The sequence below is a fragment of the Coptis chinensis genome, chromosome 4, assembly GCF_015680905.1.
Source record: "Coptis chinensis isolate HL-2020 chromosome 4, ASM1568090v1, whole genome shotgun sequence".
NCBI lineage: Eukaryota > Viridiplantae > Streptophyta > Magnoliopsida > Ranunculales > Ranunculaceae > Coptis > Coptis chinensis.
Genome location: NC_141459.1, coordinates 58,527,512 through 58,599,600, shown reverse-complemented (window position 1 = coordinate 58,599,600; position 72,089 = coordinate 58,527,512). Strand labels below are relative to the sequence as shown.

The following is a 72,089-nucleotide window of genomic DNA, read 5'->3' as shown; positions in this document are numbered from 1 at the left end:
CACAGTATAAAAGACAAGAATTTAATTGATGCTAAAGCTTTTATTGATTGGGAATTAAGGGTGGCTACAAACTAAAGCCTAATTACTTAACTAAACTATAGAAAGGGGGGAGAGAGACCTAAATTACAAGTAAACTAATGAGGGGAGTAGCTAAGTTTTGTTTATCCTTAACCCTCTTTATATAGGAGAGGGTTAGGGTTATATTTTCGTGCATGAGCCAAAAAGGGGGACTTTGGGCCTCTAATGTGAGCCCAAAGTCCATTAGGTTAAGTCTAAAGAGGTCACAACTGATGAAAATTACTTCAGTACCATTTTGTCCACTTTTCTAGCTCTGATTGGGGCAAGGATGGGTCCATTGGAAAGCTTATTCCGAGCCGGTCGTTTTGACATAATGTAGGCCCAATTCCAAGGCCCGAGTCCAAAGATACACCTATTTGAAGTTTTATTGACTTTTCTATTCTTTTTCTACACGAATTGACTTTGACTTCCCAACTTTGACTGGGATTGAGAAAATCTTTTATTCATGATTTTTGGGCTTTAAACGTAGAATTTCTTCATAAATCATCATGACTCGTTTTCCATGCAAAATGACATCTTTAAGCACATAAACAGCTTTAAGACCTGAAATACACAAAAACACGTAAACAATACTAACTCTTATTTATTATAAACATAATTGGCCTAAATGTAATGCTATTAAGGGGTTTAAACTACACTTTTGGGTGTTTATCATGATATATGCAGCCATGTAGCTCTCCTTGTTGGCACTTGGCAGTAAACTTGGTTAGAGAACCATTCCAACCGAAGTATACGTTGGTTTATTGACAATAAAAGACTTAATTAATTTTTTCGAAGTCCCATGTGATAAGTGATAATAGATCGCAGCCCAAACTACCTCCTAAAACAATGTTGTATATGGTAACAAGACAAAAGAAAAAATAATAATCCGCATTCCTAATTTCTTACCCATTACCCACATAAATGGATATAGGGGGTGCGTGTGGGGGAGGTCGCTGATATGCACATAAATGCTACACATTTATGCCCATATTTATATTATATTGTCTAGTTAATTAGGATAAGTCCCTTTGATTAGTCTGTTTCATTGATTTTATTGGAATTGACGTGAATACGACGAAAATGGCTGAGACTGAGGACTTTACGAGGTTCTAAGATCCTCACAACTTGACTTTATAGAGAATACATGAAACAAGGTGGGGAATAGCATGAATGAGATAAAATAAAGCTACTGTGAAAAGTTGAAGTACTGTTGTCAAGAGTTCAGAGCGTGCCCGCGCCCTAAGAAGCCTAAGTAAGAGCGCGACCGGCGCCCACTTCTAAAAACGCAGAATTCCACTGTTTTCACATAACACTTTGCAGCTCCCCTCCACCGCTTGAACTCGATTTGGATAGTTCCAAAAGGGGTTGAAACAAGGAAAGGAAGTTGCCAAAAGTAATTCCAAGGTTTGTATGCCCTAATCCATCTCTATATAAACACAGGAAGTATAGAGTTCTCTAGCTCTCGCCCCAACACACAAAACCAAACATCTCAAGACAAAACTACTGGAGAAGAAGAAGAAGACTCTACTGGAGAAGAAGTCACCAAATATAACGATGGTTTTGTCAATGACTCCTCTTCTTTATTGTCTTGCTTCTTTCACCATGTTTATGAGTAGCTAAGTAACAAGTTAGGGCTTAGAGGAAGCCCTAGACTTGCGTAGGATTTTCTTGATTACAGTTTACTATTCTCAACTGGATTTTTAATGATTAGCTTGATTTATTTCATTGTTTATGGTAGCACTACTTTCATGGATTATATATCTCTTGATAGTCTTCATGTATTGACTAGTGCATAGTTAGATTAAGTGTTGTTATCATCAAAGCTTTGCCTTTACTGTTAATATAAGCTTGTGAAGAGTTGTGCTGTAAGAAGACAGTTCTTGCTAGGAGTTTATACTTATGTGTTGAAAATTCAAGCAACGTAATACATAGATTGATATAAGATATACACGATCACATCTTCGAGCAAGCTAGGGTTACATTTCTCTCATGCTACTCGTATAAAAGAGAACTTTAAATTAGTGGATTAAGAGAACCTACAATGGTCTAAGGTGGAATCAAACGCCTTAGTGTTTCCACATTCATAGTTAATTCAATTTTCATAGTTTTCATAGTATAATTACAATAGTTAGTAGTTAAACAATCTTCAAATCAACCACCCTAACATTCGGAATAGGTGAAATAGTATTTTAGACTTCAGTTATTCCTAGATTACAATCCCTGTGGGTTCGACCTTGTTCTCGCATACCTACTACAATAGACCTTGTGCGCTTGCAAGTAATAATAGTAATAGGAGTTAATTAACATGTTTATTTAGGTTAGTTAAATCTCTATCAGTCGCACCCTCTGAGATTAGAAAAACTCAACTACCACATAACTAATTGCCTTGAAAAATCTTCAAACTATAAGGACTCGCATCTCCCAATTTTTTTTAGCAAACTTCCACTACCGCAACCGCAAAATTTTCACAACTATAGTGAGAATATAATCAACAAAAAAAAATAGTATGAAAAAAAAAACATTCCAATAAAACAAAGTTTATTTACTTCTCTTTTTGCCTTTACAAAATTATCATTTATCATTTATTTTGAGTCCAAAACCATTAAAGATGGACAAATGTGTCTTTGAATGTTTGATGGATTAACCAGACTAAAACAAATAGCCAAAGGCCCAAAGCCCAACCAGTCAGTTTGTATGATTCTAATAACACATAACCAACCCGTAAGTTCTCCCTTCTTTCTTTCACTTTCAATTCTTAAACAAGCGTCAGACCTCAACCCCAAAAAAAATAAAAAACAAAAAACAAATTCAGAAATGACTTGTGGCGCAGCTTGTTCCACAATTGTCCTAATTATTTGTTTTTAAAAAAAACAATGTAATATTTTACTTTCAATGTTAATCTTTTATATTTTTCTCCACATGATAGTAAGGTTATTGATCGGTCTCCAAATGTGCATTTTGTTACCATTACAATGCTTCATATATGCCCTTCTTATGCTTAATGAACAGTCAACTTATAGCTTTTGCTATAGTTTTCAGGATACAGGCCATTTAGGATGCATATCCCTAATACATGTAGTTTAGCACAAAAAGGAAAGCTATTTACGCTGCTTGGGAAGATTCTAGCTACGGAGAAAAGTTGCTGGAAAGTCAAAGTCAAAAGTCAAGTCAACTGTCAAAATCAAAGACTCAAGGACTCAAGGCTGGAAGCTACTGACCCAGGGACCAAAAGCCAAATTCAAGACTTCTAATATGTGGGCTTAGGTCAAGGGCCCATAAGTTTGTTTCTAGAAGGAAGGGTATAATTGTAAAAGGTCTCCTATATAAACCAAAGTTGTAGAGAAAGATCTTTACCTTAGATATAATCTTTGGTCATTAGGAGTAGGTTAAATGTTTTTATTTTAAATTGTTATTTACTTATTTTCCATTTTCATGTTTTTCAAGCTTTAGTGTAAACCGAAGTTCTTAATCAATTCAATACAAGTTTTCTAATCATTTCAATACAAGTTCTAAATCATTTCAATACAAGTTAAGATTGAGAGTAATTCCAAATAGTCAAGTAGGAGAGAAGAGTTACAAAAGTTAATGTTTTATCCATCACAAACCTTCCTCTAAACAAAGAATCTAAGATGAACTTCAAAACCCTTTTCACCACTATCAAATCTTCTTATACAACTTATGTCATCTTCACACTTCAAGGCATTCATCTATCATCTTGTGTGTCATACAACCTTGGATCGAAGCATGTTTTTTTTTTTGTAAGCAAATGTGTATATATTAATATAAATATAAAGTTATATAATAGAGTTTCCACCATGTGAAAAGCATGTGATATACCGTTGGATAGGATTTTTTGAGCTGATCGTTTTGACAGTTCGTTTGTCCAAATCGGACCGGTAACGAAGAGGGGATTTGCATTTTACGCGTTACGAAATGGGACGGGACCTTTTCGGTATTTCCACATTTTATTTGGGCTTGAGCCAAAAATTCAAAAACCTAAAAACCCAACAACCGACGGTCGTACGCGGGTTTATAACCCAACCATGCGACCGCCCGACATACCATCTTCTCCATTCAAAACCCTAGCTCACAAAACAAAAGCCGATTCGCGCATGCGCTTGCCAAAACCCGCGCCACTCCTCAACCTGCACCAAATCAAAAACAGTTTCAGCTGCAACTCGCCCACCTTCACCCCACCTCATACCCACTTTCAATTTAACCAAAACACCCTCCAATGGCTACCAATCGAGATGGATTTTTTTAATCTCTTTGATTCGGGGATTTTTTATGTTTTCTTCAGAGCACAAATCCTTAGAAGAGGTTGGAGGCCACTTTTGCTAGAACCCACTGCCCATTACTCCCCTTCTCTTGTTCAAGCTTTTTATCGTGGCATAGCTCGTGATAACGAAGGCTTGGTTACCGTATCATTTGGGGGTCGCTCTCATGTGCTCTCTAGCCAGGTAGTTGGTACAGTTTTGGGTATTGAAGCATGACACGAGGTACCTGAGAGTAGGCAGTTTCATGGCACAGTGTTCGATTTGATGCACGTTACTGTGTTAGAGGTCGAGTACATCAATGGTTCCACCTACGCAAGGCAGACTTCTTTGAGAAAGAACCAGTTGGCAGTGGCAACCTGGATTGGGCACAACCTTGTGGGGATGATGAAACCTTTAGATATCAGTAAGTCGATCCTTCACATTCTTTGGATTTTACAGACCCGGAACAACGGGTTCTGTATTGCTTCTTTCCTGTGGGACCAGCTTTCTCAGTGTAGACAGAGTACTACTCCCTTTCCTACCCTTGTAACTAGGCTCATGCTTAGTTGGGGAGCAGCAGTTCCGATTGACTTTGTGGCAGTCAAGTCTGCCACATTCACTTCTGTCTACTTTCATTGCGTTCAGCACGACTGGTCCCCAGAGGCTGTACAAGAGATCGAGCATGGTCTCAACGATGACGACGCTCCACCTCCACTTCCACCTCCAGTGGACTACTTTGCTCTAGGATCTTTGCCTCAGTTCACGCGTCCCTTGGATGCTTTACAATTCATGCACAGCGGTTACTACATCAGCAATTGACTACTATTCAGCAGGAGCAGCGCACCTTTCAGGACAACACTCTCTAGATGCTTCAGGAACTGCGAGACGAGTTAGTTCCATAAGCTTTTCCACCTGCGAGAGCCCGACGAGAGAGAGACAGGAGTAGCTCGAGTTCATCGCAACGTCTTTAGTTATCTCACGCGAAATCTGACTAGGTAACCCCCTAGTGTCTTATATGTAATTTATTGTCATTTTAATATCTGTTTTACTTTATGCAGTTTTAGTTTTTCATAGTATTATCTGTTATGTTTATCTATGTTTTGTGGAATGTATGAGGATTTGTGGTATATGAGCAGAAGGACATACAAATACATCATGCCCAAATTTTTCTTATTTTCTACACTATGCATGTTTTTAAAAATAAAATTCAAAAAAGCCAAAAATTTCATATTAGAATAATTACATTTTTTCCTTTTCAATAAACCATGTATTTCTCGTTCTATTTCTATCAGCCCACGCTCCAAATTTGTTTGGGGGTGGTATATTTTCATAACGAAGAACAGAGTACAGGTTACTGCTTTTTTCGCTCATGTTCCTATGGTAATCTCTTTCAATTTCTTCAAACTTTGAGGACAAAGCGTATTTCTGTTTGGGGGTGGTATAGTAACATTTGCAAAAACTATGAATTTATTAATTAGCATTTCTTATATTAGATAGATTTTTTATATTTCTTTCTTTCTTAAAATATTTCGAAAAGACCAAAAATATATTTTTTTGTTTAGTGCCAAAAGTCTTGTTTTCCTTTTTCTATGATGAATAAAAGGTTTAGAAGTTTCATTATAGCAATAGAGTAAAGATTCGTTCTTCGAACTTAGACTAATATACATACAATAGTTTCTGCACCTTTTCATGAATGGCATACATCAACATTTGATTGTATATAGCAGTGAGTTTCCGATACCACGGTTAGAACAGCTAAGTTCCATATCCTGTAAGAATCTAGCCAAAAGTCTCCTCTGAATGATTATTGAGTGATGACACAAGGATGTCCGGATAGTGAGATAACACGTCCACTTGCTTGATCACCACACCATATCCTAGGAGAGAATTTTGGCCCTTTTTGGATTGATATAGCCAAATAAACGTTAAAAACCCAAAAATATAATTTTTCCTCTAGTTACCCCTTGAGCCTTCACCAATTTATAAAAGCCTTTTTATTTCTTCGCCATCAATCCCTGAACCGTTACTACACACAATAAAAAGCTTACCCAGCTGACGAGTTGAGAATTGGATGATCTGTAAAAAAGAGAAGAGAAGGTCTTGTACAAAAACAGAATAGTTAGAAGCTTTAAAAGAAAAAGAAAAGAAAGAAAAGATTCAAAAAAATCGAAATCTCCCAAAAGTTCAAAATCAAAAGGAGTCGATTTCAAATGAAACAAAAGCAAGATTAGAACTCCCAAAAATTCAAAATCATATGGAGTCACAAAACCAAAGGGCTAAAAGAATGAATCACAAATTCGGAAGCAAAGAACAAAATGAGGTTCTTCTCTAGTTACAAATATCCCGAAGCCCCAATTTCTTAACTTATCAGAGTTTGTTTTCCCTTTCCTTTATTTCTAAACCACTACTTTAGCCCCGTAATTCCTAATAAAAGACCTCTAGCTCAACTAGGAATAGGATGGTGTGATAGTAAGTGGATATTGTGATCAATCGACCCCGGTTTTGTTGGATGTCATTCGAGTATGTGAGGAATATAAGTGCCCTTTGCACTTGAGAAAACAAAACTTTAGTGAATCTATCAGAGAGTTGTGATTGCAACACACCCCTGTGAGGACCCAACTTAAGGATGCTCTCTAAAAGTTTCGGAAACGACTCTGCTTTTGCATTTCACCACTCATATTTTGCACGTTTATCTTTAGATGATTAAACTAATGTATATATATTATTATGAGTTCAAAGGAGCTTTCCTTTATTCCTCCGCTAATGAGATGTATAAACCTCTGAGAATAAATAAGGAAACAAGACCCTTTGTACTAAATAGAGGAAGTTTGTGAGTACCTTCTCTGGAAAACTCTCACGAGGCTTAAGCTCATCCACTAGGAAACTCCTAGTGGTTTAAGGCATTGTTGCATATGGTTAATGCAATTGCACTCTGTGAAACGAGACTAGTATAATAAGTCACACATTTGTGATCTTAGTTTTTTCTCTCATCTTTTGCTTGAGGACAAGCGAAATACTATTTGGGGGTAGTTGATCAGTCCCCAAATGTGTATTTTGTTATCTTTACAATGCTTCATATATGCCCTTTTTATGCTTAATGAACAATCAACTTATAGCTTAATGGAAAAGAAAATGCATCACGCGAGTAGTGCGACTCTCAGACTAGATAAAGAGCAAGGAGGGATTGGCCTTGTTGATCCTAGAGTGTGGAATAAAGCTGCATACTATGGTTTGGTCTTTAAGCTGGCACAGAAATCGGATTGTTTATGGGTCAAATGGTCATGGCAGCACCACATCAAGCAGAAACATTTCTGGACCATGAAAGCACCGAGGGACTGTTCATGGGTGTGGAGGGACATACTGAAACATAGAGAGATTTCATGGAAGTACATCAATCTTGTATTGCGAATGGAAAGAGTACCGACTTTCCGGCATGACCCATGGTGTTCGTGCCCACCGATCCTTAATAGTTAAGCCAAAGCATTGCTAGCTAATGCAATCCCGAGGATGCAACGGTGTCGAAGTGATAGCCGATGGTGGTTGGGCGAGTAATCACCGAGCTACAGAGAGTCGCGAAGTAAAGAAATGGATCATGGATACGGAGATTAACACCTACATCATGGAGGACCGGCCAGTCACATGGACGCCTACTACATTTCGGAGAATTTTCAACATCATCGCGTACTTTCCCTAAAAATGTGAGGAGTAAAGTCAAATGGTTCAAGATAGTGCGGGGAAGTACTTTCGGTTACCAAAGCATTCTTTCACCGTTTGGCAACCGTTCTCCGAGCTCTCCCAACACGAGAATCGATTTTGGGAAGAAGGTAATAAGAACCACAAAGTCTTTGCTTGTGTGGAAACCATGATGAGAGTTCAGCCCATCTCTTTTTTCGAGTGCTCATATTCAAGATAGTCCGGGAAGAGTTCAAGAAGGCGATGGGTTTACCAGTGAAGTAAGAGCATCTCACGATGAATGGTACTACCTAATGAGACTAAAGCGAAAGAATAACATGGTGTCGGAAGTGATTCGAGCCTTTACTTGCGGCGATGCAAGGCAAGCTATATGGATCGAAATTTAAATTGGAGGTTAAAGAATAACCGATTCAAGGCAGCTGATGATGAGGTAAGCCAAAAGGTCATAAATAGCATGAAGATATACATGGGGAAGATCTTTGGAATCAGTCCGGGAGGGGCGTGGGAACTAAAGTCTTTGTTGGAGAGGTTGGGAATTAGGGTCCAAGTAACCTGAGTAAAAAGGAAAGATGGGTTAAATGGGAGAAACTAGAGAGGAGACAAAGGCTCTAAATACGAGATGGGTCGGTACAAGGGGATGGCAGGTTATGGAGGTGTCTTGAGGGATAGAGATGGGGAAGTGCTACTCGGGCGATAGTGGCAATTCAAAGAAGAAATCGGTGATCTACCGGAACTTCTAGTCGTTCTAAAGGGGTGGAAGGTCTTGGCGCAAGTGAGGATTACACGCGATTCAAGTCTGTCGGACTCTATCACGGGGTACGATATTAACAAAGAAAGGAAAGCCACCGTGGGTGCTCAGTAGGAACACGGTAGCACAGATTCAAATTGTGTGTTCGAAGTTTGACAAACTATCCTTTGTCCATGTCTTCAAGGAAGGTAACCAAGTAGTTGACTACTTATCGAAACTAAATAGAGACGAGTGTAATGGTTTGTTGCTCTTTATTCCCCCGATGGATCAAAAAATGCATGTACTGATCACGAGGGATAAGGAAGGCATTATGTACTTGAGAAATTGAAGTTAATAAAGTTTGGGGGCTGACCCCTAGTTATTTCAAAAAAAAAAAAATTATAGCTTTTGCTACCGTTTGTAGGATAAAGGCTATTTAGGACGCATATCCCTAATACGTGCAGTTTAGCACAAAAAGGATGGCTATTAATTTACGCTGTTTGGGAAGATTCCAACTTCGGAGTAAAGTTGTCGGAAAGTCAAAGTCAAAAGTCAAGTCAACTGTCAAAGTCAAAGACTCAAGAAGTCAAGGCTGGAAGCTATTGACCCAGGGACCAAAAGCCAAATTCAAGACTTCTAATATGTGGGCTTAGGTCAGGGGCCCATAAGTTTGTTTCTAGAAGGAAGGGTATAATTGTAAAGGGTGTCCTATAAAAACCAAAGTTGTAGAGAAAGATCTTTATCTTAGATCTAATATTTGGTGATTAGGACTAGGTTAAATGTTTTTATTTTAAATTGTTATTTACTTATTTTGCCATTTTCATGTTTTTCAAGCTTTAGTGTAAACCAAAGTTCTTAATCAATTCAATACAAATTTTCTAATCATTTTAATACAAGTTCTAAATCATTTCAATACAAGTTAAGATTGAGAGTAATTCCAAATAGCCAAGTAGGAGAGGAGTTACAAAAGTTAGTGTTTTATCCATCACAAATCTTCCTCTAAACAAAGAATCTAAGATGAACTTCAAAACACTTTTCACCACTATCAAATCTTCTTATTCAGTTATATAGACTTATAACATTATAGAAAGTTAACAATTTATTGAATTGTTATAGACTTGTGGACTAGATTATGTAGATATATATAAATATAGTAGTATCAATTAATGGTTTAAGTGCTTAAGTAGTTAACTTCGTCAGTCCATATTAAATTTTTAGTAGTCAACGACTAAACGCACTCTAGTTTTGTGAATTGAAATAAATGCATAATTTTATTGATATTTATTGTTTAGACCTTCTAACAAAAAAAAATTTTTGCATACTTTTATTTTTGTTGGGGTGTGCACATAATCTCGCACCCCCTGACTTAGAATCCTGGCTCCGTCCCTGATTACCCATATATCATCCTGCAAACCCGAAGGAAAACAACTATTGATGAAGAATGACTCCGGAAAGTTGTTAACTCTGCTCGTAAGCTAATCAAGTAGGGTTTGAATCCCAGAAATAGTGTTGGTTTGTTCTAGTTTTGCTACCGTACTGACAGTAAACTACAAGAGATCCACAGAGAGTCAAGGAACCCTGTGAATTAAGGTCAATTCGATCAGCCCATATTAAATCCTTTTTATGTACCAAGAAATAGCGTCTCCACTTAGATGGACTGCAACAAATTAAACAATTTGATCATCTTAGTGACCCGGGCTACAGTCTTAGATACAATCTCTACTACAAATACACTAGATGGTGCTCTACACAAGTTCTATGAGTAGCCTAGTAATATGCTACATAACTGCACTGCTTGTATACGTCTACAAAAGTAATAGACTCCAAAAAAGTACATACATGGTGTGTTCAGCTACTAAGTTCCAACTATCCCGAAGAACAGGCTTTATTCTATTCAAATTTAATCGCTAAATAATAAGGATGCATTTTTTTTTTTTGATAATGTTAATATGGAATCATAAGCTAACCTCGCCCACTTGAGTTGAAGCTGCTGACATCCACAGTCCCTGCTTTGTGATTGTCAGTTCTTGCTGCAACACGGACATGTTGTTTCGTCCTGAGAAAACCAGTAGAACTTAGTTTAAATAATTCCACAGCCCACACTAAACCTCCAAAAGCCAGGTCTCTCTCTCTCGAGTTACTGTTAGGTCCATCATGGTTTAGAACAACTTCTCTCACTTGTGGAGCATATTTCTTTAGTAGAAAAGAAACCGAAGAGTTGCCAAGCTAGAAACACTAAGTAAACTTGATTAGAGAACCATTCCAACCGAAGTATACGTTAGTTTATTGACAACAAAAGACTTCATTAATTTTTTGAAGTCTCATGTGATAAGCGATAACAGATCGCAGCCAAACTGCTCCTAAAACAATGTTGTATCTAGTAACAAGACGAAACAGAAAATAACGATTAGCATTCCTAATTTCCTACCCATTACCCCCATATATCATCCCGCAAACCCGAAGGAAAATAACTATTGAGGAATGGCTCCGGAAAGTTGTTAACTAAGCTAATCAAATAGCTAATGTTTGAATCCCAGAAATAGTGTTGGTTTGTTCTAGTTTTGTCACCGTACTGACAGTGAACTACGAGAGATCCACACAGAGTCAAGGAACCCTGTGAGTTGAGGTCAATTCGATCAGCCCATTTTACCAATCTTTTTTCTGTACCAAGAAATACCATCTCCACTTAGATGGACTGCAACAAATTACACCATTTGATCATCTTAATGATCCAACCCCTGGCAATGTTTAGTACGAAATATCAAACTTCCCGTCATTTCTGGATCAGCAATCCTGTCTTGAATCAGCAGTCTAGTTTCTAACAACATAACTACTTGGTGATATTGGTCTGCGATCAAACACTATTAACGTCTTTGGATCGATTGCTTGGTATCCCTCACTTATTGCATATCACCTGAGGCTCGTGGTTTCAACATTCTCATGTACATCTTTTGCAATTACCATAATGTATACCAAATACTAGGATTTGCATCCCAAAACAATGATTCACTTCAAGGGAAATCTTTCCTTCCACATTTATCAACTTATCATGTATGCCTTTATTCACAATAATCAATCTAAAAGTACCTATTTCATAATGAAGTGCATATTTATATTTCTTCGCAGAATGGTTCCTTTACAGTTATGTGTCACCGTAGTAATACTGAAATAATTAGGTATTGTTTCCCCGCTTCTCAACACTACTTCTCTCCTTAACTGTTGCCACATCTCTATCACTTCTCGTGAGTTCCCGTTGCCCAAGAGAAAGACAACGTAGGAAATAAACAGTAATTATAGACTGACCTACTAATTTGACCTACATAACCAACCTACTAACTGGTAATCATTGATTTACATTCAGACACGCGCCCGCGTGTATGCCAATGCAAACCAACATTATCTAAATAGTGAGTCGCAATAGTAAGTCTGCTGGATACCATTGTTGCAGCGGTTACACAGAGTACGGATCTATGGGGTGGCAAGGGGCTGTCGCCACCCCAAAATTTTGGAAAAACAATTATTATACACTAAAATTAGTGAAAATGTTGTAAGAAATGTTTGAATCTACAATGGTTTGTCCCCTCAAAAAAATTTCATAAGTTTTAACTATTGTCCCTCCTACAAGAGTTGCCTCTTCCAAACTCAGATTCCTGGCTCCGTCCCTGGTTACACACTTATACAACTATTTATTATTAGTTAATTAGTAGCTAAAGTGAAAAGTGGCCAAGATAGTAGGATTATATATGCAACTATAGATGAAATAACACTTATGAACAAGTTGCCTATCTAGATGTATTAGTGTCCTAACACAGATCTTAGCTAATGGACCTTATATTTACAAAGTGGGCGAGTGGGCTTTCAAAAATATAATAGTAAATAAATAATTAAAGGAGGATAAAGATAATTAGGGAAAAGATAAAAGAGATATTTGAGGGAGGAGTTACGTGAGAGATTAGAAGGACAGAGGGAGTGTGTGTGTGCACCACACAAACAAGAAAAAGAGATGAAAAGATTGTTTTTCCCATATTTATTTACCACCTCTCAATAAAAATGTCATAACTTTTTGATCGGAGATCAAGATTTGTATCCGTTTGAAGTTTCAGAAAGAAGATTCGAAAATGCTTGTTTTGACATATGGCTTGACTTGAGATTCATCCATTCATCCACACCAACTCGGGAGAGACAGTTTTTTTAAGGATTACAAAACTCAAATAACTTTTGACGTATGCCCGAGGTGAGTAAACATATTTTTATCTAATAATATATAAATCATTTTCTGTGATTTTTATTTTCTTTGATTCATAAATGCTTCATTATCGTTCTATAAAAGTTTCATCTTTAAATATAAACGTTTGCTATTTGTTTTGTAATTTTAATTGTCGTTTGGAATGATAACATGTTTGCATAATTATGCACAAGTACTGACTTGTGACTTGAATTCGACTAATTAGATGATGTAACTAGGTTTTTTTTTTTGCAGAACTAAACAAATTTAGTTCTCCGAGTCTTCTTCGATTTCCAGTTGGCCTTAACTGATTCCAGTTTATACTCTATTTTATGCGAGTTTTACAAGAAAGTGCGTCAGAAAATCGAATAGCAGAAGTTATGTTGTTGGGTCTGTTTCATCATATATTTTAGTGTTGATACTAAATGAATTAGTGTTTAGGAATTTTTGTATTGCAAAGGATTTTCTATCTAATTTCTAGAATGGTATTATTGATCCAAAATTTTGATTATATGAAATCTCTAGAGTAATTACTTTGGTTATTAATTATCTCATTGACTTATTTATAAACATAACCCAACCTTTAGTTCATACTCCACGTTTGCAGGACACACATTTGCTATTCCTACTCCAAATAATCTAGAGAATTCATATAATCAACGTTTTGGATCAATAATATCATTCTAGAAATTAGACAGAAAATCATTTCCAATACAAAAAATCCTAAACACTAATTTGTTTAGTATCTTCCCTATAATTTGTGATGAAACAGACCCAACAACATAAATTATGCTATTTGATTTTCGGATGCAATTTCTTGTAAAACTCACATAAAATATAGTATAAATTAGAATCAGTCAAGGCTAACTGGAAATCGAAGAAGACTTAGAGAACTAAATTTGTTTAGTTCTGTCGAAAACCTAGTTACATCATCTAATTAGTCGAATTCAAGTTACAAGTTAGTACTTGTGCAAAATTCTGCAAACATATTGCTATCAATCCAAACGACAATTAAAATTACAAAACAAATAGCAAACGTTCATATTTAAAGATGAAACTTTTATAGAATGATAATCAACATTTATGAAGCAAACAAAATAAAAATCACAGAAAAACGATTTAAATATTATTAGATAAAAATAGATCTACTCACCTCACTCATACGTCAAAAGTTATTGCAGTTTTCCTCTTTCTTAAACTTCAAACGGATACAAATTCTGATCTCTGAGCAGAAAGTTATGGGAAAAACAGTCTTTTCATCTCTTTTTCTTGTTTTTGTGCCGCACACACACACACTCTCTCTCCTAATCTCTCACGTAACTCCTTCCCCCAAAGTTTTGTCTTTTCCCTAATTATCTTTATCCTCTTTTAATTAATTATTTATTTACTATTATGTTTTTTAAGCCCACTTTGTAGATATAAGGTCAATGTATACAATTAATAGCATTATAGCACAGAGATCGGCCCATAGGACAAAATTGGGTGAGATTACGGTTCCACGACAAAAAACATAAAACGGCAAAAAACACTTGTAGCCACACGTGTTTCTCACTCTCTCCTCACGTCCTCTCATTCTCACTCTCTCCTCTCTCCCACTATCTCTCCTCTCACCTCTCTTACTTCTAGAAAAATTTGCAAAAAACAAAAAAATACAAAATACAAAAAAAAAAAAAAAAACAAAAATTTTTTTTTTTTTTGAAATTTTGATTTAATACTTAACCAAGATATTAAATATCGACATATATTTGAAATTTTTGGAAATTAAACATAATTTTCGAAACAACTAAAATTTCAAAAAATAAATACAATAATTTAAAATGCAATTTTACATGTGTATACACATGCATAGTGGTGTTTGCATGTATGTTATACACATGCATAATGATGTGTACAAGTGTGGTATACACATGTATAATAGTGTTTGCATGTGTGTTGTACATATGCATAATGATGTATGCATGTGTGGTATATACATGCATAGTAGTGTTTGCATATGTGTTATCCACATGCATCATGATGTTTGCATATGTGTTATACACTGCATGTGTATGTTTGGTATATACATGCAGTGCATGTGTGTTGTACACATGCTTAGTGGCCGGTGTTTGCATGTTTGTTGCATACATGCATAATGATGAATTAGAGATGCATAATGATGAAAGAAAAAAACACACTGATAAGCACCCAAAAGTGTAGTTTAAATTCCTTAATAGTATTATATTTAGGCCAATTATGTTTATAATAAATAAGAGTTAGTTTCGTTTACGTGTTTTTGTGTATTTTAGGTCTTGAAGCTGTTTATGTGCTTAAAGATGTCATTTTGCATGGAAAACGAGTCAAGATAATTGCTAGATGAGTTCTATGTTCAAAGCCCAAGAATCAAGAAGAAAAAGCATTTTCAAGTCCAGTCAAAGTCAATTCGGGTAGAAAAATAACAGAAAAGTCAACATAAATTCAAATGAGCGTATCTTTGGACTCGGGCCTCGGAATTGGGCCTATTTTATGTCAAAATGACCGTCTCAGAATAAGCTTTCCAATGGACTCAGCCTTTCCCAAATCAGAGCTGCAAAAGTGGATGAAAAGAGCACTAAAATAATTTCCAGCAGATGTGCCTCTTTAGACTTAACTTAATAGACTTTGGGTTTACATTAGAGTCCCAAAGTCCCCTTTTTTTGCCCATGCACGAAAATGTAACCCTAACCCTCTCCTATATAAAAATGGTTAAGATTAAACAAAACTTAGCTACTCCCCTCATTAGTTTAGTTGTAATTTAGGTCTCTCTCCCCCCTTTTCTTTAGTTTAGTTAAGTAATTAGGGTTTAGTTTGTAGCCACCGTTAAAACCTTTAAATAAAAGCCTTTATTTCTTCAATTCAATTATTCTCTTTACTTTAATGTCATTACTTTACTATTTTAATATAGATAATCCAATGACACAAGACTAAAACCTCCATTAGAGGGGGTTAATGAAGCCACGTGAGGATGATTTGTTAGTAGTTTAGTTATTTTTTTGCATATATAAGAACTTTAAGTTCTTCGTTGTGAGTGTCAAGAGATAGAGCTCATAACGGAGAACTAGAGTTTATAGCCACCATCAAAGAGATTTGTGGTGGAGCTAAACTCTCATGCTAGTGAAGCCTTGATCTGAGACGACTTGGTGTTCACTAGGAATCAAACACGCGATTCGATCACTAACTAATAGTCAATCGAATCGTGTGATGGAATTTTCCCTCTCTAATCCTTTTTATCATCATTATATATACTATTTTAGTATCTTATTTCATTGTTTTCATAAATCATATTACTCTCTCATTAGTGCAATAGTTGTTTAGTCTAAACTCGTGTCAAGTACGTCCAAGCAAGAGTGGTTCGAACACGATTACCCTCCTCTTACCAACATGTTTGGAGAGTATATTATTGATTGATTAGAATGATTTTAGTATGTTAAACAACCTGTTTTCACATCTAATTTAATTCTCTTGCCAAATGGTGTCGCTGTCTATCTTGCTTGTTTACGTATTGCGTGTTTAGGTTATAAAAAATGTTTTCACTATTCACTAACCAAAACACTGTTTTTACTGTTCGTAATTTTTTGATTTATTTATGCTACTGCTCAAGTGCATACGAGTTGAGAAACCAACTCCCTTCCCTTTCGTGACCTGACCCTAAAAATTTCAAACCCTAGTTTTAACTCACGAACGCGCGCGCCTCATATTTGCCTTCACCAAGCGCGACCCGCATTCTACTCTTAGGCGCGACCCGCGCCCAATTTGTCTTTTTTCTAAGCGCGCATGTGCCCTAGGTTAATTAGCTTAAAATAATTTTTTAATATTATTTGCAATATTATCTCACGAGACAGTACAGTACTCATATGTTATCAACTACAAAATTTTAAAAATTATTTTTTTCATTTTAAACGGTGTCTAGAAAACTCAAAGAATTAGGGTTTTCTAATTAAGGAACGTGCATGCACGGACAACCTCCCTTAATTCTTAAGTGGCATGGCCGTTGGTTTGATACAAAAATACAAAAGAATTAATTTATTAATATTAATAAGTAAGCCCACCCACGTACTACCGAAGCCCGTTTCACAGTCCTGACATCCAGGCCCAACACGAAGCCCATAGTAAAAAACCTTAACCTAATTCTTAAAAACTCTTGGACTAATAAGGTTAATCTTTTCACAGGACTTCACAATCCACACCGTGAACCTGAACCAGTACTCGTATAATTGTTCAAATAACACTAGATGTGTTTCAAGGCTGTTGAAGACGCTATTTATACGTGTAGCAAGGATGCTCCAGGTAACACCTCTATACATCCTCGAATACTGTCAGAGGGTTCTATTTATAGTAATAATCAGGCTAATTTTTGCATGCTCGTTAGGAATTGCATATTATACTTAAAACTTGCATGAGATTAAGATCTAGTACGCATAAACCTGCCTTATTAGTTTATCATAGGTGCAGAAATAATCGCCTATCTAGAAATTCACACATCACCACACACATACCACTTACACCCACCCCAACTACATTTGTAGCAATGGGTGAAGAAATAATAGAGAGACCCTTCTCTAATTTTTATAAAGCATTGAATGATGCACCACAATCTTGCATCGTTCTTGCAGCTACAACGGGATATTTTCGAATCCCCCCTAATATATTTAATTTACTACCTATTTTTCATGGATTAGACCATGAGAAGCCTTACCAACACTTACGTAGGATACAACAAGTTATTACTACATTCTAACATCCTAACGTAACACCTAAACAAATAAAGTTAAGGGTGTTTCCTTTCACCCTAGCTGACAAAGCGGGTCCTTGGCTAACAGCACAAAAGCCGAACTCTGTCGACACATGGGAAAAACTACTTGAATTATTTATGGACCAATTCTCCCCACCACAGAAGACTGGCGAAATGCTTCAAAATATTCACTTCTTTCGCCAAAAGCCTCAAGAATATTTCTCTAGGGCTTGGAATCGTTTCACTGATCTTCTAGTAGAATGTCCCCATCATAATCTTGGTAAAGACACATTAGTTCGTGCCTTCTTCAAAGGCCTATCCCAACACCATAAGAAGACTTTAGATATCATGAACGGAGGTAATTTCTTAAGTAAAGGAGCCACAGATGCATATAACTTCTTAGATTATCAATCCAAGAAAAGTAACAACTGGGGAGGTAACGATTACTCCTGCTCCATCCCTTCTACTTCTATAGCTAAGGCAGCCAGTATGTTTGAGGTTAAACAAGACCCTGAACTTTAAATTTTAATTGAATCCCTTACTCATAAGGTATATGCCCTCTCTGTATATAAACAAGAAGTGAAACCCACTCCAGTCATGAATATTAACTTTCCTCGTTGTAATTTCTATTTTAGTCCTGAGCATTCTGACTTCTATTATCCTCTTGTCCATGAACATCCACCACCACAGCCAGACAATGGAGCCAAAACATTATTTATAATCCAATTACAACAAGCCACACCTCCAGGTTTTAATAATCAAAATGTTAGGCCCACTACAGACTTCCACCAATTTAACCAACATTTAGGACAAGGATATTTAGGTCACCAGCACTAAAGTTTAGTGCCCATGACCCAGAAATATCAACATCCAGACATTAACGCTAAACAAGCCTTAGTTCTAGTAACCCCTCATATTATCGCACAACCGGCTAACCCATCAAAAGATGACTTATTATTAACCATGATACAAAACCAACAACAACAAAATAATATAATACAGACATTGTGCCAAAAGGTACTTGATCTGTCTCCTAACCAAAATAATAACCAAACAGACGTGTTTCCAAGTCAAGCAGTGTCAAACCCTAAGTCAACAAACACTGTCTTTGAAGTAAATAGTATTCAATGTAATGGTAATATAAATCAAGGGGACCTACAGGCAGTCACTACCCTTCGTTCGGATAAGGTAGTTGATAACCAAGTGACTATGCCTAAAGCATCACCCGCAAACTAAGAATGAAACCATACCAAATACTATCATAAAAACTGAAGACCCTACAACTGTAGAAGTACCAGTTAAACCACAACCAAAAGGGAAAACCTTACAAGACCCCATAATAGAAATTGATGATCATACACCTGTAGAGGTTCCAATATGGAAACCTAGTTGGAAAATGGCAAAAGATAAAGACAAGGTTAATAATATTGTTGGCCCTTATGCTAAATATAGAGAAAAACCACCGTTTCCCCAGAGACTAGTTGTGTCTAAAAAGGACAAGAATTTTGATAAGATTAGGAAAGTGTTTAAAAATCTGACTATAAACCTACCTTTTCTAGATGCTATAAAAAGTCTACCTAGACACGCTAAGTTTCTAAAAGAATTGTGCACCACGAAGAGGAAAACCAACATACCTAAAGAAACCTTCTTAATTGAACAATATATCCTTTTTTATCTAAAAAAAAAAATTGTTAAGTACAAGGACCCTAGTCGTCCTACTGTATGATAAACGTAAAAATTAACAATTCTACTCACGAATATAAGATTGACTCTAAGCGCAAGTAAAACTAAAACTTATACGAAGACAGTTCTTATCAAAGATTTCTACTCTCGATACTATTGAAATAAAGTTGGAATAGAAGATTTGTTCCACTCCTAGTTCTTTAGCATTCAATGTTTTCTAATATTGTGAATCTATCCAAAGTCTAATGAGAGTAATGGTGAGATTATACTACGATGCAAATTCAAATAACAAGATACGCTAATTCAACTACGAAAATGCTAAATTGATACTATATGATAAGGAATTAGGGGGGATTGATTCCACCTTAACTCGACTTAATCAACTAACAAAGATTCGTCGTGATCCAAATTTCCATGCTTTCGCATATCAAAATGGTATTTCTAATTCCTAATTATACATAGCAATCTCTACCAATTAATAACTAGCATGTGAAGCAACCAAACTCATTCTCATGGTGAACTAATCACTTTCTAGAATTGAATAGATTATCACGACGATTTCTAAGTTAACAACGATCAAACTTCATCAAGGTTTCTTCAACCCCCTCTAATGGAGGTTTAGCCTAGAATCATTATGCTCTCATTTCCAATCGAAATTGAATAAGACATAATATAAAGATTCTAACTTTATTAAATTCAACTAAACAATAATTGAAATCTAAATTAACAACTAAGAAATCATTAACAAACAAGAATTGAAATTAGATCTAAGCAATTTTAAATAACAAAATCGAAATTATCAAGAACTAACTATTTTATTTATCTAATGAATGATAAACAATGATTCAAATAACTAATCTAAAACAAGGTATGAAAAACTAATTAATTAACTAATTAAAAATTCTCAAAACTAAATCTAGATTATTCTCTAATGGCTACCTTTTATCCTAAGCTAATTGATACTTAAGAGCTAAGTCTTGTGTGTGGAAATGGACGAGACCAGATCCACATTTTCGTGCATGGGCTGAGGATCCATGTTTTGGGCCGGAAAATCAAGCCCAAAGCCCAATTTCTTCAGTCCACAGGGCCTTTTTCAGATGGCTTTGACTTCAACAGAATTTTCGTCTACTTCTGCTCCTCTGATTGGGTCAAGGTTTGGACCATTGGAAATCTCTTTCCGAGCCAGTCGATTTGACATAAGGTACGCCTAATTTTGAGGCCTGAGTCCAAAGATACGGTCTTCGAAAGTTCTGCTGACTTTTGTGTGCTGTTTCTGCCCGCGTTGACTTTGACTTTTCAGCTTTTGACCGGGCTTAACAAAGACTTTTTCTCCTTGAATCTTGACATTTAATCACAGAACTTCTTAGCAACCAACTCTTGCTCCTTTATCTCGCCAAAGTAGCACATTTCTGCACATAATAGACTTCTATGCCTGAAATACATAAAAGCACGTATCAGCATTAACTCTTATTTATTACTCGCATAATTGGTCTAAAAGTATTATTGTTAAGGGGTTAAAACTACAGTTTTGGGCTCTTATCACTGTACAATGCACCTTAGGCGATAACTTCACTATGACTGCTCTATTAAACCTAGGGGCAAGTGTTAACTTACTCTGTTTTTATTTATATAAACAATTAGGTCTCCATGAACTTAAACCGACCAAAATGACTTTACAGTTAGCTGATCGCTCTATTAAGTATCCCAAAGGCGTAGTTGAAAATATTCTAGTTAAACTTTAGGATTTTTACTACCCAGGCGTCTTCGTTATTCTTGACACCGAAATTGCTCATGATTCTATTTCCATCATCTTAGGGCATCCTTTCTTGGCAACCGCCAATGCCCAAATCAATTGTCGGGATGGATAAATGACTCTTTCCTTTGGAAATCTATCTGTGGTGGTTAACATATTTAGACTTAAGCAGGGACAACTAGGTTTGCCTGTAGAAGGAGAAATGAAGTCTATTGAGAGTTTTGTATATCACATTAGTGCTTCCGACACTTTCTTTCCCACACTAGTAGATACCTCTCTTAGGAAAGAAGACAAATATCACAATTTTGACTCCCTGAACATAACTGACATAGAGGAAGAATTTTCTACCCTACCTTCCGACCATATGGGAGATGTAGTCAATCTCATAATGGAAGAGATAGATGAATTCCTCAAAGATGTAGATGAATACCACAATTACGTGGATGCAAACAACCTAGATGAGGAATTTGACGAGTTTCTAAGAGCCTATGATGATCCACCCTCTCAAGAACTACCTAGAGCACCACCTGACCTTCATCCACCTGAGCTAATCCCTTATAAAATATAATCATTTACCACCACCTCGATTCCCCTCCCTCCACCTTTTCAAAGACACCTTCAGTTTGTACTAAACCTTCTTCTTTCTCCTGTGCTTCATGATTTTCTAAACCCATCTGGTGAAAAAGTAATATCCAAGGACAAGCCACCTGACACTTTCTCATTTTTTTCATCCCTTCCTTCTAAAACTTATCCATATCCCAAATATTTTCCACAACCATTCTTTTCCTCACAATCATTTACTTTGAGACCCTTTCGTTGGAGGAAAAAGAAGAAATTGCATGCTAGATTAGGTTCTAGGTCCATTAGACTTCACTCTCATTCCGCTAAGCCACGTCGTAGAAAATCATGGTGCTTAATTCTATTTGGGGGTGCATTCCGTGTTAATTATTTATGGAAAGACCCGCAACTTTTTAGGTTGTTGATATATGGTAAACTACATGTTAATACCTGTTTTAAATAAAGTCTCGAGCATCTGACTATAAAAGACTCATATTATTCTTCAGTGTACTCCATTCCAATCTTATATTATAGGAGTACACCATGAGTTTCATTTTTATTTCTTTTTCATAATTTTGTTTTTCCAAAAATAAAACATATAAAAATTAAAACATAAGCATGTATTAGTAAGTCTAGGGAACCTGACTTTAAAAGACCCAAGTTTTTGTACAATACCACCTTTCTGGAGTATATGCCACAAAATTTTTTAAACTTAAAAAGGGTTTTCAAATTTTGTTTGGGGGTGGCGTGTTTTGGTCTTTCAATTCAAAACTTTTTTTGCCACCTTTTTGTCTGTCATGTTTACTCCAATAGAGTCTAGGTTAGTTAGTTAAGTAATTTAATTGTGCTACTCAATTATTTCATGAACCCCATTTCTCCCAAATTGTTTGGGGGTGGTATATTTAATTTTAGCACATTGTACGTTCACGTATTAAAATTACATGTATAAATATCAAAATATAGACCACATGGGCCATGTTGATTTAATTAGGATGCATAATATAATTAGGTACCTTAATTTTGTGACATTTCACTATTTCGCGGAATTTCGAAAGCTAATCCTATAGGAGACATGATATTCGCATGTTTGATTTGTGAACTTATGGTATTATTTTATTTCTGTTAGAGTCCGCTTATGTCTCAAGCGCTATTTATTATTTCATGTTATCCCCATAATGGGAGGACCTCATATAGGAGTTACATATGTTTTTATTTCTTTATATTAGTATAGATTAACCTTCTTTTAAAGGTGCTACCATTTACAAGCACGTTTCTATGGTACTCTCTATCTTTTATTTTCATTCCATACTTTGGGGATAAAACATGATTCTATTTGGGGGTGGTATAGAAACACGCTATAAATATTTAAGCACATATTAGGTTGTATATTATGTATTATTTGTCTTATAAAAATTAGAAAAGTATCAAAATCATAAAAATAGTTTATACTATGCACTTAGTGGTAATGGTATTGTTCCCTTCTCCATGATGATATTAGTCTAGAAATCTCACATAGTACTTGAATTAGGATTTAACTTTTAAAACTTAGATTAATATGTAAGTAATAGTTATTGCATCTTTTCTTGAATATCTTGCGTGCGCATCTATGATTATATTTGGCAGTATTTTTCTGAGACCTAGGTTATAGTACTTAATCCATATCCTATGAGCATCTAGCCTAAAAGCCTCATAAGAATGAAATATATGAGTGATGATACAAGGGACAAGTCAAATCTGAGTAGAGAAATCACACTTCCACTTGCTTGATCACCATACCATATCCTAAGCGAGAATTTAGGCCCTCTTTGGATCGATATAGCCAGAAATTTTGACCTAAGTATATTTTCCGCTAGTCACCCCAATAAGCCTTTTCACAAACCACAAATCCTTTACCTAATAAAACAAAATAAAAAATAAAATCAGCCTACCTATCTGGATAAGTCTGAGAAATAGGATGAGTGAAGAAAAGAGAAGAGAAAAATCTGTGTAAACAAAAATTAGTTAGTTGCTTCAAATAAGAAAAAGAAAAGAAAGTTTTCATCCAAAGAAAATAAAAATAAAATAAAAAGTTAAAACTCCAAAAAACATAATCAAATGAGTCAAAAGCCAAAACAAAAGGGCTAAGGGCTAAGGATGGAAACTAAGTGTAGAAGCAAAGTAAGAACAAGGTTTTCTCTAGTTACATATTATGAAGGCCATATTATCTCAGACTTATCTTTTTGAATATCCATTTCCTTCCTTCTTTAACCAACACCTATGCCCCATATCACCTAATAAAGACCTCTAGCTCAATTAGGAATAGGTTGGTGTGATAGTAAATGGTAGATATGTTTGATCGACCTCGGCTTCCTTGGATTGTCATTGAGATTATGAGGAAAAGTGTACCCACTACACACTAGAGTTAGCAAACTTGAGTGAAAAAATCAGAGTGTTATGTGTCTTGACACATTCCTTTTGAGAACCTACTTAGGCACGCTACCCAAAAGTTTCAGAAACGTACCTGCCATTGCATTTCATAGCATAGTTAATTGTATAGTCATTTCTCTTAAGATGATTTGATTATTATACATGTATTAATTTAGGAGTTAGATTGATGACCTTTGTTTAAATGCTAGTGAGATGTATAGATTCTGAGATAAAATTAGGGGACAATTACTTTTATTTTTTAGTCGTTGTAGTATAAATAAAGTTTGTGGGTATCTTCTCTAGAAAACTCTCACAAGGCTATAACTCGTCCATTAGGGAATTTCTAGTGGTTTAAGGTCTTATTGCATATGATCAATACAATCGCACTCCGCGAAACGAGATTAGTTAGGACCACATTTTTTTACCACTTATCTATTTTTATTTCTCATCTTTGCATAAGTACAACCAAAATGTTGTTTGGGGGTGGAGTGATAAGCACCCAAAAATGTAGTTTAAACCCCTTAATAATATTATATTTAGGCCAATTATGATTATAATAAATAATAGTTAGTATTATTTACATGTTTTTGTGAATTTCAGGTCTTGAAACTATTTATTATGTGCTTAAAGATGTCATTTTGCATGGAAAACAAGTCAAGATGATTGCTAGAAGAGTTTTATGTTTAAAGCCCAAGAATCAAGAAGAAAACCTTTTCAAGCCCAATCAAAGCTGGGAAGTCAAAGTTAATTCGGGTAGAAAAAAAAAAAATAAAAGTTAATAGAACTTCAAATGGACGTATCTTTGGACTCGGGCCTCGAATTGGACCTACTTTATGTCAAAACGACCGTCTAGGAATAAGCTTTTCAACAGATCCTTCATTACCCCAATCCGAGCTATAAAGTAGATGAAAAGGGTACTGAAGTAATTTCCAGTAGCTGTGGCCTCTTTAGACTTAACCTAATAGACTTTAGGCTCACATTAGAGGCCCAAAGTCCCCCTTTTTGGCCAATGCACGAAAATATAACCCTAACCCTCTCCTATATAAAGTAGGTTAAGGCTAAACAAAACTTGACTACTCCCCTCATTAGTTTAGTTGTAATTTAAGTCTCTCTCTCCCCTTTCTTTAGTTTAGTTAAGTAATTAGGATTTAGTTTGTAGCCACCATTAAAACCTTTAAATAAAAGCCTTTATTTCTTCAATTCAATTATTCTCTTTACTTTAATGTCATTACTTTACTGTTTTAATATAAATAATCCAATGACACAAGTTTAAAATCTCAATTATAGGGGGTTAATGAAACCACGTGAGGATGATTTATTAGTAGTTTAGTTATTGTTTTGCATAAGAACTTCAAGTTCTTCATTGTGAGTGTCTAGAGATAGAGCTCATAACGGAGAACTAGAGTTTAGAACCACCATCAAAGAGATTTGTGGTGGAGCTAAACTCTCATGCTAGTGAAGCCTTGATCCGAGACGACTTGGTGTTTACTAGGGATCAAACAAGCGATTCGATCACTAACTAATAGTCAATCGAATTACGTGGTGGAATTTCCCCTCTAATCCTTTTTATCATCATTATATCTACTATTTTAGTATCTTATATCACTGTTTTCATAAATCATATTACTCTCTCATTAGTGCAATAGTTGTTTAGTCTAAACTCGTGTCAAGTACGTACAAGCAAGAGTGGTTCGAACACGACTACTCTCCTCTTACCAACATGTTTAGAGAGTATATTATTGATTGATTAGAATGATTTTAGTATGTTAAACAACTTGTTTTCATATCTAATTTAATTCTCTTGTCACACGCAAACTAGTATATGCATATGAATGTTTAGTACATAATTTTGGTCTTTGTCATGTATATGCATAGGGCGGCGCGAAGCTTAGATGCTAATAAGATTTTGGAGTCTTAATTAAGTAGAATAAAAATCAAAGAATTACGTACTATGAATAAGCAGAATGAGGAACTAATGTTATGTAAGTACAAGGTAGAAAGAAAAGCATATGCATACATCGGTATGTGTTTCGACCCCCACCTACGTGGCAAATGTCTATTAGTAGGGGTCTCCACTTTATTCGTTTAATCGACAGGGCTAAAACCCAATTTGCAATATCATGGATCAATGTACAGGCCCATTAACTCATATGTCTAGGGTTGAACCCTAGCCACATGGCTTGCCACTTACGTATATTAATTTATGTCCATATATATTTGTTTCTTATCAAAGAGATAATCATCAATTATAATTACTTGAGCTACAAAAAATCTCTACTCTACACATATAAATACCAAACTATTTTTCATAAAGAACTATGTTTTTTAGACTTGATCTCATCGATAATTTGGGTACGTAGGCTACCGAAAGGTACAGTCTCATCATTCTCTCGATCACCATCACTTTTCTCATTACTTTTCTATATTATTCATATATTTCGTCACCACTTAGTATTTTTATCATATTTGGTCGAAACATAATTGGCGTCGTTTGCAGTTCTTATTCAATACCCTCGATCACATTCTGCAACAGTTATGACAAATACTAGAAGAACTCAAGGTCCCGATGTAATTACTGACGATTGATAACCGTAAAAAGATTAGTTTTACTAATGACTAAAGCTCGCGAGAACTCTAAACGCTAGTAAAACTAGAACTATTTTCGTATATCTAATTTATCAAAGTTTTCTACTCTCAATCAAATTAAGATATAGTGAAGTAGGAAGTTCGTTCCACTCCTAGTTCTTTAGCATACGATGGTTTCGTGTCAACTAATCAATCATAAGTCTAGTGAGAGATTTACGAGGGGAATTCTATACTACGAGGTGAATTCAATTAACAAGTTATGAATAACGAAATGAGAGAATGCTAAGGGTTTGAATCTAGATAAAGAATTAAAGGGAATTGAATCCACCTTAACTCGACTTAATCCTACTAACAAAGACTTGTCGTCATCCAAATTGAATGCTTCACATATCAAAATAGTAATTCTAATCCCTAATTATACATGGCATTTCTACCAATTCATAACTAGCATGTGAGCGATTAAACCCATTCTCATGGTGAATTAATCGTTTCTAGAGTGGAATAATTATCACGACGATTTCTAAGTTTAACAAAGATCAAGCTTCATCAAGGATTCTTCAACCCCTCTAATGGAGGTTTAGCCTTGATTCATACAACTATCATTTCCCATTAAATTAAAACTAGACATCATATAAAAATTCTATCTTTATGCAATTTGTCTAAACATTAATTGAAATCTTAGGTAATAACTAGGAAATTAATAACAAGTAATAAAGGAATTTAGATCTAAATAATTGTAAATGACAAAAAATCGAAATGAACAAGAATATATTATTTTATTTATCTAATGATGAAGAACGATGATTTAAGAGTTTAATCTAAAACAAGAATTGAATTGAAACTAACTTAATTAAAAACAACTAAAAATAGATCTAGAATTATCTATATTTTAGGTCTAATTAGCTACCATTAAGAAAGAGCTAAGCTTTTGTTTTTATATGCTTCAGATCCAAAAATCGTGCATGGGCTTGGAGCCATGAAATTGGGCCCAAAACCCAATTCTTTTAGTCCGAAAAGGGCTCTTCAGCTGGATTTGACTTCAACAGACTTTTTGTCCACTTCTACTCCTCTGATTGGGTAAAGACTTAGACCATTGGAAATCTCTTTCCGAGCCGATCGTTTTGACATAAGGTAGGCCCAATTCCGAGGTCTGAGTCAAAAGATATGGTCTTCGGAAGTTCTGCTGACTTTGTGCACTATTTCTGCCCGCGTGGACTTTGACTTTTCATCTTTTGACCGGGCTTTACAGAGGCTTTGTCTTCTTGAAAATTGGCATTTAATCACATAACTCCTTAGCAACCGACCTTTGCTCCTTTATTTCGCTAAAGTGGCACATTTCTGCACATAATGGACTTTACTGCCTGAAATGCATAAAAACACGTAATCAATGTTAACTCTTATTTATTACTCACATAATTGGTCTAAAAGTATGATTGTTAAGGGGTTAAAACTACAGTTTTGGGCTCTTATCAACGATCATCATGAACATGATGTTCACGGTCAACTTGGCGATAACGGACTAATCCCTGCCTCCTACTCCTTTTCAACAACAGGTTGCACGCGACCCTACTGCAGTTCCACAGATGTGCTAAATTGTTCAGCGCAAAGTTATTGCCTCTGACGATTCTCCATCATCTGATACAGATAATATCAGTCAAATGTCTTGCGAAGCACTTCTTAAAAAGTTCAAGTGTGTACGGAAACAAAACAATTACTACAAGCGTCGTCTAAAACGAACCATTCCTCTCAAAGATGATGTGAAATCTATTGCACCACAACATAACACATGCCAACGACATCATAGCGTATGGGATCGTTTACGTGGTGAGGATGAGATTCCCGTTGTTCACAACTTACGTCATCCACGAGTTCTCAAAAATGGTGTTGTATCTGTCACACCACAACGTAACACACGCTAACAACATAGTTGCGTGTGGGATCGTTTACGTGGTGATGATTAGATTTTCATTGTTCGCAATGGTTACCCACGAGTTCAAGACAATAAATACAGACTTCGCAATGGTTTCACGAATATAAGCAATTAAAACATATCCACTTCATATTTGTCCATTGTGGTTTGATAATGTCGATAGTCGTCTCATATTCTTTATTAGCAAGACTCTTATATCAGCTGAATCGAGACATTCTTGCATTGAGAAATTTGTATTGGCCTTGTTTCATGCTGCTAGACGTCTTAAACTTGTTTCCAAAAAGGAATAGTCGAAGTTTTTACTGAATATCCGTTGTGCAAGTTTTTTCTTATTGATGATATGGGAAAATGTCGATACCTAATTTACATTACCTCCCGGGGGCGATGACTTGAAATACTTATTGGATATATCAGTTGATTGCTAAATTTACATTGATGGTTCGGATAATAAGTATGGCTCTGGTCTTGGTTTTGTCATCTTGAAGCTGAATGAAAACATAATTGAGAGGTCTCTACAGTTGGGTTTTGACGCTTCAAATAATATGGCCAAGTACAAAATTGTTATTTGCGGTATGTGCACAACTCTTTAGCTGGGGGCGACTAAGCTACAATTAATTATTCTAAGTTAGTCGCTAGCCACTTTGAATGATAATATGCGGCTCGCGATGATAGAATGGTTGTTTATTTGGACTTAATTCAACGAATTGCATTAAATTTTGCATCTATCAGTATTATGTAGTATCCGCGTTATGATGTAAGACATCCTGATTCTATCACATACTTATCCATAGAAAATTAATCTGTCGTTGTGAAGACAACACTAGATCAACAACTTATACTGATAATGTCTCAGTATCTACCATAGCTACCAACGACGATCATGCAGCTGACAATGCTACGGAATTCCTGATGACCAAAAATTTTGTGATTTTGTCAAACGTGATGCTTGGAAATATTGTCTTATCTCTACTAAGGACTGTTTTTCACAACTCTATCACAAAGGAACAAGTTTCAATCATCTCCTTCGTTGTTTGAGCAGAACGAACGATTTATTAGGCCTCGAAGATATTCATTTAGGACTATGTGAGCACCACTCCCAGGGGCGAAGTCTCGCTCACATAGCAATGACCCAATGGTATTGGTGCCCATACATGCAACATGATGTTAAGCGTCTGTCCGAGAAGTGTGTGCCTTGTCAAAAACATGATGATATGGGTCAAACTTCTTGCGATGAAGCGTCATCCAATCCATAACCATTGGTCAATTGCAAAATGGGGTCATGACATTGTTGGTTTATTTCCAACAGCCCCTGGCAGTGTTCGTTTCTTGCTCGTCATAACAAATTATTTTACTAAGTGAGCGGAAGCCAAATCCATGCTTTAGATGTTAAAAATTTCTTCTGACGTGATATTATTTGTCATTTTGGTATTCTAGCATCGTTAACTTCTGACAATGACAAATAATACATCGTCGAAGAAATTTGAGAATTTTGTTTTGACTTTAAGATTCGTCACAATTTCTCGTCACCATACTATCATTTATTCAATAGACAAGCTGAAAGAAAAAACGGACAAAACTTCATTCGTTTGTTTCTACTTCAGTAGTTTATTTTCTTGCACTTTTCAAGATTTGGTGATCAATAAAGCAGTATTTCTTTCACTTCAGTTCCAATGGTATAATTGTGTGTCCATCACAACCTTATTATCGCTACGACAAAATTTGATGAAGTTACAACGTTTAGTTTCGTTAGTTTAAGTTTGAACATTTTTACGTTCGCTTAGTACGTTACTATCGCTACGACAAAATCTGACGAAGTTATCATGTTTATTTTCGTCAGTCTAAGTTTGAACGATTTTACGCTCACTTAGTACGTTATTATCGCTACGACAAAATCTGACGAAGTTACCATGTTTAGCTTCGTCAGTCTAAGTTTGAACGTTTTTACGCTCGCTTAGTACGCTACTATCGCTACGACAAAATCTGACGAAGTTACCACGTTTAGCTTTGTCAGTCTAAGTTTTAACGCTTTTACACTCGCTTAGTACGTTATTATCACTATGACAAGATCTGAGGAAGTTACCACGTTTAGCTTCGTCAGTCTAAGTTTGAACGCTTTTACGCTCGTTTAATACGTTACTATCACTACAACAAGATCTGACGAAGTTACCATGATTAGCTTCGTCAGTCTAAGTTTGAATGCTTTTATGCTCGCTTAGTACGTTACTATCATTACGAACGCTTAGTTCGTTACTATCGCTACGACAAAATCTGACGAAGTTACCACGTTTAGCTTCATCAGTCTAAGTTTGAACACTTTTACACTCGCTTAGTACGTTACTATCGCTACGACAAAATCTGACGAAGTTACCATATTTAGCTTTGTCAGTCTAAGTTTGAACGTTTTTACGCTCGCTTAGTACGTTACTATCACTACGACAAAATCTAATGAAGTTACCACGTTTAGCTTCGTCAGTCTAAGTTTGAACGCTTTTACACTTGCTTAGTACGTTACTATCGCTACAATAAAACCTAACGAAGTTACCACGTTTAGCTTCGTCAGTCTATGTTTGAACATTTTTACGCTCGCTTAGTACATTACTATCACTACGACAAATTTTGCCCAAGTTACCACGTTTAGCTTCGTCAGTCTAAGTTTGAACGTTTTTACGCTCACTTAGTCTAATTTTGCCATGTTAAATTAGCATTGGGGGGGTTTTTCTCTACATAGGGGCGTCTCGTTATATTTCATTTCAACTATATAAATCAACAACATTGTCAGTTTTCTGCAGGTATGTTATTTGACACAACAATAATATTCAATAGCAAACCTATACTCTATTTTTATTTTTCATCACAAGAATTTTTAGCTCTATGGTATTACATTCACACAATTACCTAATTAATTGTCTTTGTCAATTGCCTTATGGTCACTCGATTAAATCTTCATTTTCTTCTTCAAAATCTACATTCGCTTCACTTAGCGCTTTCGGTTAAATATTTTTCGACAGTTTTATTATTTTTTCTAAGGCATTGTGCCGATCTTTCTACGAGAAATTTTCCGAGCGAAATTTTTTGACAGCTTTATTATTTTTTCTAAGGCATCGAGCCGATCTTTCTCAACGAAACTTCTGTCAGCTTCTTTATTTCTTCTACGGCATTAATTGACACTTTTTTGTATGAAACTTTTCTCCGTCAACTCTTTGTGAATATATTTTGCTTGTAAAACCGTCATTTCTCCGTGCGGCAAAAATTCGCATTACGTCAAATTCTCTGAGAAAAATTATCTTCATATTTTTTATTTCTTCTAAGGCATTGAGATCATGTAGAGCGAAACTTTTCTTCGCGGCCTTTTCGTGAATTTCTTTCACCCATCATACTACCGTTTCTACCTGCGACGACAAGAATAAACTTTCGTCAGTCTTTTAGACTTCACCAAAATTTTAAGAAAAATAATAAAAAATACTAACATACCTGTTTCATGTTGTCGAAACTCTTTGACACCGCTTTTTTCATATTCTCCGAACTTTTCTCCGTCTTCTTCATCTTCTTTAGGGGTGGAGCTTGGGTTGGATTAGCTCAAGCCCGATGGACTAAAACCCGATTTTTGTTGGTCCTGGGCTAACATGTCAGATCCATGGTCCAGGCTTGGTTTTGTAAAATCAAAACCCAACTCAGTTTTGGGTTGGGCTCGGGTTAGAATATCAAAAAACCAAAAAACTCGAGCTCGTGTGCATATATGTACGTATATCTTTCAATCATTATACTTTTGTAAAAAAATAAGGTTGAGAATCTCTATTTTAGAGAGAAAAATATAATCAACAAGGTTAGTTTCCCTTTCAAACAATCAAATCTCCTTTATTTCATTAGAATATTTCAATTTTAGTGTTTTTTATCTCATAATTCCAAAAAAAAATCTGAAAAGTTTGACCAACCCGACATAACCCGACCCAACCCGAATTGGTTGGGCTAAGGCTTGGGTTGAAAATTTAAGGACCGACTAGGGCTTGGTCCCGAGCTCAGGTTGAAGCATTTGAAACTCGGGTTGGGCTCGGGTTATGCCTCAACCCGACCCAACCTATCCAAGTTCCACCCCTAGTCTTCTTCAGCAACCCAAATTCAATTTTGATCGAAACCCAACAATTTGAACTTAATATCTCAGCATATCCAATTTGAAACTGATCAATCCTAACCTAGATTATGCCAGTCAATCTTTAGTTGCCTATCCAATTCGAAATTACCGACATCTTGTAGTAGAGAGAAATTCCAGTAGACTTAATTGTAAAACCACCTCCACTCCTCAATTTCATGCCACCGCCACTAACAAATTTTCACCCCAACAGACCCAATTCATGTCCACCACCCATCAAATTCCATATCATTGTCCTGTCATTCAACCTCATCACCAAGTTCGTCACCTCACAACAACCCACCACCAACTACAAACCAACAGGTGCCGACTAGCAAAGTCGGTAAAATCTTTGGGTGGTGATATCATAGGTCTGGGGCTCGAATCCTGCCAGTATCAAAGAGCTACTGATCTCATTTAAAACAGGCTTAAAAAAAAAAACTAACTACAACCAACTAAAGGGACAGGTTTCCAAATTCAACAACCAACCACCCTGGAAATCATCAACACCACCACCAATTTCCAACTCCATCTCCAACATCAAGTTATTCCACAAACTCAACAACTCACTGAATTCCAACAACAAATCATTGCCACCGATCTTTCACAACAATTTAATCCCTTGCCTATTCCAAATTAAAACCAACCCCACCATCACGGATTCCACAACCCCACTTTCTTTCGACTGGATACTATTCAAGAAGAAGAAGGTAAGGAGAAGACGACCCTATTCCTTTTTCTTGTTTTCCTTCGCGAGTTCTATTCCAATATACATGAGTCCAGGATGGAGACACTCGCCACAAGCACCTTTGCTTGCTTTCTATCACTTCCTCAAATTTCATAGCACTTCCCCGTGCTAAATCCAAACAGTACCATATAATTAATCAGGCTAATTCCCAAAGAATTTTATAGTGGTTGACGTACCTTGCATCTCGTTGTTTCGCAGCATATTTTTCGTTCCTCGCAGAAAACGATTTGACAATTCTCGTTCTTGGTGACATCATGACTTGCTGTTGTTTTTCCTATTTCTTCCCCCTTCTTTCCATCTCACAAATTCTGTTATCGTCATACCGTTCACTCACATAGTTTTCTTAGTTAGATGCTTTTTACTTACTCTTCTCTCATGTCTCGTTCGTGTCTTCTTTTAATCCAATCTTGATCTTACGTATTTTACATCAATTCTATTTCCAAGTTCCAACTCAATTTCCACTATGTTTCTAATACAATTCTTTGTCTTATTTATACAACTGTATGCACTCTTGATATAGCATGTGTTCCTATATATGCCCCACATTAATTAATATATTAAGTTGTCTTTTTTCCTTAGCTTCTTAATTTGCTTCTATTATTTTCGTTTTTAGCTTTCTTAAAACCCATTAATCTCTCACCTCCTTTATTCCAGTCAATTCAATAACAACTTATCACTCCTTTTTCCCTGCCCAAAATTCTTTTCATAATCTTTTTTCACATGCAAATATTAATTATTAGTCTCTATATATATATTATAGCTCTTCCCTCATCAATTGAGGGAGAGTTTTGAAAGTGTCCACGTGGGCAAAACTAATTACGGTAAAATAGGAGAGCCAAAAAATTCATCCACGTAGACGGGGATTAAGAGAAATCAGGAGACTAAACCGGAAATAAGGGCGAACAAAACACTAAACCCTACATAACTATTTTTTGGGTTTACTCCATCTCTTCCCTACGGTTCGTCTTCCCCGAAACGAAACCTAATGTTTGCCCATTCTTAAAAATACGTCTCTCTTCTCTTTCTCCGCGAACCCCAAAAATACGCCTCTCTTCTCTTTCTCCGCAAACCCCTAGCATCAATTTAACTCGCAGCTTCCTATAGAAACTTTGCCTCAACGTCTAAGAACAGTGGATGGTTCTCACAGCAGTTGGATTCCCTCAAGGCTTACCCCCAGAATGTGCTACCACAAATATATGATTTGTTAGCTCTAAGACACCCAAATTCTTTTATTCATTTTTGTAACTAAACTATTTGTAATTCTTCTTATAGTGTAATATAAATCCACCCATCTCCTCATCTTGCATCTTCTTCACGCCTTCTTCAAAGGTAAAGGTAAACATCAATGTGTTACACAATCTAACTTTATAATTAAGCAACTTATAACTTCATTCATCACTTTCTCTATTATCTTTCTCATCAAAGCACCAGGTACCTTCTTTCTCCTTTCTCCTTTTTAAACATTTTATTGCTAAATGAGGTACTCGAAATTGTCAAACTGAGTTTGTGGTGTTTGGATAAGTGTATAGTAGAATCCTTTCTTGACACAGAGTTTGTAATACTTCTTTACCATTATCAAGCCACTACATCTATTCTAGCCATCTCACAATTCTTATAAAGCTTATAATGTTTTTAACTCATTTGACCTTCAGATAACACATCATAGATAATGTGCATGGGGCTATGTTGGAAGAAAGAGTGGGGTTTTCAAATTTAATTTGAACTTCAAATCTGCAAGAAGCAGGGTGCATGTTGTGCACAAGGTGAGACGCGTTTCCATCCCTAAGCTAGAAAGTGGCGTCTTATAAGTAACTACCACTTATTATTCACGTGAAAAAGATATCTTGCATGGTCAGTCATGCAAGAATGCATACCATGCAAGCTAAGGAACTTATGAAACTGATAGGTCTGTGTGTTCATCTTATATACTTATGTTTTCTTCCTTCCACCTTAATTAATTTCTATGGGTGGTACTGAACCATATGATCATTTGAAGTGACAAAATCAGATATCTTCGTTACCTACTCAGCCTTAGCAATGAGCCACAAAGGTACTTATATCTATGAATCTGTCAATGTTTTTTTCATTTATTTTATGTTGGTTGTCTGTTCACTAGACTTCTGCTTCATTTTTTAATGCTCACTGAGAAAATGGCACTTAAGATTGTTATTGTGCTCATTTTCCTCATACTGACGACAATTGCGTGAAGCAAGTGATGGTGAAACAAACTGCGTGAAAAAAACTAAATAGGAAGTAAGAAACATTCTTGATTAAACATCATATACAAATAACCCACCGTACCTCTTCCTTCCCAAAACCCTTCATCTTTCTTCCTCTCCCATCCCATGAAGATTAATCTACTGAGAATTAACTTTACAATGGTGGGTATGTGTCCATGAATCACGAGGTAAAAACAAGTTTGTTTACTCTTTTCTTTTCCTACATTGGGATTTTGGTTAACTTGCATCACTACATAATTGTGACCTTACTTAATTGCACATATTGAAGTTTGAACACTTTAACTCAAGGCGTGTAATCAAATTAATCGGGTGTTCAAAACTTACATCAAAATATAGAGAAACTTCTACACTGGGGAAACTTGGTTAAATTGCTATAATGAGGTTATTACGAAAAACACTCCATTTTTTAAGAACATACACCATCGATATGACCCTTACTGCTTGAGGAAGGAACCATTTGCTAAATTTATAGACGAGAGGATGTTTCAGGAGAGAAGATGATGGAACGGAACTTTTTTTTTTTGGTAAAGAATATAGAGGAATTTCATAATGACAAGAAGGTTTATAAGAATTGTGATTGGTTTTAATGGATTCATTGGACTTGAGATGGTTGTTTCAGAAATAGCAGTCCCTTTTCGGGCATTCTAAAGGTGTCCACGTCGACAGGGAGATTACGAGAAATCAGGAGAGAAAAATCAAATTTTATCGTAGACCTCAAAAAGTTAAACCCTTAAACCATCCAAAATCCACATCTCTCATTCTTCCAAACAGGTCTTCTCTGAAGACGATTTTTTCTTCTTTCATTTGCAGCAGTAATCCATCTATAATCTATTATCTTAAATGATTATATAGTTGCCAATAATCTTACGGGTTTGGCTGGGAATGAACCTTTTAGAGAAGTTTTGATCAGTCTTGATGGTAAGGCAGTTGGTGTTGTTTATCCTTTTACTGTGATCTATACCGGAGGGGTTAATCCTTAATTTGATCTTCCTTCTTCTACGACATTGAAGTTACTCCTTTTAAAGGGAGAATTTTGGATGGAATGGAACATAAGTTTGGATTTGGTGTTACAAATGCTTTGGATGTGTGGTACATTGACGCCAATTTGCATATATGGTTGACAAGAAAGAGCATGGAAACTAAGGGAAATTTGATCGAATACAAGAGTCCAACTCCTGCGGTGTCTTTTGTTTCAAACTTTAGTGGTCTAGATGGGACTTTCCCCTAAGGCAAGTAGGTCTATCTATTCAAGTGGATGGGTGGAGTCAGATCATGGAAAGGTAGTTACACATTCCTTCCAAGAATTGAGTTTCACAAACTTTATGCGGATGGGGAAAATGGAAGTTTGCAAATTGTGAGTCAAACAATTAACTCTAACTACAGCATTGATTCCAAACTCTCATCTCATATCTACAAGGCTAGATTATTCCAAAACCTCCCATTTTATTTGTACAATGAGAATGTGGACCAAGGAAATGGCAGTTACACTTCAATCGCTAATGTCTCCCGGGCACTCAAGAATGTGCGAGAATGGACAAGGTTCTATAGTGGTAAAGGGAAACTTGGTGACCAGTAGGCTGGGAAGTACTCAACAAGTATACAACTATGATGGTATTGGAGGTTGCTTCTTTAGGAATGTAAGTAGTTCAAACTACACCATTCTATATGATAAATCAGGAAATTGAAGCAATTGAGCAGATTCTGAATTACAGGTTCTCTGACAAGTCACTATTGGCAAAAGCATTAACTCGCTCTTCTTTTGCTGACTCATCGCCATCTTACATTCTTACCAATGTTTAGAATTCATTGGTGATGCTACTTTGGGGCTTGCTTTTGGAAATTTCGTATATATCACATACCCTGATCTTGATCAGGACTAACTCTGGCTTCTTTGTGCTTCCAATATTAACACAGAAAAGTTTGCTCGCGTTGCAGTCCGACATGGCCTTTTTCATTTTGTTAGGCACAATGGCCATTCTCTTGATGCAAAGGTACACAAGCTATGAATATTCTGTTGGTTTTAAACTTTAAATATTTGGTTTGATCATGCTCTGATATTTGGGTTTGTATATTGTTTTGGTAGGTTAATGAATTTTCTTTAGCAATTAAAAAAGAAGAACAAGCTTGCGAGATCTCAGCGTATGGAGGAAAGTTAAAAGCACCAAAAGTCCTAGCGGATATCGTCGAACCCGTTGCTGCGGCTGTATACGTGGATGCCAAATTTGATTTGAAGTTTATATGGGAGGTAAAAAGTTACTCTGAGTTTTTGAAGATGCTGTTTTTGTTTTTTGTTAGTTATAAAGTTATGTAATGTTTATGGTAGGTCTTTAGTCCACTGTTGGAGCCTATCGTTGCGCTTGAAAATCTACAACAACCACTCACAATGCTTTATGAGCTCATGTCGAAAAGCAGGGGCAAAAATGTTGATATTAAACATTGGAGGAATGGGGAAAATAATATTACCAATATTTTGGTGGATGGGAAGCTTTTGGCTTCAGCGTGTTCAGAGCAGAAAGAGACATCGAAGCTTAGTGCAGCAAAAGCAGCTTTGGAAAAAATGTTAATTTCGAAGTCTATGCTAATTTTGGCTAACGACAGTTGTGAATTGCTAAAGGGAGTGGAATCTTATGGGATCTTATACAAGGAGGATCATATTGTAATGTTTCCTATCAAGTTTGTTTATTATGTAGACAGATTTAAGGTCTTAAGATTTCGAGTCATTCTACTTATTATGTAAATTCGATTTTGAAAATTAACGATATTGGACCATCATAGATAATAAGTACAAACATTTTCCACGATCTATTTCATTAATTAAAAAGATAATGGCCTTCATCCTCCTATTCTACTCACAGGTATTTGCATTTTATTTATTTTCCTCTGCAGTATGACATACTTCACACATTGCAGTCAAGTTTTAAGAGTTCCTGAAAGCTCTCTTCTGGGGCTTGCAGGATCAAGTGGAAGAGCGGAACTTGACAGATCTCGCAACTACTAAGCTAACAGGCAGCTTTCTAAAATGGCTACCCCATCTACTACGATTTGGGGCTCACAATAGTTACACAAAACTTTCCAAAATTTTCAGTACTGGGAAAAGACGCCCACATGAGAGACAAAGAAACTCAGATTTTGGAAACAAAGATACTCACACTTAAGTCTCATTTGAAACAAATTGTAAAAGATATTCGAAACTGTATTTTGCATAATAAAGTCGTTAATGGCAGAGTCCATAATGCATGGTTAACTTGTAAATTGAGCGTTCTGAGTATTTAAGATATTTATGTCCACTCAAAATTTGACATGACTGATCATCCGGTAAGGGGTGTAATCTGGGCGGGCGGGTCACTATCTGGTCAAATAATGATGGGTCGGGTTGGGGGGTCTAGGGGATACAAACCCAATGGTCACCAACAGGGCAGGGCGGGGCAGGTTGAAGTGTCATGTCTTAGTACCATCACTCGACCTGTTGGGTCAGCTTACGGGACGGGTTTTGGGCGGGTCATCCGGATCGAGTGGAAATTATCATTTTAACACAATTTCACCCAGAAATAAACTTTCTAATTCTGCAAGTAATATATTTCCAATTCACAACATAGAGAAAAAATATATATAATCAATCAATTAAAAATAAACAAAAAAAAAAACTTGAACTAAAATCAAAAACCATATCTGTAAATTTGAAACTTTTTTCTCGTGATTTATCATTTATAAATTGATTATTTTCCATAACATGATAAAATAAAAATGGGAGCGAGGATCTATGGTACAAAATAATAAAATATAAATTAAAAGAATTCGAAATTAATACAAAGATGAATGATTAATCTTCTCCAAAATTTGAAAGTTGAATTTAAACTTTTGATATTTGCCCAATGTTCAAACTTGAATATTTGAAATTGATGTTGAACTCATAAGTTTGTGTTCATATCTCCCAAATTCCTACAAAAGTTAAAAGAAAAAATAAACAAAATACAAAAATATTAGAGTTAGAGTCTTGAAATTGTGCGGGTCAATGGGGTTGGGTCAACGACTTTTGACACGGTGCGGGTCGGGCGGTTTGACAGGTTGGGTTTGAGCATAGAACCTACACCCATAGCCCGACTGCGTAAAAACGGTGGCGGGGTGGGGTGGGTTTGTTTTCGGGTCGGTGCGGGTTTGGGTGGCGGGTGAAGACCGGATACCCTACCGGATGATGGGTCAACGGTTTTTTTTTACACTCCTATCTGGAAGTATTGTTGTCATTAAGGTTGTGCCATGGTCTGTTGTTATAGTACTTAGACCACAACATGACGCCTTTATACTTGCTTGACCCTTTGATAGCCGGAAGCACTTCAGAAGTGAGATCGTTGATAGGAATGAATTCACTGCCAGCTGCCTGAGTAGCAGCAGGTAGTCCTCAGAATATTTGAGCACCAGGGATGGATGTGGTACATTGCTTCCATGCATCTTCAAGATTGGTAATACTTCCTGTGGCATACTGACAAGGGGGATTGTTGAAAAATTGCACCCAAACATAATCTAAAAGGCCTATTGTCAAGGCACCCCCAACCCAAGCATCAGGAAATGGACATTGTGGTGCAGCAGTCAAATACACGTACTTACCTTTCTTGCTATATCCGGAGAGGTACCTAGCAAGGTCATCCCAATATAGGTTTGAACATCTTTCAATGTTAAAATCTATTCCATCCAAAACAGCATCTCCAATTGGGCGGGATGAGGATTGCCCACCCAAGAAGTTGTTCCATAGGTATGTGGCAACTTGCCTAGCATCATCGAGGACCTTGAAGAGTAGCTCCCAAAAGCACCTCCTATAGAAAGAATCACTTTAATACCATTGCTTTGACAAGTTTTAATGTCAGCACCTGTCAGATTTTTTTTTTTTTAATAGGGAAGAGTTCTAATTTAGTTTCCTAATCTATACACAATTTGAAGAGTCCTAATTAGTTCTTTCTACAAGTCTTCTTTCAGCGAGAGACTCCTCAAATTAGGAGATTCCTTTATATATTAATCTTCAAATCAAGAGAAAAAAGTTGCGACCAATTCTTGAAATTCTAAGTGTTATTTATACAAGTCTTCTTTCAATATATCCCCATTATATAGAAAGCACCATCTCGAGTTCTCTTAGCAACTTCACATTAACAATGAACGGCATTATTTCTTTCACACCAACATGATTCTAAGTTCTTACTAGGTAACTATGTTTGCAAGAAAGCGATGGTCACCAACAACGATGCACCTTCACATACTTGAAAGTGCATTTAATCAAAACAGTTCATATTATACTAAGGAAGAAATCAAACTTTTGACAACTCAGCTGTCAGTACATGGTCAAATTTCGGAAGATAACATAAAGAATTGGTTCAAGAACCGTCGAATCAAATTCATAAAAGATAAACACGGTTCAAATCATAATGACAATACCTCTATTCAAGACATAGAATGATCTACTATTGAATATCCCATAAGTATAAGTCTTTTCTTTTAAAAAAATATTTGTTTAATTATTAATGGACAAGTAACCAAAAAATCCTTTCTTCTTCCATTATAATTATAATGTTGTTTAATTTTGTCAAAAGATGCTACATCAACTTGATGGATTTTTTCCTTCACAGCCTTTTCCTAATGAAATTGGTAAGACATTCTTCATTGTTCATTGTTACTTGGCTTTGATTTGTACTTAACATGTTTTATTCTTATACAGTGGATGGACCGCATTCAAATAATGAAAAAGCCAAAAATAGCCGATATAAAAGAAGACGTATATTGAGTAATAGAGAAATCCAACCAGTTGAAACTCATGGTTATGTTAATTGTGATGGTGAAACAAGTGATGACAACCATTATGCCCAAAAAATCACTTATATCAACCAGGGGCGGTGTTGGAGAAAGTGGCGATGACTACGATTCTCAAATAAGTGGGAATGATTGAAGTAGAAGATGAAAATGATACCAATGACCATATGGAAGTTGAAGTTTTCAATGAGAAACCAAGTGAAGTTTTGCATGAAAGTTAGTATTATATTAGTTATAGTTTTTAATATTATTTTATTTTTTATATTATTAGTTATAGTTTTTAATATTATTTTATTTTTTATATTATTAGTTATAATTTTTAATATTCATTTTAATTCAGGGCGTTGTTTCCAACCGTTGGATTTTGGAGAACCAACATCAGTGTGTCCTTACTATGATGCCATTGTTTGGTTTGAAGAAAGAAATGACCGAACGAAAAATCCTAAAAATCCAAAGTTTTCTATATGTTGCGGTGGAGGGAAAGTTCAGCTACCTTTTTTGAAAGATACACCTGATTTTTAAATGAGCTTATGGACTGCAATTCTGGCTCCAAATCCAAAAAGTTTATGAGAAATATCAGAGTATATAACAGCATGTTTGCTTTCACATCAACAGGAGGTGATGTTCAAGAATCAATAAACAATGGTCATGGTCCATACGTCTACAAGATAAAAGGCCAAAACCACCACAAAATTGGCACCTTGCTTCCACCTGAAGGTTTACGCCCTAAGTTTTCCCAACTTTACATATATGATACTGATAATGAAGTTGTGAATAGAATGTACTCTCTTAGTAAGAAAATTTTGAAAAACGGATCTGAAGAAGAGTTGGATCCAGATATTGTGAAGGGACTGATAGATATGTTGAACAATACAAACAAACTTACTAAGACTTATAGAATGGCAAGGGACAGGTTTAAAGAGTCTGAAGTAGGTGATTTCAGTATAAAGCTTATTAGTACAAGACAAAAGGATGGGAGACTTTATAACATGCCGACATCATCTGAAGTTGTTGCACTTATTGTTGAGGAAGAGAGTAAATTTAGCAATTTCCGTGATATTGTGGTGGACAAAAAAGGATATGGCTTGAAAAGAATAAATGAATTGCACCCAAGTTTCATGGCCATGCAATATCCTCTTTTGTTTCCTCATGCTAAAGACGGGTACAGGATTGATATCCCTTATCGGAATAATGTCAAAGTTAGGAAAAGGACAAACATAAGCATGATGGAGTTCTACGCTTTTAGATTGCAAATGAGACTAAAAGAAGGAAAAACAATTGTTCTTGGTGGATGCTTGAAACAACAACTTATTGTTGATTCTTACAGTGTTGTAGAACAGATTAGAGTTGATTGGGTTAGAAATAACCAGCAGACTTTTCGTCTTGAGCTTTATCAAGGATTAGTTGATCACGATTTCTTTACGGAGATTCAAAACCAGGTTTTGTTGGAAGGCGAATAGTTCTACCATCTTCTTTCACCGGAGGTCCACGTTATATCTTTGCAAAACTATCAAGACGCTATTGCAATTTGTCGATGGGCTGGATCTCCCCGATCTATTCATAACTTTTACTTGCAATCCTAAATGGCCTGAAGTTCAAAAATGTATTGACAAGATTGCTCCGGATATACACCGCGTCGATTTCCACTGAAATTGTCGCTAGAGTTTTGAAATCAAGCTGCATGAACTTATGACGGATTTGCAAAAACGTAAAAGGTTCGGAAAAGCTTGGGCGGGTAAGTAATTTACTAATTTAGTTGTTTTTATAACTTATTATTTCATAATTTTTAATGTAATTCATATAATACTATCAATGTCACAATACAACACCATAACCCCCACACAAGTTTGTGACAACTTATAGCACAAAAAAGAAAAAATAATCAAAAACAAAAAAGTTAACGCACCTGCTGCATCTGTCGGGAGGTTCTACTTCTCCTTGCACCCATCATCTGTCCAGGCTGTGCTGGTCCCTAATGATGGTATGGAGCTATATAGTTAGGGGCAATCCCAGGTAACAATTGTTGCTGGAAGCCATAAGCCGCTGTAGGCAAAAAGCCAGGACCACCTTGGCCAAAATACAGCTGTGGAGGGGGTAGCCTTGGTCCACTAGGGTGAAAACTAGGCATATAATACTGGTGCCACATTAAAAGGTGCTCAAATCTGAGCAAATTGTTCCTGGAAAGGGAACCAACAAAAAATTGACTACAGATGAATCTAACTTTGAAAAGGAAAATTGCATCTGTTTAGCACAATATGAAGAATAAATTCATGCGGATCAAAACAAAAACCAACTCCTACAACGATTAGCAAAAGACTAAAATAACATAAAATAAAGACAGGGAAACACAAAATTCTATATCCATCAAACACTGATTAGGGGGGAGAGGAAAACTATATTTATTGTGACTGTGTGTGAATAATAAATAAATACATTAAAGTAACAAAATATCACGTGGTAGGAGATACTATCTAGAAATGGACCATCATGTATAATTACTACTACTGATAGAATCTCTTCAAGATAACTTACATGTGGGGAGCTCACGTACAACTAAGTGACCAACACTCTCCAGACCATGTAGATCAAAAATTCAGGGGAAGCAACTAAGACACAGCAAGTTTCAGAGTGCCAAGCCAAATGGTTTCTTACTTTTCATCTACACATGGAGAAGCATCGTTACTCTGCCCAAATATATCCAAAATATCATGCCATTTCTTTGTTTCTCTTGCTTCCCAGTATCCACCTTCATAACGATAGCAATCATCCACATTGTCCTTCCTAAACCATTTTGGTTGCCACCCCCTTTCCTCTACAAATGAAATAAAAAAAAGGTGGACTCCTTATTTTATAAAACTCAAACTAAAATAATAATAAATAAAACAAACTAAAAACTAAACAGTTATTAAAATTTTGACGTTTCATTCAAGAAGGTTTAAATGTTTTGTGGTGTTCATAGGCATGAGACACGGTTATTAATTCCTAACAACATATACAACATTTCTCCAAGTTGACATTTTTCAGGTATACTTTGTTGTTGTCATGCCAATAAAAGCTACCAATAAAAATCAAGGCATGAAAATCAGTAAGAATAGTAAATTAAAAAGCAAAGAGTAACATGCGGAAGGTACAATAATCAATATCATTTCTTTTTTAATATAAATTTCACTTACAGGCGATGCAAACTTCTTCAAAGAACATAAATCTCCTCTTGAGAAACAAGACCAACTAAAAATTGAATAGTGATCATGATTAACATGGAGTTTAATAGAACATGATGCAGTAGTATTTGGCAAAAGAAAACCTTCATCTAATCAACAACAAAAGAACATTATAAAGGTGAATCAGTATGTTGAAACTCCCCAACATTATTATTATTATTATTATTTATTTTTATTAATATTTGTAGGGGGCTCATTGCTAACAGCAAGATCCAAGAAACCTAGCTAACTTAGCTGACATACATTGTACTTCATATAGCAAAGTTCAAGATATTACGACAAAAATCATGAATGCGCAGTTCCAATGTTATTTCAAGATTTTCAATATCACTACTCAAACTAAATTAACTGAAAATTTCAATAGTAAGGAAGGTAAGCCCACATGCACGACTAAAATGTGATCACACTCCGCATATAACTGCATAAGCAGAGAATCTTTAAACATGTGATTTTCCATATTCCAAGTTACCTATCTATGTTGAAAAAATGTCTCTCTGTATAGCAATGAAGAAGTACCTTAGTAATCCAATTACAGTTTGTAAAGCTCCGGCAACTAGAACATCCTTCTTTATGTTCTTTATGTTTGGGGATGAGTGGACCAAATTCCCAATCACACCAACCTGACATGCACAAAAAACAATTCTTAAAATGATATAAATGTATTAATAATATATATATATATATATATATATATATATATATATATATATATATATATATATATATATATATATATATATCAGTTATGCCTCACACTCATCTATCCTAACCTTAAGATTGTTCTTACTGTTAAACAAGATCTCACAAATAGATTAAACAAGTACATAGTACTAGAAGTTGCTAAAGTTTAGCGATGAGTTCAACAGTTTCACTAGATGTTATAGAATACGAAGAATTGCACTACGAGATGTTCCAACTAGATGAGAAATGGCAAAAATAATTTCATATCTGTGTTATAATTACAAAGCAAATACAAGAGCTTCACCTTCGTTTCCAGAAGCACAGTCCATATCCACATCTGTATTTAATTTAAGAGATTTAGACATGAAATCAAGTGGTATGTTGAAATAACCAACCTCAAACATGAAAAAGAAAAGAAAATCCTCAAGTCTATACATGAAAAATATAATGGGCTTAAGCCCAAGTTAAAGACACCAAACCATATTTGCGACATTAGCCGAATAGTACAATTATAGATATACATGAAGTTAGAATAATACACAAACTAAACTTCTAATCAAACAGGAAACCCTAATCAATTTAAACCTATAAATACACCACAATAATGCCTCAAGTAAAATAATTTTAAGAAAACTTATCATCATAAACAAGGATTCAGAGCTACTACAAAAAAAAGGTACACATTCCAATAAAAAAAATCAATCTTATTAGATTTTTAAATAATATTAGTTAACATGTGTTATTTTAATCCATGAATTAAGCATAAATATTCGAACAGATAGTTGTATGAATAGGTATTGCTACATTTAGTTATTTCAATTAAAAAAATAATCTTCTACTTACTACAATGTGAACATAACATTTTTTCTTGGCTATCTTATACAAAAACACATAAAAGGATCACTATGGAGATGAGAACAGAGCAATATTCATGAGGGATTGAAGTGTCATTCAAACCTATGCTGGAAGAAATAATGAAAAAACTAAATCTGGATCAACCTGTTTACGAAAGTTCATTACATAACGAAATGTACAATGCAAGCGTCAGGGTGAGAAATGATGTAGTTGGTGTGGAAGGTGCGTCTGAAATCATAAGTTTTAAAGGAGTACCATCAAAATCCATTGAAGAGACTGAAAACACTGCAACAAGACGAGTAATTGAATTTACACAAAAAGTTAATGAATTCGAAGTTGTTGACTACAACTTTAAGGAGTTGAAAATCAAGCGAAAGTTCTTCAAAGAACAACAAGAAAGAATCGAATTCCTCGAGAAATCAATGAATATCAAACAACGAACAGAGACAAGTTTTTTTATTTAATATGATTTTTCATATGTTATATATTACTAACTTTTTTAAGTTTAGGTTGGAAGAATTGAAGCACGTCGCGGAATATCCAGTACAGATATTAGAAATATTATTTTAGACAATAGCAAACTCATGATCAAGGAGAATAAAGAACGGTACTCGAGTCTCAACAAATTCAATAAAAAGGTAAACATATTTAACATTCATATTTTTTTGGTTAATTGTAATTTTTAAGTGTTTTACTAACAATAAATTGATCTATAAATTGATGCAGCGAATTCAATTTCAAAAACTTATCCCTCTAAAATTCAAAGATATGCTGATGCACTGCACCAAAATATTAAAGATAGACGACCCAGAATTTTCTAACGAAATATTGGGAGAAAATCAATACATATGTCAAATATTAATTGACGTTCCAATCTTTAACATCAAAGACAATCACCAATTCGAAGGAAATTCAATAACTCGAGAAGATTCAGAAAATTCAGCATCGAAGAAAGCAATTGATTTTCTGCGCAGTGAGATAGGCTTTGAAGTAGTAGACTATAACTACAAAAAAATAGAAGAAATTTGCAACAAACTTGAGATTGCAGAAAAGAACGACATGCTTAGAAATCAGTGCATACAAATTCAGGAAGAAGAAATTCAGAGTCTGAAAGAAGATATTGATTATCTAAAGGCAATTATAAAGAGGGAATGGTAGAGTTATGATTCTCTCTCGTAATTATGTGTTCGATCTTGGAGATGAGATGACTTATCAGACATTTTTACATATATGGAATCATATTTTTAGTAATAAATGTAATCATTTTTTAGCCAAGGTTTTGTGTACAAATGGAGTTTAAGAGCTATCCCCAATCATCAAACCACAATTATAGCTATCCCAAGTCTGTTGTTTCCCTTTTAATTTGAATGAGTGATTAAAATAATTTTCATATCTCATAGCTATGTATAGTTGCTAATATTTTTTAGAATAATTTAATATAACGGCACCCGTTCGTAGGACGGGTTCGAAAACTAGTTTATTACATAGTCAACACTTTACATGCATTTGGATTCCATTTTTTTTTCATTGACTTTTCCTTCTTCTTTGCCATCCGAACTATCGTGTTCGCATGCCAAAGAGGGGAGGTATTTCAACCCCTACTTATGTGGCAAACGTCTATTAGTATGGGTCTCCACTTTATTCGTTTAATCGACAGGGATAAAACCCAATTTGCATTTCATGGATCAATATACAAGCCCATTAACTCATGTGTCTAGGGATGAACCCTAGATATGTCCATATTCGTTTCTTATCAAAGAGATAATCATCAATTACAATTACTTGAGCTACAAAAAATCTCTACTCTACACATATAAATACCAAACTATTTTTCATAAAGAACTACGTTCTTGAGACTTGATCTCATCGATAATTTGGGTACGTAGGCAACCGAAAGGTACAGTCTCATCATTCTCTCGATCACCATCACTTTTCTTATTATTTTTCTACGTTATTCATATATTTCGTCACCACTTAGTGTTTTGATCATATTTGGTCGAAACAATATGCATGTGAAAGCTTAAAAGAAAATTAAAATTTGGTATTTGTCGTGTATATTCTTGCAACATGATGCTTAGAAGCCAAAAAGATTAATTTTGGAGTTCTAAATATAAAAAAAAAAAAAAGAATTACCTATTTGGAATAAAGAAAGTGGGGAATTGATTTTATGTATGTGCAAAGTAGAAAGAAAAACACATGTAGAATGATGTATGCATGTGTCAAGTATGCATGTGAAGCCGTGAAAGTACAAAATTTTGGTCTTTGTTGTACCCCATATAGCTGTAAAAACAAAGTTCCAACCTCAAAAATTAAGACTGCATATTGGTACGAGAGTGGTAATGAACTAAACAACTCCAATCTAATATTTATTATACTATTATTATCCAATAATATGAAAAAATAAATTTCAAATAGGATCTATTTATGAAAAAAAAAATTCACTAGAAGAATATTTCTACAAAAAATAACGCTAAGGAAATATTGATTACGTTGAAAAACATAATATATATCACATTGTCTAAAATTGAAGAAAAAATATAACCTAGATTTGAAAATTTTTAAAATTCAAAGAAAACCTAAATAAGGTGAATTAGAGAAAAAGATAAAAACGAAATCAAACTTAGATGAGAGACAAGTTGTCGAGAAAACAAGAGCAATCACAATTCGGAATGCAACTTGAATAAAAAAGTATGAAGGTTGCGTGTTACAATTCCAAATCTCCTATTTCTTATATTGGAAAGGAAGAAGGTTATTATTGGAAATAAATATATCGAAAATAGAAAAAAAATTGTCCTGGATCCATAATTGAATTTGAGTGACTGGGCGGTTTGGGCTTAAATTTATGATAACATAAACACATGGCATGCTAGAAATATTAATTAGAAAAACGTGGTTGTTATAATTACAGAATGGGGTTGTTATAATTTAGTGCTGTCAAAACAGCCCTCAAGCCCTTCGCCCGACCCAGCCCATGGGCTGAAAAAGTTCTCAAAACAAGGCCCTCATTGATTTGAGGGTAGGGTCGGCCCGACCCTCAAATATATGAAGGGAGGATAAGGGCCTAGAGTTCAAACCTTAGGCCCGGCCCACAACCCGACCCTAATTAAGCCCTCATTCAGGCCCGCAGTAAGCCCTCATCTATAATTACCTTATTACCATATCAAAGTTTTGTTTTACTTAAAATACCCTTAGGGTTATAGTATCTACCCTTTTAGAAATTAGGTAAAGTCCACAACCACATTTTCATTTCATTTTAATTATATAGATTCGTTCATTTTCCTGATCTTATCAGAAAAGGATGTCTCAATTTTCATAAGATATATAACAAGTTTATATTGTTTTGGGTCGATCTATAAGTGGTTCAGGTTCTTCGTTATTGATAGAATGGATTCCCACTGGCCAGTCATGACAGTGGATGGGCCCATAAACCACTTGAGACTTAGAATTATGTATTTGTTCCTCATTTTGTATGGTTGGATCCCAAACATTAAATATGTGTTTGTAACCATAAATCAATACTCTATTTTGGGTCTAAGTGTTTGTATTGTAGTAGGAGATAAAATCAATATTTCAATATTGAATGAAGACTCCTAGTCTGCTCCAAAGATTACAATGAGGAAAAAAAGATCTCTAACCCGACCCTCAGCCCAACTCTCTACCCGGCCCTCAGCCCTCTATAATAGGCTGAAGGGCGGGCAAGAGCTTAATACATTTTCTATTAGCCCGTTTTGGCCCGGCCCTCAACACTAATGAGGGGCGGGCTGGCCCGGCCCTCAATTCGTTCGTGAGGCATTTGACAGCACTGTTATAATTACAGTGACAACAGAAAATCTATCCTCGATTATTTGAGTTATATATCGAAAATGTGAATAGGCATCATTCATATTCATATATGGACAAAATATGATTGGAGTAATGTCTTACATCTGTAGGATTCTCGTTAAAGTTAACCTTTTATTGAGAAAAGTATGGTTTGGCAATCAAGTTCCAGAAGGATCATTTGCTAATGGTGAATGAGAACCCTCAACGCCTATTGCCCTCTGCCTGACTATTTGGACTTCTCACTAAGGGTAGCAGACTTCATTCTACCTGATGGGAACTGTAACTCTAGGAGACTTTACACTCTTCTTACCTAAACTCGTAGTTCACACCATTGCAAATATTTACGGTCAAAGCAGCTTATAGTTGGTTGCAAATACTCAGTCCACAGGGGGATCGACGCTTCGACCTCAACACATTCACATATATAGCCTTAAACCCTTTGGAAACTTGGGTTCCAGCCAGCACAAGAAATTTCTTACAAGAGAAAATCCAAAAATGAGAGGAAACACAAACGACGAGTGTACTTTTTATGCAGGTACATAGAGACGCAACGTCTTGTTCTTTCCTAGGCATTAGAATGGAGGACAAGAACTTTGAATCTTTGATACCTCCCATATGAAGGTATCAACACTTTGAAACATCCCTATTCTTCTTCAAACCACTCATACTCTAGCTCAAATTTCCATGGAACTTACATACGCAAACAAGTATAGCCATAAGTGAAATTTTGGAGTCAATATGTTGCCTCCAGAGATCTTGAAGTCCTGTTGCTTTAATAGGGCGAATGACTAATCTTGGTTCCTTACTGAAAAACTAGAAACTTGTATACTAAAGGAGGAGAGAGTGGAAGTTATGGTTAAAGCCACGCGCAGAGGTCACTTTCAAGGAACCGAATGATACTTAAGGACCAGTTGGCTAATTCCCTGTTACCATTAATAAGAAAACAAAACCAGCGACTTAGTGAATTATTGTAGCATTTAGAAGGGAAATGGGAAATACCACCTCACATAAAGAACTAATAAATATTTATTGTAGGCATGGACTAGTAGCAGAATACCTTGAATAGCCTGAAAGCTCTTAAGACAGCTTGCTTGGTTGAAGAAATTTGGATCTCAGGGTAAAACCATTGTACATTCATTTCAATGTTTATATTAAGAGATTACACACATTACTACAATGAGTAATCAGGATAAGCCGGGTACATAAACTTATTCATTCTCAGCCTCAAAATGGGTAAAACAACCCTCGTTATTTTCTCACTAATATAATGGCTACATGTATTATTCTCTCTTCCTCTTGGTATTTACTCTTTCTTTCACATTTCTTTGGTGTATTATGTCAATGTACAAACTACGGTATATTGGGAAGATGGCATGAATACCTCAGCTTTGGATGCAAGTGGAGAGCATGTTGAAGGGCGACATCCACTCTTGCTCCTTCCCGGAAGAGTGCATCGTATAAATGGGACACAAACTTGGATAACTCTTCTTCCTCATCTACCCAACCATATGAATGTTCCCCGCCTTTCTCCAAGTCGCTGTCTTCCCAGTCACTCACTGGACTAGAAGGTTCCACTTCTTCATCATCTGCATCTTCATCCCCAATCTCAAATCTTCCAGTCTCCAAATCTTTGAACTCTCCTGACCCATGAAATGTTGTCAACTGCATTTCTGGTGGTTCAATTGATGGAGAAATAACAGTTTTTGCACCAGAATCTAGAAAGGCCTTGACTAAACTTGGACAAGGACCATATGTTCCAGTGCATATTATTATCCTATCCCTCCATGCTCCAACCTGGAGAATTCAAAATGGTCACAACAGGCTGAGAACAAGCAGAAACTACCATTACTGAGTAAGATATTTAAGGCAGCCACTTTCAACAATTTGGTACCTGAAATGTGAAGGAACCATAAACATTGAGAACAAAGGGAATTTGACCTTTTCGCAGTTTCTTAACCTAATGATAAAAGGGCATTCTGCTGGTTTTCAGGTGATGAACAGTATCTAGAGTCGATTTTATTTTCCAAGAACTAGATTTTACTTTTGGCCTTTTTCTAATGTACTAATATTATCTTTAATCTAAGAGTCTAAGTTGATTGACCACATAAACTTACACAAATCAAGGCATAGGAAACAAATAATCTAGGGTAGACTACAAATACATAACTTTTTATCCGAAATAATAGCTTTTGCAATTGAGTGACTATTATACCTACTATACAAAATAAATAAATAAATAATACAACAATATATTTAAAATAGAAAGCAGTTGGAACAACCCATGGATGCAGCAGTTTTTTTTTGTCTATTTTTTATTTTATGTTTGTTATTTATTTTTACCGGTGACATGTGTATTTTATGTAGAGCTATAATATCAACAATGTAAGATGAGGTATGCCATGAAAGTAAAATGAGAAAACTGCCACTTAGAACAAGACCACCACCAACAAGAAACTACATGAGCAAGGAATCCCATTGGACCATAAAGTTGGCAAAGGGTGTGTCCCTCAACTCCTCCAAAACTTCGAACAAAGAAAAATTAGACCTTTGATCGATATAACAATCCCCTCTGGTATAGACGTCACACAATCATCAAAGAGTCTCCTATTTCTTTCCATCCACAAAAGAAAAAGAGATGTGATAGGGGATCACCAGGCCTGATACCTCTAGAACTCTAAAAGAACCCGTCGGTGGCCCACTGATCAGGATAGAAAAGGAAGTCGAAGAGATACATCTCCTAATTCACTTTCGCCACTTCCAACCAAAACCGATCTGCCTTATCACGTAATCTAGAAAATCTCAACAGACATAGTCATACGCAGATCAAATTTGCACAATAGACAAGGGCTACTTCTAACCCGCCTATCCTCAATAGCCTCCTTGACAACCAACACCCCATCGAACATCTGATGACCACTAACAACAGACCCTTGTTCCTCTGCGATGAGATTACCAATCACCCCCTTCATTCTCGCAGACAAGACCTTAGAAATCATTTTATACACTGATATCTTCAGCCCTCTATTTTAGGGATAAGCTTAATAAAGGTGTTGTTCAAACTATTAGACAAAAACAATATCATGAAAACCTCAGAGTCTGTCTCCATCACATCCTCTCTCACAATTTCCAAACATTTCTTAAGAAAATTAGTGTTGAAACCCATCCAGGCCTGACTAAATATCATTCCCCAAAGCAGTACGGCAGGATCATGGTCTGAGATATTAAGGAATGAGAATATACCTGAAGACGTGGTTTGTTCCCATATTTCTTGTTTGTGAAAGTAACTAAACATGAACTCAAAAGTGAAGTTACTCAGTTCAAGCAAATGTTACTATAACAACACTTAAAAGAAAGTAGAAGTTGTTTTAAAGAGATTAATGAATATCATGGGAGGAAATCAAGGATGCATTAGGATGAGATATTATAGACAATGTAACGTAGATTGAACAATTGGCGGAAGCCAACAAACGTTATGAAATCGATACTCTAAAAAGTCTCTCTTTTATTTAATCTCTTTCAATAACATAAGACATCAACTACTGAAAAACCCTACTTACAAGCCCTTATTTATACTAGTTGACAACAAAGCAAAGCCAATTAAATTAAGACATAAGGCTGCTACTAATTAAAACAATTCATATTGGACCAACTAAATTATATGGGGGCTCACCGCTCACCTAGTGCATGCAACCCATGAGCTTGAATTGACTATGACCTGACTCATGTCCACATCACAATGCCCTTTCTCCAAAGGTAAGATGGAGAGTGAAACATTTACCTAAAGCAATTGTTTAGGTACTTTCGAACGACAATAACTGGAGAAACTTTGAAGTGAAAACGAAGGAGATAGACAAGGTGACAATGAAGGTGAAAGAAACTAGATTGGATTAGTCAAAGGCGGAGGGGGTGTTGCTTGCTTTTATCTAGTGGGATTTCCTTTTGTAAGAAATTGAATATAACTGTCATCATATAACTATACTGAACTGTCACCCCCAGCAATGCAATGCTTATCAATAATAATAATGATAATAAATGTATTTTTTTTTTTTAAAAAAGAAAAAGAAAAAGGAGATTACATCCATCCTCTGTCAAAGATGTACACAAGTTGGTAAAAACAATTGAACATATTTGTCGAGAATTAAGGATGTATTCAAAGGCTACCAGCTTTCACATGATCAACCTCTTCCTTTCTCCTGAACATCTGTTCTAGAGGTACAAAGACATGGGTTGCTTATTCAAACAGGGCCACCTCAAGAATAGGTCTTCTCACCAGGATTGAAACAAAAGTAGGGGAGGCAAAACCTAAAAACTCAAGCTTCCTCATTCCATAATTATAATACCCTTCAAGTAATACTATTAGAGGTCTGCGTGAGTCATTAAATACGTGGGACACTTCGCCCACACGAAGGGTTGGGAAATGTCCCTCATTGGGGGGGAGGGGGGCTTAATCCCCACGACCCGTGTTTTTGAGGTTTTCCATATTGTAAACAGGCTATTTTCCTATATAAGAGGTGTGAGAGAAGGTCGAAACTAATTAAGAGTTTAAGACGTACTCTCTTTTCTCTCTAAACTTTCTTCTTCATTAGCAATAATATAATCTTACTAATACAAAAGAACTTACAAAGACTATTGCAAGATATTGTAAAGCACAATGAATAACACCCAAACACAAGCACTAGCTGATCAGGACATTAAGGGATGGGAAGCAGTGAAGTAAATCAGTTAACTAATATGCCAAAGGAGATGGGAGATGAGCAAAAGTACCATCCAACGAACATCATCCGGTGTTAAGTGCATCGATGGCACGGTTCGACGAAACATAAACGCCCCAATTTCTTTGTCATCTTCCATTACCTTCAAATGCCATAATAAAAACAACTTGTTATTGTTTGCATTTATGGCTGTGGTTGTTTACCTTGTGAATTCGGAAAAGTTTCCTGATCAGATTTTAATTAAACGGAGGTTGATTTAAGAGCTTGATAGGTGGTTTCACCACCAAAATCCCTACAAAGAAAATGCAAATTCAGCTAAAATTTTGCAGTTTTGAAATGGTAGCAAAGTTCAACTAAATATACTTCTTCTTTGGCAAGGATTTAGTGGGTGGTGAAACCACCTAAAAGACTTTCCATCATCCCCTTCTTTTAGTTAAAATCTCACAAGGAAAGTTTTACAGATTTGTAAAATTATAGAGCAGAGCAGCAACAAGAATACAAGTTTTGGTACTTTGGTCAATGGTACTTTGGTAAAGAATACAAGTTTTGAGTAGAGTGTAAACAATCTTATGGTTAGATTGTAGAGAGAGGAAAACAACACTCTACTTAAATGAATAGTATTCAAGGGTATGGAAACCAAGGAAAACAACACTACTTAAATGAAGAGTATTCATTTTCCTCAAATAACTGGAGGAGGTGGAGCAACATCTCCCCTTTGCTCTTCCTCTCCTTCTCTCTCACTATCCAGGAATCCTGATGAATGTGAACCTAACAAAGCTGCTAAATTATTAAATAAAAAAGAAATTCATACTTGAGTTTGTCTCCCGATATACCGATGGACGATACCCCCAACTTGGAAGTACGGCCTGTACGCAACCAAATCAGCGACAGTTAAAACCTTTGCTAGGGCTGATGTTTCCTTTCGGTTGTGACCCCTTGTCGTGGATAACAAACTAAATTTAACACTCCGTAAGAATCTATCTGCAAGCTCCCCAGGTTCAGCAACCACAAAAACATCATTCTGCCAACTGATAAATGGATACAAGTGGCTCAGAATTCATCTCAGACCAACATTTAAAAGTGGAAAAAGAAAAGCTACTGAGAGATCAACCTTAATACAGAACCAACCGCATCATTTTGAAGTGCCAAATGTACAACGCCTACTTGAGGAGCATTTTGCAGTTTCTCGAGCAATGATTGCACAGGAACTGAGAGATTCCTGGATCCTGAAGGAGATGGTGGCGAGCCAGGTACCTTCCCAGTCTGAAAACCATCCAAGCTTAGAGGGGGAACTAAATCGATTCGATTGATCCTCTGTTGGCCAACTTCAGGGCTGTAAAGAAGTGGGCTTGATGGAAAGCTTCCAGAAAACATAGGAGACGTAAACGGACTAGGAAATGTCGTGGCAGGCACTGCCTTTGAGAAACCCGACATCCTATTCATTAGGGATAGCTTTATACCAATACTTGTGCAAAATGACTCAAGAGACCGGGCATGATGACCAGCTCTTCCTAAATCAGGACTATGAGAAGCCTCAACAAGAAGTACCATACGCCTCCAACCTAATGATGGACTGTTCTCATTGAGCACTACAAGAAAAAAAAACGGATTCAATATGCTCACTTTGAATCGAATACAGACTGTAATGACTGATTGCGAAGAAGGGACGCATTTATACATACCCATACTTGAAAGCTTTGTTTTAGGGAAATGTTGGGACTTCAACTTCTCAGACCATTTTTCTTCATTCTGGTATGGTAGAAGTAATCTTTCACAAAGATTCTTGAAGGCCTCACAATTGCTTTCAATGTAATCCTGTGTTGCAGCTTCCAACTTCATCCAGATTGCAGGATCTGTTTCATCCAGCTCCATGCCAAAACGCTCATCAACTGCCACAATGACAACAAGACTCAAAACTACAGTTCTTTAACTTCAATGGCAATGGTCTGTCTTGCTTAAAAGTTAAAAGGATTGTGATATAGAAAGAACGATTAAATGAAACTTTATAATAAAATATTCAAAAGAACAAATAAAACACAAAAAAGCATCTGCTTCAACATCGGCATGTGGGTTACTATATATTTCTGTGACATCGCAGTAGCAACTCCACAGGAATCATTTTGTGATGTGTGGGTCATTCGACAATAAACTTTCAGCCTAATGTGTTCTGGGAATCTGGAGAAACGCTAAGTACCTTGTTAAACTACACTAGTAAACAAGGATATAAGACTAAGTAACATGGAGTCATGGACACTTCATATTCTTAAAAATATCCGTGTCGGACACACAAACACAATGTGCACACAACTTCAAACTAGGGTTTCTTCATCCCTAAAAGACTAACAAATTTATCTAGTGACATAGTTAAACCTCCTTGATATGCCATTTTCATAGTTATTTATTTGTAAGAACACATGTAAAATTTTCATAGTTATTTATTTGTACAGTCTTGATCCCAAGAAATAGATGTGTAACTAAAGTGAATTAATAGTGTTTTTTCTAACTAGCCGTGTCCCTGTGTCCTACTTCACGTGTCGCCAAGTCGGACACCAACATAAGCATCCCTGTCAATCTGATTTATATATAAGAACATTAAATGATATAACCGAATAGCATTTATGAAAAATGAACTATAAATTAGATTCAAAGGTCCTTTTTTCTTTATGGATAAAAAAATGAAGATCGGATAACTATTCTAAAACTAGGATGGTCGGAAACTGTACGGGAAGAAAATTTGTCCACTTTAGTAAAGATGCCTATTTTAATTTTTTAACACATCTCTTGGTCAGTGTCAGGCTGAGTAGCAAGGTAATTAAAATAATATCATCAAGTACTTTTCTAATTCAGAAGATCTGTAGAGCCAACCCCAACAAATCTTGAAAACATACTTTTAACATATTCAAAGTACGTAACAGTTTGCACCATTCAGACTTTATCTTCTTTTTATGTTGACTAACTCGGCTCAAGAGAAGCAAATAGTATTACATACCCTATAGCCAAACAGAGTGAGAAATCAGAAACACATGCACTCCTAAGGAATATTGCTAAGTTACATTGACACAAATAGGTGTGTCACGGAATGTCTGACATGGCGAAATATAAAAAATTGAGGTATATCACTTACACTATTTGTCCGACATGGACATGTTAATACGTATCCAATAAAGACTATTTTCAAAATATGGTGTGTCCATGTAACATAGAAATATTGACTGGTTGAGTTAGTTCATTGGTAAATGGTATGTCATTTCCACTTACCAGGGTTGAATCGAAAATATTGAATTTCAGGAAGCATAGGCAGCAGTGTATCCAGTGCTTCCTCCACCCGGTCCACTGAGCATGCACTTTCAATCAACACCTGACCAGTATCCAGATAACGCCACCCACCCTTGCGAGCCTGAAGTAATAATATACTCATTAGAAAATTAAATCATAAACTGTGACGATCTCCTACTATAACTTTCAAATTTATACTCATAGTGTTTAGACATCGATGGATACATTTATTTTACAATTAACTATTTTCCTAGCATGATGTGATGCAATTGCATTAAGTCTCACTAGATTATTACGTAAGTAACAAAACAATTTGTTTATAATTCCTACTGAAGAAGCACATTCAACAGGGCAATCAATCCATTTTCCACTGGTCTGAAGTGATCTCCGAGCAATAAAATTTATACTAAATTACCAGAAACAAGAGAAAAGCCTCTTCCCAAAAAGAATACACCAAAATATGTACTCTCCCCAAGTAAAAGATACTCCCCACAGAATACAAAGAGACCAGAATTGCTCCTTGCACCACAAGAATAACAAGCTTTCAAAGGATACAGTATTAATAATTAACATGTAACGAATATTGTATCAGTCCAAGCGGGGAAAAAGTACACGACTTCAGAGTTCAGAAGCTTGTACCCCTTGAGCAAATTCCAACAAAATGAGGGAATAAGTCATCGCTAAAGCACAGGGAAAAGACCGAGCTTTCCCAGACGCTAAAAGGTCTAAAAGCTAACCACCCAACTAGGAATGACCCAACACACCTAATGAATAAGAGTGCTACACTTTATAAGTGAAAGTTCACAAAAGGAACCCAGAAGAATGCATAATTATAGCCCATCATGGGCAGGTAATCTAGTCAATGTCAAAATAATCACATCTACACAAATGCTGCCATCGATAACAAAGGAACAACCCAAACTGCATCTATTAATATCAGAACTTGTACATTGTTGATGGACAAAAGCTCTTTCACGCAATTTCATTCTGGTAAACTTCTTTTTTAAACCCAAAACTCCCAGATGATTTTGACTAAAGAATTTTTGAAATGCAAAATACCTTTCAGCCTTATTTTTTCTACTTTTATATTCCGAATATGTTGGTCATAAGATTAAAGGAAACTCAAAGCATAAACAATTCAATAAAAAACAAATAACTAGGACCAAAGCACAAACGATTCAATAAAAAAAAAATCTAGAAGTAAATCTTTCTTTTTTTAAATCATAAAATTTAATGTATTTGAGATAAGTAAGAAATTTCCACACCTAGAAGTAGCCGGCTGCTACAACTAGGAACAGGACTCAATACCCAGGACCCCAAACATAAAATAGAACCCCAACAAGTTACACAAATCCCCCGCCAGTCACAACCCAGGAATCAGCTACCCCCATCCTGTTCACTGGTTTTGGTTGATTAGACTATGATATACGGTGGTTATTGCCTACAATGCTTAAGCGATCAAGAAGATACTAGTACTATTATTATTTTGACTGATAAACAACAATGTTTTATTAAAGAGCAGTGTGCTGGAGGGGGTCACACTACAACCCATTTTACAAGCAAATCAATTCAAAATACAACCATCATTACAGCTTCCCAGTTGAACATAACATCATCAAATCTAATGTGCTTCATAGCACCATAGACAAATACCCAATTCCAAACCATAGACTTGATGTTGCTAACTATGCCATCAAGTGACTCTTTCTTATCTTCAAAGAGCCTCATATTCCTCTCCAACCAAATCCCCCAGCAAATGGCGTGAAAGAGTATATCCCACATCAAACGACCAGCAGTGGAAAGTCTTGAACCATTTCCAATTCAAAAAGATACTAATACTTATAACAAGGAAACAACAAGACTGTTTATGGTATCAATTGTCAACGATTGCTTGCGATATTTTAGTCTTAGTGGGGTTTTGACATGAAACATACTCTGATGTAAGTGCTAATTAATAGATCCCCCGCCCCAACCTAATAATATTATAATACAATAAAATTTGATTACCCCCTGGTCTCTCATGGGCATGTTGAGATATCATGAGACGAGAAAGACAATGCATTGCTTGGAGCTTCTTTGCTGATCTAAAATCCTTTTATGTTCCACCAAAACTGCTCACTTTCATAATATAGTACTCTATTTGCTTGTTTTTCTTACAAGTGTGGTTTGCGAATAAAAAAAAAAGGTGTGGTTTGCGAATAAACAAAAAAGGGTGTGGTTTGCGAATAATTATCTCTTGAAGAGAATGCAAATAAGAAAGTACGTGAAGGTGGATGTAAAAAGTAGTAAAAGGGGACAATTTGATTTCAGTTCTTTAAGAATTTTGAGACCAGAACCATAAGCTTTTGTTGGTTTCAGACTTTCAAATTCGAGCTCTCAAATTATAGAAACAATAACTATAAATGAAGCTCCAAGTATTGCTGGTACTCGTTGGTTCTGGTTCGTAAATGAATTCTTAAATCTTAACTATAAAGAGCAACCCCTTTAAAGATGTCAAACATCACCCCCAAATACAAGGTTATTGTCTTAGTGAAGTCAAAAAGTAAAACATAACATTCAACTCACAAGGCAAAAACTTTGTCTTCTTGGAAGGTGGTCATGTAGAACTCTTAAAATCTTGCGGGAAAAGAATTATTTTCCCAAGTGAATAATGTGTTTTCTAAACAATCCAAACAAGGTAACATATCAAACATTTCACCATGGAAAACACACATGGGAAAAGGTAATGAAGGAAAGACAAACTCCAACTTATGAACCATGTCCAATTATATAAGAAAAATAGATCAACCTCGTTTCAGATAAAAACAAATTGAATATGTTTAGACTACATTAATACGACTTAAAATTCATTCCAGATAGATACAAAAAAAAATATGAAGAGAGAAATCTTGATCATACTTTATATGTTCATCCTTTGATGTGTATCCACTTCTTTTTCTTTGATAATGTCAAAAAAGATAGATATTTTAAAATACATCTAATGATCTTAGGTAGCAAAAAGCGATTCAATCCTACTATTCTACCACACATAAACTTAAATGACAAGAGTATCCCAAAGTACAAATGAAAGCTATACAACCCACTCCCGTCTGTAACTTCGACACCCACTAGCCCAATCGAACAAAGACTAGTTTGACGTCTTTCACAATCTGTGTATTTCTTTCTCCTTTGAAAATCCTCCAGTTTCTCTCCAACCATTAAGTACTGCACTAAGAAGATGATCCGCTAGCCACTTGGACTTGGTCGACAAAGCATCCAAAGGCAATTTCTTCACCAAGGCTTCTCTAACATTTAAAGGTGGAACCCAAGGTTCACGGAATGAGAATAAAAAAAATGATATGATGCATATTATGTGATTATCAACACGTTGTCATCCAAATGTCCATTTCGCATCATATCAGAAGTTTCCTATTATTTTAGTTTATAATTGAGTTTAACTTAATTGTTTTTAGTATTCCATATATTATCAGGGAATCCTTTTGATTTAGTAACTCCTCTTTGGCATAAGATTGATATGCTAGTTGCCAATTTGTGTTTGACTTCTAATTTCTAATTGAAACCTTATGATAGTAATATAGGGTTTTAAGCCATAGAATTCATTAGTTTTTGTGAGTTCATAAACTTAAGTGTTTGAAACTTTGAGGGTTTAATCCTGTCTATCCCCTACTGATGAATTTTAGGGTTTTGATTATTTTAATTGAGTTTTAATAGTGTTTTAGTGTCCTCCTTTAGTTTTAGTTTTGTCTTTTGTTTAATATATTGGTGTTCATCTTACTTTCTGCTTCCACAAAGTGAGTTTTCATCAGAATCATTCCAATTGGAATCCGGCAATGTGTATCCACTTTCATTAAAATGACTGTGAGAGCTGAAGGGCATACCAAAATATCCTTAAACATTAATCCAATTTAAGTCCGACAAAGAGCATGTCCAGAGCAAAGGTGTATCAACTGTTGTTCATCCCTTTAACTACTAATACTCGCTGGATGAGCTGGATGATATCCATTGGATCTGACTTCAATTGGTTCCAACTTCCAAAGTTATCTTTTGAAGACCCAATTCTTTTTTGTTTTTTTTTTTCGATCGGTAAAATTCAATTCATTAGTAATAACATAAAGATATAGTGTTACAAATAATAGGCGAAGTAGCAAGGAGCAACTAAATGCCCAAGCGGATCCCCCATGCCCGGTTACAAACCCTTTTATAGTACAAGGGTATCCCAATTACAAATAATGTCTTGGTAGGTCACCCCTTTGAAACATGGGTTAGCACATGCCCAATCGTGTAACTCCTCTTTGAAACCACTACCTTGTGGATGTCTTTTTCTAGTTGCTCAAATATTCTTGTGTTCCTCTCCTTCCACAAGTTCCAAACAATAGCTAATAGCTCTAGGGAGGTGTTCCGCAATCCATGATGCTTTGTTAGAAAGTGGTTGTAGTATAAGTTTACTACTTAGTGTTTCCTTGATGTTAGAAAGTGCCCTCCAAGGTTTAAGGAATGATGAGAAAAAAGAGTCCCAAATATTCTTCAAAAAGGCACAAGTAAGAAGGGAATGATCCACATTCTCCTCACTCACTTTGCAAAGTGGGCAAACATTGTGGAGTTGCATACCTCTTCTATTCAAGAAGTCAATAGTTTTAATTCTCCCCAAGAAAGCAAGCCAACAAAAGAAAGCCATTTTAAATGGAATCGAATCCGCCATATCTTTTTGTAAGGAAAGTTATGAATTATCTCTTCGTCTTCTAGGTTGTGCAAAGCATACTCCTTAGGCAACACATAATAGAACGACCGCACCGAGAACTCCTCTTTGTTGTCCCACAACCAATTCCTTCTATCCACCTCACCAAACTTTTCCCCCTCCTTATAAATACTAGCCAAAAATGATTCATAGGATTCAAGTTTCCAATCAACTCACAGTCCACTTAAAGTCACATTCCACTCAACTTTTTGTTTCCCTCATTCCATGTAATCTGACACCATGAAGATACCACTAAAACTCTCCTTCAATGATACCACTAAAACTCTCCTTCAATGATACTTCACCTACCTAAATGTCTTCCCAAACTGAAATAGATTCTCTGGTGCCGGGTGTATAAGGGTGTATAGGTGATACCTTTGACAAACTTATTCCATCCATCCACAATGCCCCTCCAAAGAGTATTTCCATAAGAATTTGAAGATTCCTTCACGATCCATTTAGTAGCCCCCTCACCATATTTGTCCACCAGCACCCTTCGCCACAAATGCCCTTCATCCTCTCCAAATCTCCACAACCATTTTTCCATCAATACTTGATTCGTGAATAAGATGTGCTTGCATGCCAAACCTCCCTCATCGTTAGAAAGACAAAACCGGTCCCACTTCACAAGATGAATTTTCTTTTCTCCACCCACACTTCCCCATATAAAACCCCTAAACAACTTCTCTAGTTTCTTCACAACCATCCAAAGAATAGGGAACAAAGAGAGAAAGTAGATAGGGATATTAGACAAAGTGGACTTGACCAAGGTACATCTCCCGCCTTAAGAAAGGCATTTAGACTTCCAGCTCGCAAACCTCGGAGCAACTTTTTCAAACACCTTCAGCCAAACAGCTATGGACTTGCTTCTAGCTCCCAATGGCAATCCCAAATAGGTCGTCGGCAACATCTCAACCTTACATCCCAACACGGCAACACATATGCAATTCCCATCAAGCTATCCACTTCCCCAATGCCATAAGGGATGGACTTGGACAAGATGATTTTCAATCCGAAGCATAACTCAAACCAAGCAAAGAGATTTTTTTATGCTAATAGCTTTCTCCATCGTGGCACTAGCAAAGAACATGGTGTCATCCGGAAATTGCAAGTGAGAAATAGAAATAGCCCCCTCCTTATTAGAGGCTTTTAACCCATCAAGGAGACCCTCATCCACCAAAGACGATATCATCCTACTAAGTACCTCGGTCCCCATAATAAACAAAAAAGGTGAAAGAGATCACCTTGTCTTAATCCTCTCAAGCTTCGGAAAAAGCCATGTGGAACACCATTGATAAGTATGGAGAAGCGAGCCATAGAGATACAAACTCGAATCCATCGTCTCCATACAACTCCAAATCCCATCTTGTCCATGGCAAAATCAAGAAAGTTCCAAGAGATGTGGTCAAAGGCCTTCATAAAGTCCATTTTAAAAATCATACCACCTCCCCCATCTTACTCTTTGAATCCACAATCTCATTTGCTACCAAGCAACAATCAAGTATTTGTCTCTTTTTAACAAAAGCATTTTGAAAGTTAGAGATGATTCCCCCCATGACCGTCTTTAATCTTGTAGCAAGCACTTTGGTAAGAATCTTGTATGTAGACCCAAGGAGACTAATTGGTCTATAATCTTTGAGATCCTCGGGCCCTTCTTTTTTGGGGATTAGTGTGACAAAAGTTGTGTTAATCTGCCAATCAAGATAGCTATCACCATGGAATTCCGTCACCATTCTCATAACATCTTCTTTTACAAAGTTCCAACACCTTTTGAAGAAAACAATAGGAAACCCATCCGGACCACCTAGCTTATCAACGGCCTCCTTCACCTCTTCCTTGAGCAAGGGAGCCTCCAATCTCTCTCTCTCCTCACTAGAGATTCTATCAAGGTGTAGTTCTTCCAATCTTGGCCTCCACCTACTAGATTCATGATAAAGGTTCTTGTAGTAGGCCACAACAAGGTTAGCAATAACCATGTTATCCTCTTCAAGAACGTTCTCGATGCAAAGCTTGGACAAATTGTTAGTTCTACCCTTTGCCTTTGCCATCATGTGAAAAAAATTTGTGTTTCTCTCCCCCTCTTTCACCTCCTCGACTCTAGACTTTTGCCTCCATGAAGTCTCCTCCAATAAAAGAAGAGAAACAAGATCCTTCTTAAGTTGTTTCCTCTTCATTCTCTCCTCATTAGATAATAACTCATCCTCCTCCTTCCAGTCTAGTGCGGTCACCTCTTCCAATTTCGAACATATCTTTGTGTCCACCCTTCCAAAAAATTCTTTCTTCACCCTAAGTTTTTCTTGAAGACAATTCAATTTCTTCCATAGCATGAACCCCGCTTTACCATTGAAGTTGAAGGATTTCCACCACTCCTCCATCAAAGGAAGAAGATTTTCCTCCTTAAACCACATTGTCTCGATTTTGAGTGGCCTAGGACCTCCCTCTTTTGGTTCACACTGCAAAATAAGTGGCCAATGATCCGAAATAGGTCTTGGAATCTTGTGAAAAGACTCCTTAGGGAACCTCTCCTCCCATTCCGGTGCTACCAGGAATCTATCAATTCGACTCATGGATGGGTTCTCCGACCCTCTAGACCAAGTGAAGCTCCCCCCACTCATAGGAATGTCAATGAGACAATTTCTATTTATGAAGAGTGTAAATTACCTCATGAATCTATCCTCCCCCATCCTGCCTTTTCTTTCCCATAAGAATCTAATTGCATTAAAATCACCTCCAAGACACCATGCATCCCCACACCACCCCCTCACATCTTCCAACTCCATCCAAAAATCTTCTTTTAGAAAGTACGCAACCGGCCCATAGACATTGGTTAACAAGCACCAATTTTGATTCTCTCCCCACCTACAACGAACCCACAAAGAGAAGTCCCCCTCTAGCACCTCATCCACCTATAAATAGAATTATAATACTAGGAACCAAAACCAAATGAAAATTTTCAATTTAGTTTTCATTCTGGGTTTTTGATATCCATCGACACCCTTAGCAACGAAGTGTGGAGCATTCTTAAGGAAATTATTGCACCTAGACGAGGTTCTTCATTTAATCTTCTTTTTTTACAACATTCCTATGTAGTCAAACACATCGCTTGGGCGAATCAAAATGTCAAGGGTGCCAAAGGTTAACAGCCTATGAAGTAAGTACACAACCACATACTCCACAACATGAAAAATCTAGAATATGTAAGACGAGAGACACGGGGACAATATGTATAACAATATTGCATAATGATACAACATTATGAGTTAAGTCGTATAGCATAATCCTTAAAGATTCAAGATTAATTACCATATACAAAACTCAGAAAACGTCATGCTCATAACCTACATAGCCAAGGGCAGGGATATGATCCTCATTTTACAATAGTAAATTAAACGTAGATTGAGTAACTAAGAAGTAAGTTTTAATTCTTATTGAGGACTAAACATGTCATACATCTTTCTGTAGCAGCTAATTACTAAAAATTGCTGTCTAGCATCTGAATATAATAAGGATACAGAAGTGTTTCTCATTATTATTCGAAAGCAGGAGGGTTGATAACTAATTACCTTTGTTCGAACAGAACCACATCCAATAGAAACTAAACAGTCAATTCTGGTATCAGGCCATAGAAGTTGTGCTTCTCTTATGGCAAAAATAGTAGGGTTATTTGCCACAATCGCCCCATCTTGCCAGCGGTTTACATCTGGAAAACCAAAGCTAATATATCACAAATATAACTTATCCAAAAAAAAAAAGGTTCAAGCCAACAATACTCCAGAGGTAACTACTGTGTTCTACTGTATTTTAACTTAAGAACCAATGAAGGACCAAAGGGTTAAAATTCAAAAGAGTATAGAGACCAAGAATGAAAGTTAACTAACCAAGACCTTACAAAAGAAAGTGAATTAAACGAATAGTAGTATCAATATACCATCAGAAAAATCATCCAGATAATATGGAGCAGCAGATGATGCTCTTATAGCCTGCCATATATGATGCTTACAGCTTCCAATACAAGCACTCCGTTTAAATCTAGCTTGACCAACAGCACCAGTACCAAGCCCCCAATTCGTAGATGGAATCTCTGTTGTTCCCATAGGTGTCTCTATGGTGCCAATAGGATACTATAATATAAACCAAGCAAAATGATAAGTAAACACCAAAAAAGACAAATTACGAATGCACATCCCATATCATGTGATATATCAGCAAATTAATACTAGTAATAAATTTAAAAAATAACTTAAAATAGCTCTGAAGATACCTGATAATTACGGAACACAAAAGGCTGAGCTGGCATCAGGCTGACCAGTGTTGATACAACAAAAACTTTTGGGATGCTTTTCACAGCTGATTCTATTAAAAGATCGCCATCTTCATCAGCACACATTTCTTTTAACAACTTCTCAAACTGATCTGCACTGTGCTGCAAGACATTTTACTGTAAGTGATTTTCAAGCCTCCGTCATAAATCTCAATCTCAGATAAAATTCATCAATAGAATTTTCAAATACTATACATTACTCTTTCTCCAGCTCTTATATTACAAGTTCATGGTATACAAAGATAAAGTATAGATGTAGAGCTTAATATTAAAAAATTATTTTTAAGGATTCCAGCAGATAGAGTTGTGAAGTTACACGATTCCCACAAGATGTTTAGTCCTTTTAAAAAAATTAATACCCAAACACAATTAGAATCGCCAAATACCAATACTCCGACATACTTTGGAGCCATGGACGACAACTCTAAAACTTTGTGATGAACTTTTGTAAAGTTGATCCAACTTCTCTCTCCAAGTTGCAGCTTCATTGTCCTTAAAGACAGGTTCAGCAAACACCAGTTTCCCTGAGAAATCACAATGTAAAAACAGAAAACCTAAACAAACAGAAAACCTAAACAAACAGCTCGAGACATATCAGCATAATGTACTATTTACATACCAAGCTTCTTGTATATCTCCTCACACTGGTCCAAGGTCATTTGTTTCACGCCGAGAGCAACAGCAAGCATACCTCCAGTTGACGTCCCACATATAAGGTCAAACATCTCATGTATACGCTTCCCAGTTCCGTCTTCAATTTGTTTAAGCATCTGGACAGTTGCCAAACCTTTCATACCACCCCCGTCCATTGAGAGGATGCGCAACCCTTGCTTGGCAACTGGCTTCCCTTTTAGTGCTCGTCGCAGACTCTCATTCTCACCTAATAAGAACAAAGGGAATATGTGGAATTAAAACTAAAAAGGAAGTCAGACTACACATCAGCATAAGAATTTGGGAACAGACCAAGAATTGCCAAAGCACGGGCAGCAGCTTTATTTACACGTGACTCAGGTGCAACCATCAAGTGCAGTAAAAGTTCACGCAAACTTTCAGATGTAACCAAAACACGGCGGTTCTCCAAAGAGAATGCCAAGTTACCAACAGAAAGTAGAGCCAATCTTTGCACCTGGTGGTATATAAATTCCAACATAACATAGATCAAAGTAAGAACAAATATCAAGCTATCAACACGAGAAATCATAACGTTGTTGTAGTAACTTGCCTCTGTATTTTTGTGAGCACATAATACTTTTAATGATCTCAATACATCTTTAGTTAACATCTTTTGAGCTACACTATCAGAGGCAAAAGCTAAGTTGACCACAACTTGCAACACTGAGATCACTTCCTCAGGAACAAGAGACTTCAGTACTGATTCAATGGGCTGCATAATGTCGGACTTTATCAATTGCATTGCCACGGCAACATCTGCAGCAAGTGATGAAAGGGCAGAGCATGCTTGTTCAACCTGTCAGGAACAGAAATTTACAGACCAAGGCCGAAAAACCACAGATATGGAACAAATGAATATAGAGCTATCTACATACCACATGACGGTTGCCACTACTTATCATACTGATGAGCTGTCGCACAGCATTCTCGTCTTTACCAACAAAAGCGCGGTTTCCATGATCTTGCATGATTTTTGCTAGTGCAGACGCTAACAGAGGGTGATGACAAGATGAAAATCGGAAAATGAGAGAGAAGAAAGAACTCAAGTTGTGTCTAGACGCAATAAAGTAGGAAGTATTCTCTGTCTGCAATCACCACAAAATAAATTAATAAATAACTAACTAATTATCAGGCAATTCAAGCTGCATAGGTGAGTCTAACTAACACTTCATGATATATTTACCTCTATTTGAACATTTACAGATTTCAAATTATCATCTGCCTCAATTCTAATGTTTGCAAGAGACAAATGGCGTAGCTTGTGCAAGGGTAATATCTCAGGTAGGAACTCTAAAGGATTGCCAAAAAGCCTAAGAACACATAGCTCAGACATCGCCCTGTCATCAAACTGAATATAAACATTAGATCTAGCGAGAAATGTCTGAAACACTACAAGCAAAATTGAGAAGCTATCAAGTGAAAGAAAAACTCGAGATGTTAATTGCTTATTCAATGACCTGAAGTCAAGAAGAGGGCGGACCAACTTGTTATGCTCCAAAGATAACTCCACCAGTCCAACACACTGCCTGAGCTCAACTGCTTATACGTACTGAATGAGATCATGAAAATGAACAAAAAGCATAGTAAGACCAAATCAGTCTAGCGTCGAACAATTGAACAAGTCAGAGTTAACAAATTCCCGAGCAAAGAGCAAACTCCAAGTTTACCAGGAACAGAAACGAGAAAGTTGTAGTCGACTCGGAGAACTTTCAGATTTTTCAGCTCACCAAGCTCCGGTGGCAAGACTGACAGCTTATTATTTTCGAGATACAGTTTCTCAACCAGTGGCAGCTGAGTTAACTCTACAGGCAGCACCTGACAATATGTCCAAGATCAAGCTTAGAGAAAAAACTCCAATAATTGCAACACTTAAAAATGAAATATTTCATGTGGAAGTGATGCACTAGTTCTTTGCTTTCTCGGTTCCCACGTTATTTTATTTTACAAGAAAAATCAAAACTAACGATTCATTTTAATAGGTTATAACAAGATATGAAAGACTCCACATGACCACATGTCAGTCATAACAAGAGATATAGACGAAGAGAAAGAGAAGAGTTAATAAGATTTTATTTGTTTTAGCAAAATAACAAAATGAGTGGCGAGGGCTACAATTAAATATCTATCCCCTTAGCTAGGCCAATGACGGAAGTACTAACTAGGCGCTACGGTTAGCATAGGCGACACTTGAGGGCGAGCCTAAGCAGCCTTAAGTGCTAGGGGTCAGCCTGGACGCTAGGCGATGGGCCAAGGTGCAGTAAAAGCTGTAACAATCCACCACATACAGTCTCCACTTAGACACCCAATGCCCAAACCCCATAATGGGTTTAAAGATTCCCCAAGAAGACCTCAACGTTAGTATGTGATGGATCAATCATTAGTACATATCCAGGATCTAGGACACCCTGGTGTTAGCATACCCGCTCACTGGCTAGGCGCCTTCCCAACATAACCCTATATCTTGGGGAATGGGATGTTGTCCTCTATCATAGATATACAGTAATAACCTCCCCGTTCATATACATATGGTAATGATGTATCATTAACTAATGTCGAGGACTTTGGACTATTGAGGAAAACATGAAACCCATGATGGACTTTTTGGCTTTTCCTCAAAATGCCTCAACACTAGTACGTGCTAAATCATCACTATACAGCACACACCTATCTGTCTCCTAGAAACAAAAGTAGGAAAATGTCATTAAGATCCATATAACTAACCAAATTGCATTGCCCTTCATAAGTGCCAACATTTCTTGTAGAACATCTTTTCCAGTACTTTGTCACTACATAAGCTAGTAAAACCCTCGTACATTTCTTAATAAAGCTCAAACTTAATGTCTTTGTTTCTTATTCATATATAATCAAGATATGATCAACATGAAATTAAAGCCTAATCCAACACAAATAAGAAGAATGCACATTAAATTCATCAAGAACCACAACTCACCGACAAACTGCACCCACAAAGACTCAAAACAGTAACAGTCTTCCAATGCTCAGCAAAACCAAAGAACCTATTATCCCCACTTCCAACACCCACAGCCGCGGCGGCATTAGATCGAATCAATCGAATCAAAACACCAATCCCATCACTCTGCTGACCGGACAAATTAGTCTTAAACATCTGAACAACTCTCAACGGCTCTCTCCTTTTCCTAACCTTCATATCAACACACACTTGTCTCTCATCCACATCCACATTATCTTTATTATTATTAATTAGATTAATGATAACTGAATCTTCTAAAGGTGGAAGAGCAACCATTAACTGAGACTGAAGTCTTAATGCGACTTGATCCTCGTCATCACCTGCGGACCAATCCAATTCAATTCTGAATCCTAATTCATTATTATTAATAGAAGTGACGTCGTCTGATGACGAGGATGATGTCGAAAATCTAAGACCGTCTTCTATGTTTTCATCGTCTCCGTAAAGTAATGTTAAATGGAATATTTCTGTTGATCTTTTCCATCCCAATCCCCATGACATTGTCTCAGAATCAACAATTCGGAGGAATGGAGAGAAGGGAAAGCGAAGTCAGGTGTCAAACTTGCTATTGGGCTCAAGGCCCATATACTAGTATACTGCGCAGTGGGGCGTGAGCGTAGTAGCATATTATTTATTTGACTATTTTATTATTATTTTATTATTATATTTATTTTTTTTATTTTCCTATTAATTTTTTATAATTAGACACAAGAAACTAAGGAAAATAGACTATATCATTGTCTAGTTTATCAAGTGTAACAATATTGTGTAACAATATTAATTGAATCTTTTGCTACGGTTATTTTATTAGCTGGAACCATCGATGGATTAACATGTGTAACACTTTTGGAAAAAATATATATGATTCTTCTATCTATCAATAACTAAATAAATGTGAAAAAGTAACCATTATCTCAAAGTCTGTAACACCTTCTGGAAGTTGTATGTGGCTACCAGAATTTGTTAAATGGAAGGGACTATTTGTGTGTATAGGGACCAAATGTGTATACACAAAGTGGGGAATGATCTCCTAAAGAACCGTTATCTCCATCCCATATGTTGAGCCATGTATTATTAACAAACAATCTATCTAAATTTGATACCATCCTGCTTCTATGCTTAAACACCACTAATTATTGAGGATAATGGCGTTGTAAGATAAGCCTGTATGTTCACACCCATTCACTGTGTTGAAAAATTCCTCCTTAGCTAATCTATTTGGTGTGGCCATCCTTTTCCAATATATAACTTAGCACATAGATTACCCCTAC

General features: G+C 36.1%; 2 protein-coding genes and 2 pseudogenes across 5 annotated transcripts; 2 read left to right on the top strand and 2 right to left on the bottom strand.

Annotated features, from left to right (window-relative positions):
• Positions 1-7,436: 7,436 nt before the first annotated feature.
• Positions 7,437-7,790, top strand: LOC147504183 (uncharacterized). Its single transcript, XM_086605085.1, has one exon. The coding sequence runs from the start codon at positions 7,437-7,439 to the stop codon at positions 7,788-7,790; it is 354 nt and encodes a 117-aa protein (XP_086461211.1).
• A 29,423-nt stretch (positions 7,791-37,213) lies between these two features.
• Positions 37,214-38,736, top strand: LOC147504182 (ribonuclease 3-like protein 2; annotated as a pseudogene).
• Positions 38,737-39,957: 1,221 nt separating this feature from the next.
• LOC147504181 (hevamine-A-like) lies at positions 39,958-40,996 on the bottom strand (annotated as a pseudogene).
• Positions 40,997-51,222: 10,226 nt separating this feature from the next.
• On the bottom strand, positions 51,223-71,400 carry LOC147504180 (phospholipase A I-like protein). 4 transcript variants are annotated; one of them, XR_015192999.1, is made up of 18 exons: positions 70,777-71,390; positions 69,494-69,641; positions 69,284-69,362; positions 69,010-69,163; positions 68,702-68,911; positions 68,377-68,622; positions 68,118-68,280; positions 67,774-68,034; positions 67,557-67,678; positions 67,095-67,256; positions 66,762-66,954; positions 66,397-66,533; positions 58,081-58,219; positions 56,505-56,711; positions 55,934-56,411; positions 55,634-55,850; positions 54,875-55,114; positions 51,223-51,904 (listed from the first exon to the last, which is right to left on the bottom strand). XR_015192999.1 is itself a non-coding variant. In XM_086557235.1 (18 exons), the coding sequence occupies exons 1-18, from the start codon at positions 71,317-71,319 to the stop codon at positions 51,461-51,463; spliced, it is 3,993 nt and encodes a 1,330-aa protein (XP_086413361.1). In that variant the 5' UTR covers positions 71,320-71,400; the 3' UTR covers positions 51,223-51,460. The 4 variants fall into 4 exon arrangements, 3 of the variants coding, with proteins under 3 accessions (XP_086413361.1, XP_086413362.1, XP_086413363.1); XM_086557235.1 differs by having other exon boundaries at positions 54,875-54,964; positions 70,777-71,400; XM_086557236.1 differs by having other exon boundaries at positions 51,223-52,001; positions 54,875-54,964.
• Between the last annotated feature and the right edge of the window lie 689 nt (positions 71,401-72,089).

Coding starts and splice junctions, on each gene's coding strand:
- LOC147504183 (XM_086605085.1), top strand. CDS start 7,437: ATGGAAAAGAAAATGCATCACGCGAGTAGTGCGACTCTCAGACTAGAT.
- LOC147504180 (XM_086557235.1), bottom strand. CDS start 71,319: ATGTCATGGGGATTGGGATGGAAAAGATCAACAGAAATATTCCATTTA. Junction 69,363..69,493: donor CTTTCTCGTTTCTGTTCCTG/GTAAACTTGGAG, acceptor ACGTATAAGCAG/TTGAGCTCAGGCAGTGTGTT. Junction 51,905..54,874: donor CGGATGATGTTCGTTGGATG/GTACTTTTGCTC, acceptor TGAATTCTCCAG/GTTGGAGCATGGAGGGATAG.